The 54,039-nt window shown below is 35.2% G+C and overlaps 4 protein-coding genes and 1 pseudogene across 7 annotated transcripts; 1 reads left to right on the plus strand and 4 right to left on the minus strand.

The window, feature by feature from the left end:
• Positions 1 to 2,018, plus strand: part of LOC148917852 (uncharacterized) — a 2,637-nt pseudogene extending 619 nt beyond the window's left edge.
• An 11,763-nt stretch (positions 2,019 to 13,781) lies between these two features.
• LOC103328193 (Tudor/PWWP/MBT superfamily protein) lies at positions 13,782 to 24,127 on the minus strand. The gene is given in 14 exon segments (XM_008230591.2): positions 13,782 to 14,425; positions 14,608 to 14,679; positions 15,333 to 15,385; positions 15,490 to 15,570; positions 15,864 to 15,915; positions 16,546 to 16,619; positions 18,248 to 18,340; positions 18,455 to 19,296; positions 19,299 to 19,548; positions 21,228 to 21,425; positions 21,537 to 21,669; positions 22,038 to 22,219; positions 22,347 to 22,550; positions 23,633 to 24,127. Coding segments are annotated over 14 exon segments (2,685 nt in total). The 5' UTR covers positions 23,735 to 24,127; the 3' UTR covers positions 13,782 to 14,076.
• Positions 24,128 to 30,561: 6,434 nt separating this feature from the next.
• On the minus strand, positions 30,562 to 32,421 carry LOC103328169 (Ribosomal protein L7Ae/L30e/S12e/Gadd45 family protein). Its single transcript, XM_008230566.2, has 5 exons — positions 32,306 to 32,421; positions 32,180 to 32,207; positions 31,126 to 31,435; positions 30,928 to 30,993; positions 30,562 to 30,816 (listed from the first exon to the last, which is right to left on the minus strand). The coding sequence occupies exons 2-5, from the start codon at positions 32,185 to 32,187 to the stop codon at positions 30,757 to 30,759; spliced, it is 444 nt and encodes a 147-aa protein (XP_008228788.2). The 5' UTR covers positions 32,188 to 32,207; positions 32,306 to 32,421; the 3' UTR covers positions 30,562 to 30,756.
• A 3,734-nt stretch (positions 32,422 to 36,155) lies between these two features.
• On the minus strand, positions 36,156 to 37,708 carry LOC103328168 (Polynucleotidyl transferase, ribonuclease H-like superfamily protein). The gene is given in 4 exon segments (XM_008230563.3): positions 36,156 to 36,639; positions 36,642 to 36,772; positions 36,775 to 37,210; positions 37,420 to 37,708. Coding segments are annotated over 3 exon segments (822 nt in total). The 5' UTR covers positions 37,082 to 37,210; positions 37,420 to 37,708; the 3' UTR covers positions 36,156 to 36,255.
• A 5,403-nt stretch (positions 37,709 to 43,111) lies between these two features.
• Positions 43,112 to 49,965, minus strand: FDM1 (XH/XS domain-containing protein). 4 transcript variants are annotated; one of them, XM_008230561.3, is made up of 8 exons: positions 49,805 to 49,965; positions 48,475 to 49,378; positions 48,096 to 48,277; positions 47,172 to 47,261; positions 46,786 to 47,073; positions 45,853 to 46,065; positions 44,482 to 44,719; positions 43,112 to 43,527 (listed from the first exon to the last, which is right to left on the minus strand). In XM_008230561.3, the coding sequence occupies exons 2-7, from the start codon at positions 49,376 to 49,378 to the stop codon at positions 44,489 to 44,491; spliced, it is 1,908 nt and encodes a 635-aa protein (XP_008228783.2). In that variant the 5' UTR covers positions 49,805 to 49,965; the 3' UTR covers positions 43,112 to 43,527; positions 44,482 to 44,488. The 4 variants fall into 4 exon arrangements, with proteins under 4 accessions (XP_008228783.2, XP_088906183.1, XP_008228782.2 ...); XM_089050057.1 differs by having other exon boundaries at positions 44,488 to 44,719; positions 48,475 to 49,387; positions 49,805 to 49,945; XM_008230560.2 differs by having other exon boundaries at positions 48,475 to 49,387; positions 49,805 to 49,945.
• Positions 49,966 to 54,039: the final 4,074 nt, after the last annotated feature.

Below are 54,039 nucleotides of genomic sequence, written 5' to 3' on the forward strand. Positions count from 1 at the left end.
TTAATTGTATGACACTAATTAATAATTCTGTACATCATTTCAATTCTGATCACATATTCATTATATGCAGGCTTTGGGCACTACAAATCAAAATTAAAAAGTTGGGTTAAAGCTGTAAAGTACGACAGTCCGGTAAAAAAACTAGAAACACAGACGTCTAAAATAAAAACAACGTCGGGTTTTAAAAGGCAAAAGACCGTAAAGCAAAAAAACTGACATCTGAAAAAGAAATCAAGTCGGTTTGGTTAAAATAAACCGTCTTCTAAATGTCAAAATAAAGGCCGTTCAGTTTCATTAACTGTCGTGAAAGGTGTTCTGCACATCGGATAGTCTAAAATAACTGACGTCTCCTAGCATACATACGTCAAGGCAGGTTAAACAAGCGACTTTTAAAAGGACAACCACGTCATTATGTAATCAAAACCGACGTGATAAACAATTACAACGTCAACTAGATGGATCTCTAGACGTAGTGATATAATTAACTACGTCCATTAATTTAACTCCACGGACGTTGAATACATAATCCACGTCGGTTATTTTTCTATCCACGCCTTTAATACTATTTATAACGTCATCCTTTGACAAAAACCAACGTGGGGTATAGTTTGGTACGTCAATATTGAGTAATATTATGTCATTTTAAATCTTTTAGACGTCGGTTATTTAGAAAAAGTGACATTTAACTGTGTCAAAGGGCCTTCTTTGTTAAATTTAAACGACGATTCTCGCAAGTAACAGACGTGGAATATACTTACCACGTCGGTTTTTATTAAAGTTCTCGACATGGATAATTACATAAGCGTCGGTGATGCCAGGTGCAGGACGTGGTCATATCATGTTACGGCGGTTATTAGGAGCCAAATGACATGCAATACTCTTTAAATGTATGTTGGTTTGTGTAAACGCTGTACTTTATGTTTTAGACGTCGGTTTTTTTGTTTGTTTAACGTAGTACAAATTAACAACGGTTTCTAGCTTATCCATGTCGTTTTTCCTTCTTTTAGGGACGTGGATAATTATCTGTACGTCGGTTCTTCTTTTGATCTTGACATGTAGAACTCTTTAGACGTCTCAGTTTTCATAAAACCGTCATCTAACGTTGTCGAAGATTTCATTTTACCCTAATTATGTAGTAATTACAAGTCAGTTCGGAATAAATCTAGACGTTGAATTATTTAACGACGTCGGTTATTAACCGTCGTTATTGGTTGTACAAAAGAAGGCGGTCGATTTCACGACAGTTGGAAAATCTTCTAGACGACGGTGGTTTCCCGTCATCTATTTCTATTTTTGTAGTTGTGAATGTAAACAAATAGGGCACAATACTTGTTAATAGGTTCTAAACTATGCTAGAATAGATGAGAAAAGTTAATGACACAAACCATAGTAGAATGATGGTGTCAATAGTATACGATTTTAATAAAACATAAGGGGTGAATAGCTCACTAATAATTGAGTAGACTTATGCTCTTGTAAATAAAGAACTTTCCAACTCAAGAAAGTATAAGTTCTGGAACTCCCTAGGTAACAATAGTTGAACCTTAAACTCTTCCGGCTTACATTCAGATTTTGGCTGGATAATTTACTCTAGTACCACTGCTCATATGACCTTTGATTCTCGAAACTTTACGTATCATACCTCACCTCACTTGAGCAGTGTGGCCAATGCTAATGGTGACTCAAGTCCTGTTACAGGAACATGAATAGTGGAATTAACTCATTCTCTCTCCCTACATCATTGCTTACTTGTGCCTTCTCTCTCCAATAACCTCCTGTATATTGGACAAGTCACTAAGCAACTTAATTGTTTTGTATTAATGTATCAATTTTTTTGTCTTCTTCAGGATAGTCTCACGAAGGAGATCATTGGGCATGCTACTAAGAGAGGGGGATTGTATTATGTTGATGATATTTGTCAAGACCAGGTTCATCTTACCAAAGGTTCTGTCGAAGATCGTCAACAACGCACTCTACTGTGGCATTCTCGTTTAGAGCATCCATCTTTTGGCTACTGAAGACGTCTTATGCCATCTTTATTTTATGGTTTTAGTCTTGAGGATTTTCAATGTAATAAGTTTGTGTTGCCCAAGAGTCATCATGTTCACTTTCCTTTGAAAATTAGGTACAAATTCATGGGCAATTCACTAGTGTAGCCTCACCACAATGAACCATAAGTCCAGAAAAAGCCCACAAGCCAACAAACCCAACAGACGAAACTCTAAAGCGACCCATGAGCGTAAATGAACCCTATCACCACCACTTGAAGAAGCGTCGTTGCGGCCACACCTAACACCGCATCCATAATAGGTATTGGAAAAATATGATTTACAGTGATCAACCTACGGATAAGAGCAAACAAATAAACAAAAATAAAAAAACCATGTCAAATAACAGTTGGGTGATTTATAGCAACCCTCATCAAATACGATGTAGAGCCAAATTTAGAGAACATGAGTAGTGTTAGAGAGCGGGTTTTGGGAGAATGATTTTGATTGAGAACATAGACTTATTCTCTTTTAAATAAAGAACTTTTCCAACTCAGGGAAGTACGAGTTCTGGAAGTAACTCCCAAGGTAACAATAGTCGAACCTTCAACTCTTCTGACTTACATTTATATTTTAGCTGGATAATTGACTTTGGTGCCACTAATCGTATGACCTTTGATTCCCGAAACTTTACGTATCATACCTCACCTTACTTGAGCAGTGTGGCCAATGCTAATGGTGACTCAAGTCCTGTTACAGGCACAGGAACAGTGGAATTAACTCATCTCTCCCTACATCATTTCTTGTGCCTTCTCTCCCCAATAACATCTTGTCTGTTGGACAAGTCAATAAGCAACTTAATTGTTTTGTACTAATGTACCCATTTTTTTGTCTTCTTCAGGATAGTCTCACGAAGGAAATCATTGGTCGTGCTACTAAGAGAGGGGCATTGTATTATATTAATGATATTTGTCAAGGCCGCGTTCATCTTACGAAAGGTTCTGTCGAAGATCGTCGACAATGCATTCTACTGTGACATTCTTGTTTAGAACATCCATCTTTTGGCTTCCAAAGACATCTTATGCCATCTTTATTTTCTGGTTTTAGTCTTGAGAATTTTCAGTGTAATACTTGTGTGTTGGTCAAGAGTCATCGTGTTCACTTTTCTTTTGAGTTTCAATAAAAGTGTGTTCCCATTTGAATTAATTCACTCTTATGTTTGGGGCTCTTCCCTTGTTTCTACTTTTACTGGAATTTGTTGGTTTGTCACTTTAACCAATGATTGTACCCGGATGACTTGGCTTTAGTTAATGAAATCGAAAGGTGAGGTGCTGGATATGTTCTAGAAATTTCACGGGATAGTGTCTACTTAGTTCTCTACGAAGATTAAGATTCTACGATTTGATAATGATGGTGAGTTTGTTAATCATGAAATATCTAGGATTTAGATAGTAAGGGGAACATTGGTGGAAAAAAAAAAGTTCATATCCTTAATTTTCTATAATTTTTTTTAAAAAAAATTCAATATAGGGTAAATTGAAAATTGGCTACAAGTTCAGGGGCAATTTACCAGTTTAGCCTCACCACAATGAACCATAAGCCCATACAAAGCCCACAAACCCAACATAACCAAAACTCTAAAGCAACTCATGAGCCTAAATGAACCCTATCACCACCACCTAAAGAAGTGTCGTTGCAGCCACACCCAACACCGCATCCATAAAAAATCTAGGAAAAATATGATTTATAGCGATCAAAATGCATATAAGAGCGAACAAATATACAAAAACAAAACCCATGTCAAAAAACAATTTGGTGATTTGTAGCAACCCCCATCAAATATGATGTATAACCAAATTTAGAGAACATGAGTAGTGTTAGAAAGCGTATTTTGGAAGAATGATTTGATTGAGAACATAGCCCAAAAGGGATTATGGGGAACTTCAATTCCGCATGGCTTAGAAGAAATCACCACGAGGGGCTTCTTATCTAAAATGTCTAATGCACTTATTCACTACCCCAAAAGGAAAAGACGAGAAGAGAGGAAGGGGAGGAGGGGCAATGATGCTTCTTCCTCCTCCCTCTCTATGGTATGGATTTTGTCTTTAGGACTTACACACGGAGAGAGCGGCTAGGTCAAAACTTCACTCTCTACATAGTCAATGAAATTACATAATTAGGGTACTATTTGCCTCCTTACCGGTAAGGAAACACTCATCCTTCCTGCGAATCACAGTTTGACACATATGCTAAAATAATTCATCAAAACAGAAAAAGAAAAACTAACGCACACATGTCACACTGTTATTGGCAGGAATGTAGAAACTCATACTTACCACATAGGTCACTACATGTGGGCCACACATAATATTTATAAAATATTCTTATAACTTCCTTCTCTCTAAGAGCATCTCCAACTTATATGTCAATGACACGCCCCGAATTTCCAACAACAAATAACATGCTAAGTTATTACAGACAAAACGATTCGGGACGTGAAGTTCGAAACCTTCAACAAATGTACAAGGAATTGTTTTTCTTTTTTCATAATACAATACCACATGTTCCGAACCATAATGTCAATACTGACTCCATCTTCCAAGTCAAATATTACATTACAACATATATAATAAATTGAACAGTCAACATATTACATATTCTACTCCTCAAAGCTTAATACACACAAGAGAAGTCTAAACACAGCAACACTCTCAAACCAAACTTTGTACATTGCAAGTACACATTCTGCTTTCTGCTCCTTACAAAGTCATGGGTTCCTATTCCCTGCAGGATTAGTCCTTACACCGTCTAATAGTGTATCAGGTTCACTAAAGAACAAACCCGGTAAGCTTTTTAAAGCTCGTATGAGTAAACCACAACCAACATTATAAATATGTCATTTACACATAATATATATAACACATGCACTTTCATTAGCATACCAAAATCCTTGTATAACCATGGTAATCATACTTAATCATCTCATCACAATGACAATTCTTTTAATTTATAAGAACTGTTCGGTCCTTAGCTGACCCAAAACGTGTTTCAAATCCGTTAGAAACACAACCCATAAATGTCACTTTTGGACAACAAATGTGAGAATACACTCGACTCTCCCAACTCACAAACACCTACACCATCCATAATGGTAAGATGCATATTCACGAATGTGCGCCGAAGCCATCAAGTAATATGTGTTACCCTCATGAACATTGTAATGGTGCCAACTAGAGCTCAAAAGGGTTTGGGGCCTTGCACCCCAGGGCTACAATCCCTAATTACTTGCCACGGTCAACCACCTAAAGGATCTCTCAATTGAAGAAATCAGTGCATTCTCACATATATCCTTCCAATTGCAACATCAACACACGCTGAAAACAATAAATATGCCTTTCCACATCAAATATTATTTTCTATCTCAAATACATCTATCATATTAATATATATATATATAATTATATATATTTACATGGCCATTCATTTATGAACACCACCATACAATCATAAGATAATATGGTCATTCCCCATAATACCATCCATTTTGAAAAAACATGCAAACTCATTTAAAATCAACATGTTTAATTGATTTTAAGCTCACACAAAACAGTTTCTCAAAAACCACAACAACATGTTAATTATATCCATTAACATTATCATAACCACATTATATTAAATGTAATAATATGTGATTTTACTCACAATCCATATGGTTTTATTCACCTCACGTCCAAGCTACGTCTTCAACAACTCAACGAATCCTCTAACTCAAAACTCAACGAGGACTCTGTCCCCACAATCCTCAATGAGCAACTCAAACTCCAACAATACCTAAGCAAAGTACATAACTCAACTTAGCACAAAACTCTAAAATCCAATAATGATCCCAGCTCATCTCAACTAATAGTGCACTTGCATGCAAAATGAGGCACATGTCACTCGGGACACACCTCTCATGTGACTCACCAAAGTCACCGACCACTTCCAAAATGTCACAACCAATCTCGTCGTCAACCTTATTCTCAATATCGTGCAAATCCAAGATTTCGCATCCAATTGAGAAAATGCAGGGGTCCAAAGCGATCAAATCTCGTCCAACCAACTCCAAAATGGTGACATATATGATGTCAACATCAAAACATGACCAATGACACCCATTGTTCAAAAAGTCACTTTTTGGGTCCTGTGGGTCCCACATGTCCAACCGACACTCCAAAAATCATCCACTGGCCCGCAACCTCAAACTTCAAATCCGATGCACCAATGGACTCTAAATAGTGCCGACATCACCCTGCATCAATTTAGGCCCGATCCAACAGTCGGATCATTCTAGATCGCACGATCGAATGGCGATCGCTCACCACAAACTTTGAAACATAACAACTGAAAAAGGAACGTCTGATCATCAATCTATCTGTACCAACAGACTCCTAGCAACATCAGCTACAACATACCAAAAAATGGACACGATACAATGATCCGATCCTTTTCAATCAATAGTCTTGATTTACGAGGCTCCGATCGTCGATCAAACAACGGAATCTCAACCCTTCGAGCACACCACCGTTCTCAACACCTTAAGTACTACAACATGCCTTAAAAACTCTAACTCAGAACCCCCACCACACGCCGCCACCGCTACTAGTGGTTCGGGTACTATTTCGGTGACGGACCAACCTTAGAATCATCGGTCAAGACTTATACCACAACGTTCGCAACAATGAGTAGAGCAACTAATTATTACCTCAAGGTCCGAGTCGAAGCGGAAGTGGCTTAGACCGCCAGTTGAAGTCATTGACTTCATTATTCATGAGCCAACTTCACAGTGTCGTCGCGACTTCACTGCTACTCATATTGCTTCGATTCTTCCAAGGTTATGCTCAAGGGATACTCAAATTGTGATCTACATGGATGGTGTCAATCACCTCCACCGGACACTGCCACAACAGCTGTCGAAAATCGCCCTCTAGTGAGCACTCAAACCTCTCCGAGCCAAAATAAAATTTCTAAAATTCCTGTTACAAATGAGACAAGAATACGTGTACAAAATAAAATTCGTATTGATTTATCAAGTGTGTAGGTTACAATCTCTGTGGGTATTCTTTTACAAAAATAAAAGAATTTCCTCTGATTTAATCTCCAAGCGTGTGAGGTTCAAAGGTGCCAAGGACTTTATCTTGAATTGGGATTAGAAACTTCATCAAGGGCCGTCAAGGCTTTATCTCGAACACGTCATGATCACGAGTAGTGTCACGTGGTGGATAGTTTTCGACTTTGGTCGTGAAGGAATCGGCACGTGTTTGTTATGCTTGGTGATTCTCCACGGGCTTGATGTAGAACTTAAGAGTCTAGGTGTTGCTTTGGACAGAGAGCTTTCTGGTTTTCCAAAGTGTGTGCCTCTCTTTCTCCAGGTCCTTTCTTCTGAATGGAAGCCTAGTATTTATAGGCAAGGAATTGGGTCTTAGTTCGAAATTCCCAATCTAAATCCCTTAATTTGTGGGATTGATTTCTGATTTGATTTAATTTAAGCTAATTTATTTAATTTAGCTCGTAATTAAGTTAAAATCCTTCATGTAAGAAAATTAACTCACAATGTAGGAATGACCAATTAAGGATAATTTATTCCTTTTTGGCATATGATTTTATTTGATTGATGAAGCTCTTAGATGCTTACATGTGTCATCTCCGGTGCTTACCTTTGTCTTGGTGAGTCGTGCCCCACGTGTATTTGTGTGGGACTCACAGCTTTTCCAAATATCTTTGACTAGTCATATTTTGAATTTTGACTATTGAATGTAAATTAGTGAATTTTTATTTCACTAAAATTTGCATGTCTACAATATTTAATTTCAAATCTCACATCTTAGAGGGGAAATTGTGTACATGCCGCTGGTTTTATTCAAATCTTTGGAGAAAAACATGTAATATCTCAGGAGCACTTACAAAACTTTCATTGTTGACTTAATACAATTTTGCTGATGTGGTTTAATCTTAGCCATAAGATTAATCAAATGGTTAAGATTCCTTTAAATGCATATAAATGCACCGATGCTAAATGTAGGGGCTCGGGATCTGTGAAAGTGTTATAGCTCCAACAACAACAAAAGTGAAAGTGTTATTTTCACTAATTTAGAAAGGAAAAAAATTTGTTAACATTATATCATTTTTAGTTATTACACACAATCACTGCACTTTTACACAAAATTTTGCCAAACACTCATTAATTGATTTTTGTACCAGCAGCAATTTTACTATTTAGTTTACCAATGCTAAACTGTTTTCCTTTACAACTGATTTCTCTCACAACAAATCTCAAAATAAATATTTTCACAGCACAGCAATGTCAAACTAGTATACGGAATAGGCGACACGCAGACACGGGGGCATGACAATTAAAAAAAATTATAAAAATACTTATATATATTCACAAAAACAAAATATTGATGCTCCAATTTCACAATACCATATATAGTGAAATTTAAGGTTTTCAATCCTTTCAAATATAGTTTATTAATTTTTAGGTTTTTTAGGTTTTAGACATAAAAAAATTTCATTTTGGAAAAAGCCAAAGCTTTTTCAAAAAAGACAAAAAAATCACACAACTTTCAAATCAAAGACATGCAAATGTATTGGATTCCTTAGGAAATCTAAAAATAAATAAGGGCAGTTTTGTCCATTTTTGCTTCTTTTAAAAATTTTCTCTCTCCTTTTGCTTTTTCCAAAATGTATATTAATTATAATTGAATTAACACATTATTTGATCCTGAGTATGAGTTGACCTGTGCTTGAAGAGTGTTTTGACCGTGTATGGGGAGTGTTTTGAAGATGGACACCGCGTTAACCGTTGGACACAAGTGTCCGAGTGTCCAGACACTGTCCGTGCAACATAGCATATAATCACTTTAAGTTGTTTTAAGTGATTTTATAGAGAAGCATATGAGAGGTTCTTCTTCTCATAATCGATTAAAATAACTTCAAGTCATTATATGGAGAAACACATGGGAGGTTCTTCTCCCCATAAATGATTCTGGCCATCACATAATCACTCTCAAATGAGCCTTTACCCTCCATATAGACTGAGGAAAATAACTCGGGATTTGGCTAAAAATCAGGCATTGAAGAGGAGAGATTGATATTTCCATTGTTTGGCAACTTATGCATTAAAATTAGGGCTTCTTAGATATGGGTTCATTTTCATTTAGATAATATGAATGCAAAACACTAATTAGGCTTTCTTCAATTGCAGTCCTCCCAATCAATTGTATGGCCAGGTATGAAAACCTTGTAGCCACCATATTGGAGAGATTTACAAGATATAACATTGGTTGAAAATGGCAAGTAAATACAAATACCACTTTTAAATATGGAAAAAACCTATTTATTCATTCTTCACATATTAAAAACTTATTTAATTCAAATTTCATCTATATATATGGAAACTATATTTTTTAGAATTCTATATTCGCAGCTTTATTAAATTGGTAGCATATACCTACCTTTTAGCTATAAATTAATTTATATACTGAGTTTTTCAAAATTCTTTGATGGAATTTTTTTGTCATAATGTTAATTTTTTAAGGTTTTTTAGGTTTTAGACATAAAAAAAATTTCACTTTTGGAAAAAGTCAAAGCTTTTTCCAAAAAGACAACAAAACCACTTAACTTTCAAATCAAAGACATGCAAATGTATTGGATTCATCAGGAAATCTAAAAATAAATAAGGGCATTTTTGTCTATTTTTGCTTCTTTTAAAATTTTTCTCTCTCCTTTTGCTTTTTCCAAAATGTCCTAATTTTTTAATATACCTAGTATGGAGGTATAACTTTTTTTTTAATTTTAAACATATATGTTTTACCTATCATTGAGGTGCATCCAATATGTGTTTTACCTAGTACTGAGGTGCATCAAATATGTACTATACCTATTAGATAGGTATATCAATTTCAATGGTCAGTAGGGTATTGCACCTGGAGCATACGTTATCAAATTTAAGAATAATATTAATAGTTCATGAAGAAATAAATGAGTACAATGAGATAGGGAAAAAAACAAAATGTGAATTATTAATCCCCTTCGCAAAGTCATAAAACTAAAAAATAGTACAACTTGACAATTGGTGAGAAACAATTCAAAATTTTAATCATTATTATCTTTAGGTACATAGAGTGGAAAAAAAACATTATACTACAAAAAGCTACACAACAATGAAATTAAAACCTAAAACAAACATAAAAGATGGGAAAGAAAACAATAATAGTATATGAGTGGGCAATTGTATTATAAACGAATAATAAAGGAGTACACAATAAAATAAAGGGCAATGGATTAACATATTTATGCACAATATATGCATTAATAAAATCCACGTTAAATAGGAATCTGTACAAATCAAGCATGTTTCGACATTTACATTCAAAATGTAATTTTTCCTTTAATTACATGATCAAATATGATCATTAATGGCCTATAAATCCTCATCTTACCCGTTTTATACAATAGGGATATAATAGGAACAAAAAATTTAAATACAAATCAGTTAAATACAAAATATTGAGTCAGCATGTCAAAAATGGAATGTAATCTACATAGCAAACTAGTCAAAGGACTTGTATCAACAAACAATTACTCAAGGACTAGACCTAACTATTAGTTGAATTTTTGGACCTCTATCAACTTTTCTATTAAAATTATTAAATGATGCGCGGAAAAAAAATTATGGAAATTGAGGATCAAGATTCCTAAGTTTAATTTCCACCAAAAGAAGCATCATTTCGCAATTTCTGTCATTTACAAAATTCGACATACATAAATCCAAACACTGAAATTATTAATTGCCAAAAATTTAAACGATAAGAATCTAAATTCCGTCATTTAAGAATTCTATGCAATTTTCAATTCCTTCATTCGAATTCTATGGCATGTTTACTAATCCGTAATTGAATTAGGAGGAATTGAATTGAGAATGAATTGAATTGATGAGGAGTTGGATTGAAGAGAATTAGATTCCGGATTCCTAATGAAGTTGTTTACTAAACCATATGGATTGAGGAGAGTTAGATTCCGAATTCCTATTGAAGTTGTTTACTAAACCATATGGAATTGAGGTAGGAGTTGTATTAATTACTAAAATGTCTTCATTTTTTGGTTGAAGTAGATGGCATATGTGGAATTTTGAAAATTGTGTGAGGATATAATGGGTAAAAAAGATGAATTCCTAATGAGTGAATTCTCCATGAATTAGAATACCTCCTCCCATTCCGGAATTGAATTCCTCCAAAATCAGGAATTCAATTCCTAATTTTGTGTGGGCCTCTTACTTTTCAATTCTTTGATGTGAAATAAACAAATGAATTCTCCATAAGCGGAATTCAATTCCTGATGAGAATTCCAATTCCTGATTAGTAAACACACCATAAATGTTTTAAACTAACTTTGTTATATCCAAACAAAATAATAATAAAATTAAATCTTACCAAACGTTTCTACTGATGTGTCCCTTCATCTTCACCAATATTACGACTTGGAATTACAGATCTGTATATTCCTATACTTTTTGCTCCATGCCCATGACGCTGTGCGGAAAAGCTATAACTCTCCAGATAGCCATCATTCTTCCTTTTTATGCGGAAAAGCTCTTGTTAATATGAGTTAATAATGGCCTTCTTTTGGGTAGGGTTCTCTGGCTTCTTAATTTCTGGTTTAAAGTATTTTGATTTCCATTCACAAGGGGTTTTTAGTAATGATATTAACATCATCAAGATGTTAAAAAGTGACAATATATACATAAATAAAACAGAGATTCTTGTGTTTTCCTGAAAAAATGTAAACTAAAATCATAGAAATTTTCCAGCAGAGTCAAAAACCCTTGCAAGGAAGTGTACAAAAACCCAAAGTAAATCAGAAAAATCAAAATTAGAAATTAAGGGGAGAGAGAGAGAGAGAGAAGTTCAACATTGGCTTCATATTATAATGAACTCTTCAACGAACGTGATAAAAGGAAGGGAGAAGAAGGTTAAAGAGTTTTGAAGGGGGGTGGGGGGGAGGGGTTGCTTCAATGGACAGAAGGGTAAGTTCTTCCCGAAAAGTGAAGGTTAACTAGCTTTTCAAAAATGTCAAATCACCATACATAAGCTATAACTCTCTCACTCAATATCCATGTATAACTTTGTCAATTGCGTTATATGATGGCATGATGTAAAGGATTATCGCTTAGTTTTCACTCTTCTAATTAAGCTCTCCTCTCTTTTATGAAAATAACTCTTCTAAATTGAGTTTCATTATTAGTTTTAGTCCACTCTTTTTTTTCACAGAAATTGACCCAATAAAAGAAAGCCCAAAAGCTAAACACCAAAAGGCACTCTCAAGTCTCAAGTCTCAAGTCCAACCACCTCTGCAATAAACACCACATGCCCTACACGAAGAATAATTAGATGTCAAGATTTTATGGACAGCTAAAGAAGAACTCGGCCAACACAAAGAACAAGAGTCACAAAAGAACTACTTATGGTATGCGATATTTGCAGGAGGGGATTCCAACACAAGACCTCAGGTGCAGAGATAACTGCTTTTAACCATTTGAGATACAAGCCCCTTACAATGGACTTCCTTATATAATTTCAAGGCCTAGGATGGTTATATTAATTACATATGATCTTATAAAATATAAATCAGGTACCAATTGAGTCTCATTTCCCATCAACTAAAACAAAACTTCCAGTGCCATCTTTAATAAAATAAGATGGAAAAAAGAGAGAGGACCTGGCAAAATAATACAGCAAATGATAGAAACTTACAAGCCAAGCACAAGAGCGCTCTAATTGAGTTCAGATGTGACGTTTCTTCTCTACATTCACAGTAAGAGTTCAATTCTTGTTCTCCCTCTCCCCTGAATACAATTAATAAATAAATAAATAAACATTTTGAAGAACCTTAGCAATTCAAACTCCAGATTCCAAATAATGATGACCAGAAAGCAAAGTAAATTAAAACAAAACGAATTGTGCAGACTTTCCATTATTGAACAAGTTGTACACAAAATCAATCTAATGAGACTTTGAATTTGAGGACTCAACTTGAGGACGTAATTGCTTTTTCTATTTTTTTGGTACAAGCCATATTGGGGGAGGGGGGATTCGAACACAGGACCTCGAGTGTAGGGATAACTGCTCTTAACCACTTGACCTACAAGCCCCTTGCAGTTAAATCCTCAACTTAGTTTACACTGGATCCGAAGAATCCCTCCAAACAATCCCTTCATTTGTGTGCATATATTTAGAAAAAGAAAAACAGTTATTTATTAAGATGCTGCAAGTAATTTCATTTCTTCTGGTCTGCTTTATTGAGCACTGAAGTAAAATCTAGGAAATGAGACACTGAACCTAGAGAAGAAGAGCATCAACCTCTGATGGATGAAACCAAAAAATGAATGAACTATTTACATAAAATTGAAAGAGCATGAGAGAGCCAAAGAGGACAGGGGAATACCTGGTAGTACGGACCTCACTTCACAATGCCTATTCTTTGTTGTCCAAGTATGGTTCAAACCCAGCCATTTAAAAAAATAACACCAACTTGTCCTGTATTTTGCTTTAAGTTGGACCAACTATCCAGTCCAAGGTAAATCCAAACACAGGTTTAAAATTTAAAACATAAGATTGAATCATATGAGCAAAAAGCTCTCAACATTTTCTGCTTTTAAAATAACTTCAGTTTAATGTAGCATTCATCCCTAAGATTACATCTATATTACTTTGTGTGTGTGTTCGAGAAAGCGAGAGCACTGAGACATATATATACTCAAAAAGACTTCATATATGATATCATATGGTACTCATGTTTGAAGGCAACCATACTAGGTAATGGGGAAAGCACAAACTATGGGAGAGCAAATAACCCTTTCATAACAGTTTAAAAAGACACTTGATTTAAAACCTACATCAGAGGGCCAAAAACCACCGGGTGCATGTTTCTGTGTCTACAAAAGGAACAAAACAGAGACTAACCGACACTTTCAGTACTAGAGGAAAAATCATGTGCTTTTGAGCCTCCCCATCACTACTTGTCATCTCTATACACGGCCTTGTCTAACTCAGGTTAAGGGATGGATCGCATTCCCTGCACACTCGCTCAATTCTTTCAGTTCTTTGGCACATTCCCCACCAGAAGGTTCAGTATCAAGTTTGGGACTCTCTCCCTTAGATGAGGTCATAGTCTCAGGTGCTATCTGTGCGGAGTCAATACCAGTCTTCGTTTCTGCCTCCAATTTGCCAGCAGACACTTGGCCATCATCCATCAATCTGTCATTTTCCTTGGATTGATCATCCTCCTCACCATTAATAACTTTAAGCTCACCTAGTGTAGAACAATCTGCAGATTTACTACCGGACTTCATACACTCAACGATGGATAAGCCAGCTGACACTCCACGTCTAGATATCCTTCAAAAGATCAAAAGAAGTTTCAGTTAAGGAGCAATAGCAGATAATAGTACATGAAAATATGAAAACCACCAACACCAAACATCTCTGCAGACTTGTTGGTTGAATGTTAATGTGGCATCCTCAGGGCAAAGGTCTAATTAACCTTTTTGAGGAAGAAAATATACAAAGTACAAACCAACCTTTTCGAGGACAACCCAGCGTTTTCTTGTTTAGATGTCTCTGATTTTGTTTTCCGTTTTCTCTTTTGTGGTCTGATCAAAATGCACAACCGAATGGTACATAAGATAAAACATACAAGTACATGGAAGCAGCAACAGAGTGCTAGACAAGGCAATTATGATATCAACCATTTAGGATGAAACAGTGATTTGTGAGCAATGTACACTCTTCACAGAACTTTGGGTGTATTGAATTTAAAGGTGTTCTTTTTTGCATTTCTGGAGTCAACTAAATTTAGCCCTTTGCATTGATTCTTTGGTTAGAACATTAAAGTCTGTAATCAGTATGCAATGCGCATCTGCATCATTATATTAAACACAGGAAGGAAAAAAATGACAAAAAAATTAGAGTGACACAAAACTTTCAAAAATCTCCAAGTAAGGGAGCCAACTAGTGAAATATAGTTGTGCTAAATATTGAAGAAAAACCTTGCCCGTATGGTTGTGCAAACCCAAAAGAATCAAGTCCAAGGATTTGTCCAGAACATAACAAGGGAACTTGAGGAATAAATACAACTAGAAGGATTGCCTTTGGTTCACATAGGTGTCAAAAAGCAGCCCAAAAAAATTAATTTTGCAACGACCAGCTTTACTATAAAAGACAAACTTTTCAGAAGCACAAGCACAACTACTAAACTGAATTTTCTATGAACTGCAATGATACTGTTTGAAAAAATAATGCTTACGTATCAGAAGAAGCTTCAGGTTTTGGCAGATTCTCCATTTGGACCTGTTCAAACTACAACAAAAATTACACAGGATAATTAAATTTAGAATAAATTAAAAACAAATAAGTGAAAACTATAAACAAAAGAAAAGTAAAATTTAAGCCACAATACATACATCTGGTAAAACATCATCGATCAGTTGCCAACGTTGCTTTTTGAGATTTAGATTTTCTTCATCCCCATCAACATACAACACCTGTGCAAGAAGTCATTAAAGAACAGAACATTTTAAAACAACAATATGCATAATGGTCGAGAAAAAATATGAAAGGAACCATAATTGGGGTTAAATGGGAGATGCCAGGTAGGGTGATCAGATCATGTGAAAAGTTGATGTTACTACAAAGAGTATAAGAAGGCCAAGGAGATCACAGTCTAGAACTCAAAGACACTGGTATTGGGAGATAATCAATCCAACAGTTTCAACTCACTTTATGATACACAACAGAAGACAAGCAATATAACATGAAGACCATAAAATCAACTCACCAAGTGCTTCTTTTTAGCAGGGTCATAAGAAGAAACAACACCTTCATAAAACCTGCACAGAAAGAAATTTCATGCAAGAAAACAATCAATTCTGATTATTACTCCGGTGATACAGACATTAGCGGGGACATACAAAGAAAAACACTGAATAAATGGCATGAAGAATAGAACACTAGCTGAAGAGGATTCAGGATCTTCTGGCAACTTGGGAAGCCAGAAATTTCAACAATGGGGTGTCTAGTGATGATCAGAACCAATAATGAAATAACGCCTGGAAACCTCCTACAATTCATGTTAAACTAATGACTCCTTGTATCGGGTCAACAACAGATTTTGATATGGTTTCTCAGCAAACAATACCAATCCAAAATAAAGTGAACCAAAGAATCACAATCACCATTTTTACTCCCCAAACATGTTGTGAGTGATGGCAAACAAGCTAAAGATAATAAACCCCTAAATCAAGCGAACTTTTACTCCCCACTCGAATCAACTAAATTTCAAGGAGCCTTTTAATTATAGCAAAAGTTTCTTTGGTATCTTATGTTTGCAAGTCCTAAAGGAACTAACTAGCAAAGGTAGGCAACATGGACACTATTGACGGTATATGAAAGTAAATAATGACTAATGAACAAAAAATATCATAGTATGACATTTTCATTATCAGTTCTGCAATACTCACGCTTTGTCCATTGGCCACCAAACCCTTACTCTACTGCCAACCAATCGCTCATCAAGATCAGGCATTTGAGACGCCTGAGGGGGAAAAGTTAATTTACAAAATATGTATATATATAAGAGATATCAATAAATTAATAGATAAAATAGGATGTGTGAGGTTAGAACTTAGAACAAACAGAAATATCATACCTGTAAGCAAGTTCTTAAAACAAAACACAAAAAGTAGTAAGGACAATGTAATCAATTGCTCACTAACAGAAAATACATGTCTAGCATGCTGCACAGTTCCTAGATATATCAGGAGGAAAAGTGGACCTTTGGTATTCAATAAAGCATCCACCACCAGCTTAATTTAAGAGTAAATGAAGCAAGCAACATATCAATTGAAGCATTTTCATGATAAAGGAAGGTGTTTATTTCCATATGTAGTAAAACACAATACTTTAGCAACTTAGTAACAGAACACAATAGTTAAGATGAAAGACTTGATGTTGTATTTCCACTTTTAGTGATAATTGATTAGTAAGGTTAAACAACTTTATTGAAATGAATGTGTAACAATATCATCCCAACAATGTAACTTCCAAGTTCAGAAAATGTACACCACGGTCCCAAACCCAATGCAAGCTCCTTATTTTACTTCTCCAGTTACAACAAACATAAATACGAAGTGGGATACATGTTAAGCTTGGAGGATTCCCAAGTTCAGAAAGTACACCATGGTCCCAAATCCAATGCAAGCTCCTTATTTTACTTCTCCAGTTACAACAAACATAAATACAAAGTGGGATACGTGTTAAGCTTGGAGGATTCCCAAGTTCAGAAAGTACACCACGGTCCCAAATCCAATGTGAGCTTCTTAAGATATTACATCTACAGTTTGCAACCTTAAGACACTACCCCTGCCCCACTGTTTCTATTTTTTTTTAAATATAATTAAGGTGCATAAGAAGAAAAAGAAAGGGGAAAAAGCATTTTTATAAGAAGCAAAATTCTTACTAAAATGCATTGGGTTAGTTCAATACTTTCATAGTCATCAATCAAAACAAAGCATACAATTATTTACATAATGCCACCACTAAGCTCAAATTACCAAGGTTTTAGAACATATTTAAAATTCTGCCCTCATATAATAAAAATTCTGACTTCCATGTTAGTTCATACTATTATTAGTCCATTATTGTTGGACTGATCATCATGACATATAAAGATTAAAAGGAGTGCATAAATAGCATTTTATTTTCCATATCTTCCAGCAAAAGAAGAGAAAGGGGAAGAGATGGAGAACACCTTTTAGTATGAGTCACTGAGATTTATACTTATGTGTATCATGTCTGATTATTATATTAAGAACATAGTTCATTTGCACTGCTTCATCTACAGGACGATGCTAATAGGGTCTACTAAATTCAAATGTAAAGTTGGGCCAACACAGAATATGGGCCACCCAAAGTTGTTTGTGTACACATTACAACATGTAATGTAAGCAATATTTTCAACATTTATTCATTTTAATTATCCACTACAAATTATCCAGTGACAAAGCTTCCTAAGGATAACAGTTGAGCTGAATGACCACAGAAAAAAGACCAGTACCCACAGTATACTTCTAGTTAAAAGAAAGAAAAATGTTCAAAATATAATTGAGCACCAAACTATAACTGGCCAAATTGTAAACTGCCATTGAAATTAAAAATTCTTACCTCTTCCTTTTCAATGGTACACTTCCTCTTCAGAACCACTTTATGTGTTCCTTCATTATCTTCACTCAACTTTGTCGCAGACTTAGAAATCTTCTGAAAAATGGATAGTTGGCACAACAGAAGAAAGAAAAAAGCCATTACAGGTGACAGCTTAAAATTCCAACATCTATTTATTTTTGCATCAACGTTAAAGAAGTAATGAAGTACCTTGCTACCAGATGCTTTGGTACTCTCCTTACTAGAAGTAGCATTCCCCCTACGTGTCTTAGTACCCGTTCGGACATATGATTGATCATTGGTACGCCCAGATGCAACATCCAAAGCTGACTGTTGCTGTGGTTTTTCATCAGGATCAAAGGGAATGGCAGCTTCCATATCTGTGACAACAGGTATGGAAGCAAGCAAGCACTCCTCACTTGTCTTTTCAGCACGTTCTAGAGCTCTAGGATGCCCCCGTGCTTTTGCTTCAAAGGTACTGGTCTCCTTAAATCCCTGAGTCAGATGGGTATCTGTTTTTTGCGCAATTCTCTCCTCAGCCTGAGTACTTGAGAACTCTCGCCTCGCAGCAAATAGGGGACCACGGTTAGCTGAATGATCGGCCACAACCTGCTTTTTTGGTCGACCCCTTCTGCGTTGGGTTCCACCAGGAGGGTTATTTTGAGGAAGCAGAGAAGAAGCTCCAATGTCCGCTTCAGGTTTAGGTTCTAAACCTGGTGGCTCAGTCACCTTTTCAAGTGTTAAATGCAAAGCAGCCTTTCCATGAAGCCGACCTTCAGCGGGTGAAGCATCAGATCCCTTGTCATTAGACTTTCTGCGTTTTTGAGTTTTTCTCCCAGTATGTATCCAAGAATGGTCATAGCCTTCTGCTGGATTCATCAAAGAATTTGGCTTCCTGCCTCTCTTTTTGGGAGCTGAGTATGGCTCAATTTCTGATTTGACAGCCTTCGGAGAGAATGAATTGTTAGGTTGAGAGTGGTCATGGCCTTCCTCTGAATTCTTTGAAGAATTTGGCTTCCGCCCTCTCTTTTTGGGACCTGAGTATGGCTCAACTTTGATTTGGTAGCCTTCAGCGAGCCCGAATTGTCCAGTTGAGCACCATCTCTTGAATCAATACACTTGGAATGTTTAGTAAGATGGCAATGCTGTAATTGTTTAGAAACTTTTTGTCTGACATTGTGTTCATCCTTAGTAGGAGCAGCCACAGTTTTGCCAGCTTCTCTAGGATTAACAGCACCAGGGGCTGCAATTCCCCTCTTTTGGTAAGCATCCAGTATCTCAGCAAATGAAAGTCCCTCTGTCACCTGTTTAACAGAGAAGTTTCTTTGTGGGTGAGTGTAAGTTCAAATGGGGAGAGAGAGAGAGAGAGAGAGAGAGAGAGAGAGAGATATAGAATGAGCATAACAGTCACGTACATGGGAATCGTTCAGAACTTCCAATCTATTTTTCTAATCACATGCATAGATAATGGACCCTCTTCAAAACACAAATACCTATGCACAAAGAAGTATATTATAAGCTATATCATACAACATTCCTCCTAAGATTTGTTTCTAACATGTCATGTAATTAAAGCTAAGCAGTGCTATGCCAATTTCTCAAACAATCTCTACATAAAAAGTAGAATAACTAGGTCTCTATCTAGAAAGTAGAATAACTAGGTCTCTACTCTACGTACAAAGTAGAATAACTAGATAGACAGCACAGGATGGTTTTATTTCATTCAACAAGAATGTCAACAATTGTTTTGTGTATTGTGTGCAATCAGAATCAATACAACCGGCTGACTATCATGTTGTCTTTATTCAAATCTATGGTTTTACTCACTAGTATGGGCGGACTCGGGATTTCAAAATGAGGTGAGCTAAATTTATGTTACGTACAAACCTACTAAAAGGATAGACTACTTGACGGTACGAGTGAATTTCATTGATAACAAAAAATACACAGGGAGACATAATGAGCCCCTCAAAATGCATCTAGTACAACCTTAAATAAAAACAACATTTAAAGGGGGAGGAAGTTTTTCACACATATACTAATAAATAATATATTCATAACGATGTTTGAGAGATTAATTAAAAAAAAATACAAGCAATTAATAAATAATTTGGTGAGTAAAAGACTAAGCAAAATTAAGAGTGGTAAATGATTTTGGTGGTGTGAAAATTTGGAAGAAATAGATGGGTTTTATAGGGAAAATTGAACGGTACAAAATTTTTAGAAAAAGAAAGAAAATTGAAGTTGGTACTAATTTTCAAAAAAATTGCCGTGGTTTTAATTGCATTAATAGTATCGAATCATGCTTGAGTAGTTGGAGCAGCTTCAATGAGTGAGTAATACTTTTTAAAAACCAACCGTTGGATGAGCAGAGGTTGGTTGAGATGCATGGGCACTGATGAGCGAGTTGATATAGCAGCTGCGCTGAGGAGAGTGAAGCAGCTCTTGAGTGAGGGTGTGTGGGGTGCGCTTGGGTGGGCTGGGATATTAACGTTGGGCTATAAAAAATAAAATCACCTGGGCTATAGCCCAGGTTAGCATGTGCATAGGTCCGTCCCTCACTAGCATCATCAATTCAGTGTAATCATCTGTTTCTGGTAACCCATGTTAGTCTCTACTTTCACTATGGTCTGACGATATATTTTTAATACTACTCAAACAGCAGACACCAGAGTGCACAAAATGGATCATGGGATACTGAACACTGGGAGACAACAAGCTTTCTAGTTCAAAAGGATTTGATGCTATGATCACCTCAGAGAGAGAGAGAGAGAAAACATGAATACATAAGAACAGTCATTTCATTTTTATTTTTTTTAATTAATAAGAAAATTCAGGCTTTGAATTCAGTTTTAAAAAAAAACATACAAAGAACAAGTTAAGGAAATAGAATCAGCAAAACACACCCAAAAAAAATCCATACACTGTACTCTAAACTTATTAAACATGCAAGTGAGCTGACAATATCACAAGTTTGGCATACCAGATTTTTCCCAGAATCATTGTCATTATCATTTTTGAGGGCATCAGATCCATTTTGGTATACAGAAGCCACTATTTCAGCATAATCTTCCAAAGCAATGTCCATGGACTTCACTGCTTCCACGAGATAAGATTTAAGCTTAGCAGAACAATTCTCTATAACTTTCTCCCCCAGTTTCCAAGAAATTGGTGAAACGGTCTGAAACAATGAGTAAAGGGCATACACTCTTAAATAAACAAAATGGAATGGTAGGAAAATAAAAAAGGAACATAGCAAAACAAAACAAGATGTAAAGGCAAAGAGTATTACCTGATCCTGATTTTCCTTTCTAACACTAGATAAAAGAGCTTTTAGAATATCCAAGGGAATTTCTTCACTTTCATCTAAAACCATTGTCATAATTCTTTCCATGGCTGAAAATACAGCATCTGGAAGGTTGGACCTAAACTTAAGCAAGAAGAAGCCATAAGTTGTAAATTATTTGTAAAATAAATGAACTCATGTAAAATGAAATAGAAAACCAAAGCTCCAAGTTATTATGAAAATCAAAACACACTGCGGACACAAAGATTATTTATTTTCATAGAGTATTGTTTAAATGAATAAGTTATAAACAAAAAACAAAATGGATGTTCAAATACTTGATCTCTCATTAGGAACACAAATTAAACTTGTTCTCTTCAAACTTCAGTCCATAATGAAAGTTTACAATATGTTTTGCTGTCGATACAACCACAAAGCACTTTCCAGCAAAGAACCGCAAGAGAAGTCAATAGGTAATATTTTAAACAGCATTGATAAAGCTCTTACTTGGTTATTTTAAGGAAATGTTGAAACATCTCGAGAATTAAGGCATCGCAGTCAAGGTCCATCATCAACAAGCTTGACCTGACCTTCGCAACAATACAAAGAATGGAACCTGCCTTTGTATAATAACGACTGGACTCATGTGACAAATTTTCAAAAGATGCTACAGTCAGCTGAAAGATTTCCTGTGCAACCAATAAACAGGAAATGAAGTCCTAAGTGCCCATAAAATTAAAAAAGGACCATTTGATGATACAAGCTGTAGAACTTCGAAGTGATTAATGATTAGTTAGAATCTTGGAGCTGTTATACCTTCATCCGTTCATCATCGTATGGGGCATCCGGTGCTGTTATTCTTGTAATCTGAGTAAGGCAAGATGCAACAGAAAGCTTCACATCCACATCTGAGTGCCTCAACAGTTCATTAGAAATTAATGCTTTCATTAAGGGTAGAAGTGCATCTTGCATGGATCTGGGTGGTCCTTGCTCAACATTGTCCAACAAATCGTTAGCGTCCTAAAAGACAGAATGAAACAGAGGGGTATTGTCAATCGTAAAACCGATAAAGGTACAAACAAACAAAAAATCAGATATAGCTCTGTTTAACATAACTTCAAACATTTGCATTGCAACAGATTCGAACTTCAGATTAGTTACATTTAAGCATATATCATAATAATCATTACATTTAACCATCACATACAATCGCAAATCTGACTAAGAATGCTCAGTGGCTACTTATTAGAAATGTATAGAACTCATTAGTTTCAGAAGTAAGAATTCACATAAGGTCATAGAAGGTGCAAACACCTATACACCACACAACATCTTTCAATAAGCAACAGTATACATTCACCATCGTTTGACAAACAATAGTATAAATCAAACATTCAAAAATGAAAAATCATAGCCAACAAACAGCTCACAACTGGTTTAACATTTAACCATCAAGCCATTCAACACATATAGAGGCACACACCATCTTGTAATAAGCAGCAGTGCACGTCTAAACATTCAAAAACGAAAAATCATAGCTAGAAAACAGCTTGCAATAGGTTTAACATATAACCATCAAGCCAGTCAAATAATTAAGGATTACATATATGCAATTGAAAAATAAAACTCAGATGTTCATTTAAACCACAATTCTGAGTATAGGAAACAAACATCAACATGTACAAAGCCCTCATAATTACTGAAACCACATTTCCCTTCATAAAAGATTTGTTTTTTAACCCAAATAAACAAATAAATGAAAACTAAAACCGCAATAAAAAACCAAAAACTTTTCAATAAACAAATGGTAGCCCTGACTTTGAAGAATACACAAAATGATCATCAAACCATCTCAAGTCATTATTCGTTTGTATTCTAATGAACTCAATTAACCCAAAAGAAAACCGGATGCACACACTCAAAAGAAGAAGAAGAAAAAAACCTATAAAACACTCCCAGTCAGTAATTCATGATGATCAACCCATTCCCAGCCTTCATACACTCGACATTCCAGAGAATTTCATCAAAGCAAAAAATAACCCAGTAAACATGTATATTGTGTGTGAAAATGCAATACAAAGAGAGAGTAAAGGGGGCATTACATCAAGAAGTTTGAGAAGCTCATCAGTGCCAGAAGGAGTGTTCAGGAGACTATTTCCAGTCTCCTTAAGCTGCTCCTCAAGCTCTTGCTCAGAGGAAGACATTGTAAGAGCTAAAAGACCCTTCCTTTTTCTTTTGTTTTTGAGAAACTCAAAGACCCTCAAGAGAAAACCCAACGCAGAATTGCACTGCAAGCTCTTAGACCCTTTTTATAACTCCCCAAATATCAAAAAGTGACAAAGCTACCAACTCAGAACAGGCAAGTCTTAGGGATTTAAGGCAAAGTGTTGGGCATGCAAGCAGAGAGTTACAAATGGGCAGTTTCGTATTCTGACCAAAATTATGAATTTTGGTTCACCCTTGGGCTCTCAAATCCGGTACAGTATCTCTACTGTACTTGGGTGTTTTTGGGTTATGCCTCTACAAAACCAACACCCCATTTTTATACACAAAGCTAAAAGCTTGGGACACCATTGGCGCTTTAATGCTTGTTTTTGAGTGCTGGGCTTCCTAAGAGAATGCTCTACTTACCAAAATAAAAATAAGTCTGTGCTCAGTCAAAACTACGTTATTGCCCCTGTAATGTTTGAATTTGGAGGGGGTAATGGCATGATATTTTATTGGTATTGCAAGTACTAATAAAATTCTTGGAGCACCAATTTTAGTGAAATGAATTTTACATGCCATGAGTTCTTAGATTTGGCAGTAAAATTTGTATCTGAGTTGGAGACATAGAATTAAGACAGGTTTGGTGAATTTCCTAGAGTTCTTATCCTCATCCATGAGAAAATGCAAGACGGCCCTTTCTTATTTTGAATTTAAGGGGTTAATTTTTTGTAATTTGTTGCTTTTCCAATGTCAAAAACAATGCTTGGACTTGGAGGACCAAATTTAGTGAAATGCATTATACATATGACAGATAAATATATTGTGTAATTTGTTCCAGATGCAATGTGCCTAGAGTAGTCCATGTATATCCTTAATTATATAAGGTAGCTGCTCTGGCCTTTCTTGAAACATAGTATTTAGCAAATTTTCGTTTGACAGTCAAAGTTTATCTTTCAAATATTAAGATGTTTGATTTTTATGGTAATATCCAAAAAAATTCTTTTCGCGTAATTTACTCTCTTTTTTTAAATAATGAGGGAGATGTTCGAATTTGGGACATCTTTCAATTTTGGGAATTTTTATTTTATTTTATTTTTGGTTAAAATTTTGGGAAAAGATAATGCTACTAGACCAAAAGTTAGTTGGTACTCGGAACATTACTTAAATACCATTCCTAATTTCTTTGTTTATTTGTGTGAGACAACTCTAAAACCATCCATATATTTTCATTTTTCTGTTCTAATCAGCTTCCTTTTTTCTTTTTCTTTTTTGATATTATTCTAATTATAGTTAATATAGTATGAATTTAATTATATTTCTAATAATAAGTCTTACACTAAGATATGAAATGCTTAATCAGGAGCTAACCCACCAAACATCTTTTGAGAGGCCAAAGATAAATTTTACTAGGATGAACCGGAGATAAAATTAAATGATAAAAATTATAACTAAACATAATAACAATGTACAACATCACAAATTTCTATTACCTAACTCAAAGGTACAGTACAAGTATAACAATTCAAGAGTTTTGGTCTCTTAGCATGTTGTTGTGCATTTCTGTACATTGTCTTTCTCTTTTGCAAGGTTTGGTTTGGTCTCCCATGTTGTTCTTGTATATCTTTTTTGTTTCTTATTAATAAATTATGATCAAGAAGACGAGAGAGGGGCTTCTGGAGTGTTGGTCCTCTCTTTGAGGGTGGTGGATGTTTGTGCATTTGATGACCAATACTGAAGAGTTAATCTCACTTAATCCTTTGGTTTTATTTTAAAATTTTAAAAATCAAATATTTTATATGTAAGAACAAATATCTTATTTAATTAGAAAGTCAAACATTTTATTAGATGAACATAATTTATATAACTTTTCAAAACCATTGAAAAAAACCCACATATAATCTAAATATAATTTAAAAATGTTGGGGAAGGGCTGCCGAGAGATGTAGAAATCTCAGGTGAAAATCTCCGAAAATGCGTAATTATATTTGTGTAGTATTGTCCTAAAGCAAATAATAATAGTATGACATAATAATGCACAACATTGCTTGGTCATGGATTTGTATTAATTAAATAAATCACTAGCACAACATAATATGTGTAAAATCCACATACCTTATCATTAAGAACCCCCTTCATCATCATTTGTAGATGAAAATCATATTCGTGGGAAGGCTGCTTTGCGTTTAACGCTTCAAAATGTGATCGAGCCACCAAGTTTAGAACCTAAACCTGAAGGGGACACAGGAGCTTCTTCTCCATTTCTTCAAAGTAACCCTACTGGCGGAACCCAACGCAGAAGGGGCCAGCCAAAGAAACAGGTTGTAGCCGATCATGCAGGTAACCCTAGTTCCCTTTCAGCTGTGAGGAGAGATTTCTCGAGTGCGCATGTTGGGGAGAGAATTCCACAATAAAAAGATAGACATTTGAGAAAAGGATATAAGGAGACAAGTATCTTGGAAGGCAAAAGCAGAAGAGCATCTTAAAGCTATATAGAACTTGCTGAGACGACAAACGAGGGTGCTTGCTTGCTTCTGTACATGTGGTCCTTGTGATCCAGAGGAAAACAACAACAATACAGCTTCGGACGCAGAATCTGGGAGATCCAATGATCAACTTTAAAGATACAACCTTGTAGTACCTCAAGCTTGATGATTGATCCTTTGCAAAACAATTCCTAACTAAACACCGCACTGTCATATGCCGAAATTATTAGTACTATTTTCTTCAAACGTTAAACCAATCACAATCACCAGACGAAAATATATATATTTATTGAGACAATCCTTTTGTTTCAATATCTTAAGCTACGACCCAACAAATATGTGGATCAAGCCAACATTCTTGCTCACATATAGCTCCACCCTGCATCTGAAAGAAAAAAGTTGCATACGGTTTTTTTTTTTTTTTTTTTGAATCAAAATATCAAAAAAAAAGAAGAAGAAAGAAATGTTCTAACTTCAATTTCTCTCTCTTTGAGATGTCACTCATAATTGATATAGCTGCTAATTAATGCCATGATTTTAAGTACATTATGAAGGCTACTGACGCTTCATGATTGTTACCAAACTCACCTATTTGGCAATTAGTACATACTATTGTCTTGTATAATTCTTTATGCTTGAGGTTGTTACATACTAACCATCTTTTATATTTCTAAAAGGTTAGCAATGGAGCATAAGACACACTAGTGTCGTGATTTGGAACAATTGCTCCACCAAAAAAGGTCCTGGACTCGAATCCTAATATCCGTGTAGTGTATATGAGTTTAGTATATTACCCCTCTCATAGTGAAATATGCTTGAGATTGAGACCAAACATAAGCCATTAAGTGACTCAAAATGCAATAGACCGATGCTTACCGAAACCCTCTTGAAGGATCTAATCATACACGTTGCTCAAAATTAATTTACAAATTTAGCTAGTATGCCAAAAGTGCTAATATTTAAGAATATGAGAGGTCATAACCTTTTGTAGGTAATATAATTATTTTAAAAAACAACAAATTACTTTTTTCTATTTTAGTTTTCAATATAACAAAAACATTTCTAATCATTTCAATTTTGAAATATTGATTTCACAAAATAATATATTTTGTAAGTTTTTCAAAATCGTTTTTTCCCACCATTTTCAAAGTTTTCAACTATTACATATAATGAGAGAGTCAAAAGAAACAAAAAGAAGGGAGGAGAGAAGGGCGGAAGGGAGAATGAGAAAAATATACATGAAATCAAAATGGTCATGAACCATACTAATCATAAGCATTTTACATAAAATAAATTAAATGGATAAATATTTACCTTATAGTCATCGTTGCATGAAAACACCCTTATCGGATACTTTTTTGGCCGTAAATGTTTTTTTAGTGAAAAGTCTTAGATACGAAAAATATGTTCAGATAGTTTGCATTTTTTGATGGTGATTCTATGGTGATATCAAAGGTAAACTACGAGAATCTATTTGATTTTCATAAGAAATTTGAGATCTAATGGTGATTCTATGTAGATTAGGCCACTAGGATTTCGGGCGCCACGGCGATAGTAAGGGTTTAGGGTTTAGGGTTTAGAGAAAGTGAAAGGATAAAGAAGTATGAATAAAAACATATTATATTTATATATGTAAATTTGACATTTAATAGGGGTTTTGAGTATCGGAGTTGGTGAGGGTTTAAAAAGTAAGGAAAAAATATACGAAAGAAAATTCTAGAAAAAAAAAAAAATGAGAAAGCGAAATATTTCTATGTTATCTTTATTACTTGAAGTATAAATGGATAAATAATTACCTTATAGTCATCATTGCAAGAAACAAACCTTCGGCCGGATGCTTTTTTTGCCGTAAATGTTTCTAGTGGAAAATCCTAGATACAAAAAATCTATTAGAGTAGTTCACTCTTTTTTTTTAAGGAGTTTCACTAAAACACCCAAAATAGAGTTGAAATTATAAAAAAACCCAACACCCAAAACACTTTATAAACACACCCAAAACCCATCATTACACACACTCAAAACTTATTTATAAACACACCCAAAAAGTTGACTTTGGGGTTGATTTTGGGTGTGTTTCTATGTTTAGTGTTGGGTTTTTTTTATAACTAGGATTGGGTTTATTTATAAATTTGTATTTTTTTTAATGGTGGGTGATTTCAGAGGTGAAATACGAATTTTCCGTAAGAAAATTTGAGATCTAATAGTGATTTTATGTAGATTAGGTCGGTTTCAGGCGACTCGGGCAAAAGTAAAAAAATTAAGAAGTATGAATGAAAACATATTATATTTATATAAGAAATTCGACGAAAAAAAAAATTATATAAGAAAATATGAGATCTAATAGGGTTTCGAGCATCGGAGTTGGTGAGGGTTTAAAAAGTAAGGGAAAAATGTACAAAAGAAAATTCTAGAAAAAGTGCAAAAGAAATATATTTTTGAGTTATTTTTATTAATTTAAGTATAATATTTAGTTTTGAATATGTATTTTCGGTTTGTAAGGAAGAAATTGGCAAATATATGAAGAATTTTAAAAATGGAAAGTAGGTGTATTATTGTTTGGTATAACCAAAAAAAAAATGTTAGGATAGGGAAAGAGAAATTAATGACTACTAAGAAAAAATAAATAATTTTCAAATTAAGTTAGAAATTAATCTTAGATTTTTTTAAAAAAAATTAGATAAATGAGAAAATATGTTTTTTCTTTTGTTTTCAATATGACATTTTTAATAACATATAAAAAGTTCCAATTTAAGTGAAAGAAAGGAAATGAAATGGAGAGAGAAAAACACAAGGTAGAGAAAGAGAAAGCATAGCTGCACTTGACTTAGTGGAAAATCCTAGAAAAATACTAGGATAAATTTTTAAATTTAATGGTGATTCTATGTAGATTAGGAAATTCTAGAATAACTTTATTAATTTAAGAATACAAAATATTATTTTTAATCGTCAAATTTATCTTAAGATCTATTTTTTAAAGGCAGATTAGGATTTCTTCCCACTACACCATGAAGTTTTCTTTTTCTTTTTTTTTAGGGAAGGAGGGGTGTGTGTCCGTGTGGTGTGTTGGGTCTGAAGTTCCATGAAGGTTGGTAGAAGAACAAAATGCATGAAACTTTACTAAAACGGGGGCAAGAGAATATTCTGAGTTACTATTATTGATTTAAAAATTGATTAACAACAAACTTATGGATTGGAAGAAGTGTCACCCAACTCCATTGAAAGAAGTGTCAAACTTCGTCCACGGGTTTGTTTGTATTTCTCCTTAATGCCGATTACATTTTAAATTGAGAGGTTTGGCCATTTGAGAGAGTTTACGAACGAAAGGGTGATGGCCATTATAACGGGAATACAAGAGGAGCCTCCACTTTTGGAGCAGAAAAACAGGTGTGAAATGAGGATAACATTGTTTTGTTATTCACGACCAATCAATGTATGTTAAGTGAAAAAGTTATCATGCGTTGTATATGATTGCCAGAGAAAGCAAAATAATGTCATCCTCATTTCACATGAGTATTTCTCTGAAGCTAAGTGGGGGCCAAACTATATTACCATTTGGATGTACTTGAAAGAAATTATTTGGATTGACAACAAAACTAAATTTACTATTTTTAAAAAAAAACAATTAGATTGAATGTATTTAAAATAAGCCAAAACATAAAAGATATATATATATTTTTTAGAGAAAGACGATAATAAAACAAAGAATTAAATTAAATATATTTAAAATACCTAGATGTAATATAATTGAAATGGATTCAAAATTACCGCAAACAAGATCATTTGAAATCCATTTATTTTCTTCATCAATTTCGTAATTGAATCTTGGCATACATATAACATTACAGCGTCATCTAATAGATTTGGAATCACTCCTTTCAAATGGCCGTAATAGACTTGTTGACAAAGAGGCAATATGAATTTTGTTCAAGTTATGGTAATAGTTTGTAAGACCAATAAAAGATGATGTATTATCTTGAAATGTACCCTATAGTTTGCCGTATTTAGGCAATCAACCCAAACAGAAAAAGAAGGATAAAGAGAGATAAAAGGCAAACATGAAATCCGATGGTGAAAAATCCTAGAGCCCTATAGGTCATTTTAGAACCTTTTTTTTTTCAAATATGCAGTAAAGGCTTTCTAACTTCTAACACAATCGACAATGGCAGACAATTGTGCCATCAATGAGGCACATTTCAACCTCCGGTTTACATTAGCAATTCACATACAATTTACCATCCTCTAACATCCTAAGGGAGCTTTTAACATAATTTGCAGAAGATGAATAAATGGCCATGCTTCCCGTTTCTCCAGCGTATTCTAAAATAATTTATGAACCTGCGTTCTATTGGATGAAACTTTTTCATAGAAAACAATTATCAAAATGTAGCATATACTAGAAACAACAATTTGAAACAAAATTGAAAACCATTGTAAACAGTAACTAGTAAACAGTCAAATAAAGTAACAATTCATGAGACAAAGAAAGCTCCCTAAAGATGTTTCAACATTTCTCACAAAATTCAGACCCAGTCAACTTATTGGGCCTTCACATGCTGCTGAACAACATGAAGGCCTTCGTGATCCTCCCCAAAATCCTGCACAACCAGAAAAACCATGGTCTCATTTAGATCATCGAATGTTGCAGAATAAAATAACGTGTGTTACTTTAAATTTAACTTCCTTCTCTACTGCGTAAAGAGTTGTACCTTCACAACTACACAAGAACAACCAACGACCTTCCTAGCCTTTCCCTCAGAATCAATCTTGCACAGCTGTATGAGTAAAGGTAAATAATCAATGCACAAAACAGACAATCACTAGGCAACCAAAATACAGTAGAGCGAGAAATTAATCCAAGAAAATAATCAAATGCCAAAAATAGTTTAAAAGTAAACACCACTTACACCAGCCCACTCTCCTAAGGTCTTGGCACTGGGAACGGTCAGCATGTTTACGTTGTGGTCAGCACAAAGAGCTTTCACCAGTTTAACATAGTCTTGCTGATCACAGTCCTCTGCCAGCACGCAGAGCTGGGCAGCATGCTTCTCAATCACTTTTGCAGCTTCATGAAGACCTCGAACAAGACCGCCATGAGCCAGTGATTTTCTCAGCACAAGCTGCAGAGCAGTTGTAACATCCATAGGCTCACCAAGGGCTGGAGCTGGAGCAGGCGCTGCTGCTGGCGCTGCCTCAGTTGAAACTGCAGCTTCTTCACTGCAAATGAGACATTGAAACCATGAATCATAAATTGTAGGACCATTTTTGGTAGCATGAGACTACATTCCATAGAAACAAATGAACCATGATACCAGCGCAGATAAATATAACACATCAACACCATCTTTCCATTTATTATCAAACAACAATTTTCCAGAATGATTTTAAAAATCTGAAAACTCATTGTGAACAGAGATCTGTTCTTCCCACACAATACAAACTAGCTCTGAAAAATAACAATATGATCAAACAATTAAACAATATTCATGTCAAACAAAATTCAATCACAAAAAGCATTCCCCTCCCAACCGGGTACCTCAGAACTCAGGAAAATAAAAAAAACCCTGAAATTTTCTTCACTAAATTCAGATACTTACACAGTTCATAATCTCCTCATAGAAATCTAACCTAAAAGTCTTTGCAGCCAAAGCAGAAACATATTTTATCAATTCAACTAATATTCTGGCTTTTATCACTCACCCCCAACTACCCAACTACCCAACTAGATCAACAACAGATAGTCCATACCAGATAACCCATTTATAAATATGCCATGTAACAAGAAATAAATTCAACTTTGACATTTACTTAAGTAAGAAACCAGTTTTTAAACAACACAAAATTAGAACAAAAACTACAACTTCACAAACTTCAAGAGCAACCCAATGCTCATGAAAGGTCCAAAAAGAGATGTTAAAGAAACTAATATCAGTTACTCTTGAAGAACATGAGTTTACTTACCCTGCCATTTTTCCTCTTGACGTTCAAGCTGAAAAATCGAAAAACGAACAACATATATCAATAATCAGATTCCAGATATCTTTAATCTCAAGATACAGATACATATAAAGAGGAAGAGAGGGAGACCTTGAAGATGCGGTGAGATGAGGTAGCCGATGCACCGAAAGTTCTGCGTAAGCGAAGCAAAATGAGCAGTCAGAGCGAAGTGAGGAATTTATTAGGGCAAACCCTAAATCTTGTTAACCCCTTCTTGGGCCAATCCAGCTCCCGGCCACATGAAATTGGGCCCAAATCCAAATCTCCTAGTATGAATTAGGCCCAAATCCACAATTACCCATGATTTTTTTAATTTTTTTTTTCTGAGGGATTGAAACTAAATTAACTGTACTTTTAACATAGTTCAAATCCTTAGGGGAGAGTATAGAGGAAAATGAGAGTGAGGATGAGAGGGGAGAATGGAGAGAAAAGAGTAACAAAAATGAAAATAAAAATTTGAGAGTGAAAACAATTTCAAATGGTTTCCAGTTTTTAGTTTTTGTTTTCACTTTAATATTTTTTTTATTTATAGAAAAGATATTCTACTTTAATATAATCTAATTACTGGGAGGGAATTCCAATACTGGTGCAAAGTGGAGAGCACATATGCTCTAGCCAACTTGGCTAAGCCCATATCTGCTTTTTATTTGTTGTTTCATTTTTATACTAACTAGCCTCTTGACCACTTTTTTTTTGGGGGCGAACTATATCAAGATGGTTGGGGGGGTGGGGCGCTAAAACGAACTATTGATCAAGATTCGAGAAGTGGGGTAAAAATAGACTCTTAATTTAACCAGTTAGTTTACCATTTTATCTTTATTTATTGTTTTTTTTCTCTTAACATTTTTGTTAGTTAAGACATTTGTTTATGTTGTGTTCAAAAATTTAACCATAAAGATCTTTGTTAAGAAAACCGGACCTCTTGGTTTGTGTATTAATGGCTAGTTTTTATCTTTTGTTGGGTTGCCATCCCCAATTATTTTTTTTTTTATAAGAAAAAACGAACAAACAAAAAAGATAAATAATCCCATAACGGCTTCTCTTATTATCACAAAAAGGGCAACCTAAGCAGAAATGACAAAGCAGATCCAGAATTTGGCCTTCATTGGGACAATTAACTGATAACACTAAACAAATCCAACTAACAATTGCAAACTTTTTAATATATTGATTGATAACATTGAATACATATACCAAATCTGTTTAACACATGTTTCAAGTAACTTGGGTCTCTCAGAACCATGCTTCCCTTGCAAAACTAGACACTGGAAATGCAAATCTACGGAAAATTTGTAAAAACAAAACATAACTGATCAAAAACAAAAGCAATTGCTGGCTTCAGCCGCTGAAAATGGAGATGTGGAAGTCTTACTTATCATCAAGTCCTTTGCGGTCATTCGCTCAACCTGTTTTCGACGGTCTCAACCATATTTTTCATGCCATCACACCACTTCATATGACCATGCTTGGTTTGGTTGCTTCCAATCAGGGGCAAGCCACCTGATCTATTCTTTCCCCCTTGGCTAAAAGAAGAAAAAGAATCCATTACATCCTTAACAGACTTCAGACACATCTGATTACTTCCCCAGAAAGAAAAAAGACGATGAGCCGCTTGCTGATGATTCTAGAGGAAGCACTCTTCCCTTGCACATGTTGTAATAACAACATAACGTTTAATTATTTTTAGATATTTTTCATAAGTAGGCATAAACTTACTAGACTCAAGAGTCACAGACATCCTTTGAAACTCCTATTGAGACCATGGAGGCTTTAAGGCATTGGGTTTGCCAAGGACAATGAAAAGCAACTTAGATCTATATCATCACTACAGGGATAAAGATCAAGATTAGTAAGCCTAGGAGAAAATACACGAATTAATAAACATGTTGTGTATAAACAATCTTCTTATGTTCCCCTTCTTAAAATATCATTTTGTTCGCTCTCACACTTTAAAACAACACAAGCACCCACATATTTCATCATCACTTTCAGCAGTACAATCTTCTTGGCGTCATCAAAATTAAGCACCAGTCATTGCATTTTGGTTTGGTTTTTAAGTTTTGTATTGAAAACATAACATGCACATTTATATGCTATCGAACCAACATCTCAATGGATAAGATATGAAAATGATGCATACCTTCTTCCTCCAGTTCTAATAGCTCTACAAGTTATTCAACCCAAGGTAAAAGCATCATAAGATTCCAAGAGCTACTTCATGCCATAAAGACATTGAAAGCCAAGGTTTCATATACAAAATTTAATTTTGCTTCTGTTGTGAAATAATCCATGAAGCTAAGGAAGTATGAGATCACACCACTAAAAGAAAGTAAAGCAATGAACAGGATTGCATGAGGCAAAAACAAACGAAAGGACATATTTTGTTTGTATTTCACTAACCAAGTATCCACCACTAGAACCACAGCAGTAGTAGTGGAAACATAAACAAACTTGGAATATCTTTTGCCCGTCAACGAGCTAATGTAATTATGAATAAAGTCATACAATCTTCGCTTATGTGACAGAGAGAGATTGAGATCACATGTCTAACAGATAAGAACTGAGAAAAAAAAAACCAAGACAGAAAAGGGGAAAAGAATGACGCAACAACATTAACCACAAGGGTTGTTGAAGAGGGGGATCAGAGGCGTCATGCTCAACCCGGAAAAACAGCGGAAGAGCATACATGAATTTGGATTCCAAACTAGCAAATTATGGCATGCCAACAACTAGCATGTACCCGGAATCATACCGAACATAGAAAGTGGCACACTATCATAGTAAGTTGAAAAATGTCCCTTACATTAAAATTGAAAATAAGTGCAATACAAAGGCAACACCATTTTATGGCAATGAAAGCACAATTGTGTCCAAAGATCTTGGAATTATAGTCTATAATATATGCAAGGTAATGCCTTGGGAAAGTATACCTCACTGTTGATTTGCACTGGGGACTAGATAATTAATCTAAGGAGACAAAGCACACGTACATGCATATCAAAGCTTCTGCAATAGCGGGACAACTGTGCAAGAAGCAACCCATAACCAAGTGACATGAAGGATAATAGGAAACAAGTAACAAGTTTAGTAGAACAACATTAAACATGACCTAAATTATAATGAAGTATGCACCTGTATCTGCTTCTATACCACCTAAGCACAAACTAACATATTTTGGTATAGTATAGTGGTTCTTTTTATTCAGTCTCAGCTACATTGCAAAAAAAAAAAAAAAAATTGGTAGGGAAACCTCAGTTTTTCTCATCCCTTAATTGACCAACCACCCCATATCATTAAAATTAAAAACAAAATAAAAATCAATATCATATTTCAAAAATGCGGAAGCATGAACTGAATTACAACAACACTCAAATCATAGAAGAGCAACAATAAAAAGGCCTATCAATTCCCTTAAGCAAGACAACCTCTTTTCAGTGGACCAAACTGTAGAATGTGAAGTTTATCAGGAAGACTTACTTTTAAACATAAAGTGGACCACTATAATCCACAAAATGACACTTCCATTGAGCTTTCATGCAAAATGAGGAACATAAATTAACCAAAAAGAACAAAAGAAAACAGCCTAACCATTCCAAAGTGCATGAACCATTGAGACCATAACTGTGGTAGAAAGGATTGACCTCACCATGAAAGTTTTCCCGAACAACCACTAGCTTGAAAATGGTTAAGGATTACTCAAGTGAAAGAGATAGCCATAAAATATTGAAAAACTGAAGAAAACTAAAACATCAAATACCTTCACTTATACGTCCACCAAAAGCAGTTGTCTAACATGTCAAGATTTTAGTTGTTTGTCTTGAATGGATACGTCTATGTGTAAAAAAGAAACATATGTTCCCATGACCAGTGTTATACATGAATGTAACCCAATCCAATCCAATTATATTGACAAAAGTGCAAGTAATAAGAAGTTCCAAAGTTGTGCACAAGAGGATTATCATTAAAAATATGTCATATATTCATAAATTAACTTGTTGCAAAAGTGTACATGAAGATGCGAGTACCAGGCACAAACAACGTTAAAGAGTATTTAGTCCATTCTCAACACCTAAACCATACAAGACACCAGCATACTTCTCCAAAGAACCACTAAAGAAACTCTCTTTCAATTTTCTGAACGTACAAGATGTAAGCAAACTATCAGAACCCGCCTGATGACAAATACCAACTCTCTCCACTTCCAACAATTCTGCGAGCTTGTTCAATCCACCATGAAGGCTATTGCAAAACTTCATCAGATGCTTGATATCGTATATTGTCGGAAAGTAAATATTGATCAAATTAAAGAACTCCGCTTGCGTCTCGGGCAAGTTATGGCAAGTCAAAAGCTTAATCAAGTATCCAAAATCATACCCACTATGGAAAGTGACCCAATGCACACTATCATTCAACACAATCCCAGACGTGACATTAAGAGCTCGCCAAGCCGCTTTGCATCAATACCCTTTTCATTGTTTTTCTTAAAATCAATGCCACTTTGGCGCAAAAGCTCAATAGAATCATTGGCAAAAACATCCTCATTGAGATTGAATTCCCGAAATTAAACTGCCAAATGCAGTGTTTATCAGTTCCACAAGTGGGTAAATTCCCTTGCTCATCAGAAAATGTGAGACCCAGTTGAATCAGCTTGAGCATATCTACATTATCCTTCAAGGTTTGGTAATGGTAGTCATAGTTGTTCTTGAAATTGCCCACCGGACGAAGAACAATGCCAGGAAACTCGGTGTCCATAGCAACATACGGATAGTCATCGATAATTTTTCGTATCAAAGCAAATTCCTCCTCAAAATTATCGTTCCACACCTCACGAATTTGAATCGAATCGGGCTTCGGTAAGAGCTTCATTCCTCAGTGAAAACCCACAAAGAAATTTTGATAAAAACCGCGGGGTTTGAAGACCCAAGTCACCAATTCAACCAAATACGCATATAGCGGACCCAATTGAATCCTCGGGATTATAAACCCCGATCACTTCTGCTAAGGAAGAATTGGAAATGATACAAACCTATCAAAATTCATTCAACAAAGATCTAAGCTTTTGATTAATTGATTTTTTTTAAAAAAGCATTAAATTGTATGCAAAACCCACAAAATAAGAAACAAAAAAGTAAAAAAATAAATAAATTAGACGAAGAACATCAAACATCAAATCAATAGAGAAAAGTGAAAGAATTGAGACCAACCTCAAATCAGGGGAACATTCGCATCACAGATCCTACAAAGAAGACGGCTTGCAGATTCAACAAAGAATGAAGAAGCTAAAAGGCAAGGTTTCGCAGAAAGAGAGAAATAGAGGGATGCGGAAATATGTCAGCAAGATTTGCTTCAAAATATGAGTCGTAAATTCGATGAAGGAGGAATGAGATAAATTTTATGGGGTCATCAAAATGGCGATAATCTGAATTCTTTTTTATTAACTAGTTTTTGTATGTGTGCGTGTGTTTTTTTTTTTTTTGGTTTGTTCTTTCTGCAGTGAACGAGAGGCGAAAAAGAAGAACAAACAGAGAATACGAAATTTTAAAAACCAATAAATAATAAATTAATTTTTTAAAATTTTTTTTTAAAATAGAGTTCAGAGACTGAGGAATTTTTATTTTTTATTGGCATGTGGCAGTGGGACCCACTAGGTCGGTTTGCAATTGATCATTGTTGAGAGCATCTCCAATCGATGTGTCAAAAGTGCCACATAGATATTTAACAGCTAAAAATAGTATCTAACATTACTACAACCGATGTGTCAAAGCTGATGTGGAATGATGTTATTTTTGACATCCCAAAAGTAAGATGTCAAATGAATATTTTATTATTTTTAAAAGATACATGGATGTTACTTTTATTTATTTATTTTTATTTTTTTCTTCTTTATCTTAAATGGTTTGACTGTTACAATAATTATTTATTTGACATATCGGGTGGAGTGTGAAACTGTGTAAATGTCAAATTGCCACATCAGCAATCAAATTTAAATTTGATGTTTGGTTTGACATCTTCCTTGGAAATGCTCTAAGCTATGGACATGTGGAAGCAGATGGCAAGAAAATAAAAGCGAAACCTTTATCTAGGCCGTCCAATCCATCATATCAAAAAATCCACTTGGGGAGAGCAAGGGTCCAGATATAAGAGCAACTCCACCTATTTGCCCTTTCCCATGGCAAAAGGGAGCTAGGGCAGCCACTATTCACGTGAATAATAGTTGCCCTTGCAAAAAGCATTGTGTGTTTCCACCTGTTGCATGGCAAAGGGCAATTACTATTCATTTTTTTTGTTTTTTTCACAAATTTTTTTATCTCAATAATTAATTTGGATAATATTTTTGGATAAGATTTTCGGGTTCCTACTTGTCAAGACTATTCATATCTCATAATCGGATAAAATTTCCGGATAAGATTTTTGGGTTCAAATTTCGGATGAATTTCAAATTTCAATTTTCAAATTTAAGATTAATTTCAATTTTCAAATAAGATTTTCATCCTATCAAATCAAGCCACGTGACATCTTTATTTGGCCAAAATTTTCTATAAAACCAGATGCTCAGCTCATACCTTTATCACACAACAATCTTTCTATATTTTCATTTCTCAAAGTTTAGAATTCATACTCCATTCTCAATGGAAGATTTGAGGAGATGCTTGGAGAAGCAAGAGCGAGAAACAAATGAGAAAAGCCGTAAACGAGCTGAAAGGTAAAGGTTGCAGAGAAAAGAAGATGAACAAGTCGTCATAGTAGTGGCTTTGCTTGATGAAGAGAACCAAGGTCGCCACCGTGGTTCACAAGTCACCATGGCTCGAATATGGACAGACATAAGGCATTCTCGGGATAAGAATCTTTTGGAAGATTATTTTATCTCAACTTCTTTGTACTATGATGTTGATTTTCGAAGGCAATATAGAATGGAACCCCATTTGTTCAATAAAGTCATGCATGATATTTGCAATTATGATGCATACTTTGTTCAAAATTGTGATGCTGCTGGGGTTTTGGGACTTCTTCAAGTGGATGAGATCAGGTGCCTAATGGGGAAGTCCACTATGTTGGAGGCCTTTGTAAGATTTTGTGATGCAGTCGAAACTCTGTACACTAGGGACTACCAACGCAGACCTACTCCCTAGGACCTCCAACGGCTTCTACAAAAAGCCGAAGCTCGAGTATTTTCAGGAATAATTGGTAGCATCGACTGCATGCAATGACAATGGAAGAATTGCCCAATTGCCTGGCAAGGAGATTACGAAAATAGAAAAGGCCAAAAAAGTATCATCCTTGAAGCCGTTGCTTGCTTCGATACATGGGTTTGGCATGCCTTCTTTTGAGTTGCCGGATCCCAAAATGACCTTAACGTGCTGGGTCAATCCCCGGTCTTCAACAATATTTTGAGAGGTGAAGGCCCGAATATCACCTATCAAATCAACAATACAGTGTATCAGACGGGGTATTATCTAGCTGGTGGCATCCACCCGAGATAGACCACATTTGTCAAATCCATTCCGAATCCCCGATCCCAGAAGCAAAGATTATTTGCTTCCTATCAAGAAGGATACATGAAAAATGTCGAAAGGTGTTTTGGCATCCTCTAAGCTCGGTGGTTGATTATTCGAGGTGCGGCGCGTATGTTTGATGAGGAGGTCCTGAGAAGCATTATGATGACTTGCATCATCCTCCATAATATGATTGTGGAGGATGAATATGATTACAATGCTGCAGAGGTCTAAGAACCGGATCCCATGAACACGGTCTGACACGAATTTATGAAAGGCCCATGGGGCCAAGTGGAGAATCGTTTGAGCCGGATCCGTTGGTTAAGGATGGTCATTTCATGACCCATATGATAGATCGATATACAGAGATGCAATCTTCGTATATTCATGAAAGGCGCCAACTTGACTTGATGGAGCTTTATGGGCGGTGAAAGGCAATGAAGGTGAATGATGGAGCATAGATGCTTTAGTTAGGTTTTTTTTAGTAATGGTTTGGTTGTGTTGTTTTATTATTATTATTATTATGGTTTGGTTGTGGTTTGTTATTATTATTGTGCTTTGGTTGTAGTTTTTTTAAATTTTTTTTATTATACTTTGGTTGTGGTTTTTCCTTTTAATTATGTTTTGTTTGATGTATGGAATATGTTGAATAAAAAGGTATTTTATTGAATGCTTTGTTTATTAAATAAAGAAAGCCAATACAAGTCATTAAGAACTACTACTACTAAAATAAAATACATGAATTACAACAACTTTAATACAAAACATGAAAAATACAAATAAATAAAAGGTATGCCAACTAATTTAATGGTTTTGATCATTTAACCAATCCGTGTTGCTAGGTCCATCATCATGGAAAAGTCTTCTTCTCATAACATCCCTTCGTTCTAGCTTCCAAAATTGTTTTGTTTCAGGGGACATATGACTTGTATCCATGGCCATGGTTTCCCGATCCATCTTCTCAATGTGTTGTTTGCACAAATACTCCATTTCTTGTAAATATTCTGCTCGAATTGGCATCTCATTCTCTTGGTGTTTCTTCTCCATTTCAATTCTTATGGTAGCCTACCTCGCAATTTCCTCCAAAATTTTTGATGTATTATTAGTGCTAGAATTACTCCATTTCTTCGCCTTTGCAGCCTTTCGGCCAATGGTCCTCGACTTCTTTTCGATGGATGAGTCTTGACTCATAAGGGAATCGAGAGGTGAATTCGATGTCGTTGAATCATAGAGTGACGTCTCGTTTAACATAATGGCGGGACCCGTGGGAATAATTCTGAAGCGTTTGCAATTTTTCACCACCTCCCAACATTCATGATGGTTGAAAGTTTTTTTGCCTTGCCCAATTGCACCAAACCACATATGTGCTTAAATAATCTATTGACAAAAAAAAAATAGAAATGCAAGAAATATTTAAAATATATTGGATATGCAAGTAACATAAAAAAAAATGAAAATGCAATTAACCTTACAAATATATTGGAAATGCAACAAATATTAACAAAATATTATTTATGCAAGAAATATTAAGAAACAATTGGAAATGCAAGAAATATTAACAAATATAAAATTATTAACAAAATATTGAAAATGCAAGAAATATTAACAAAATATTGAAAATGCAAGAAACATTAAATATATATATATATATATATATTAGGACATTAAACTTAATAAAACGAAAATTACAAAATATTTACCTTGCTACTAAGATTTTCCCCGCTTCTATGGTTGTCCCTCGCTTTTGCCAAGGCATCTCTCAATTTTCCCAACTTTTTATTAAGAATTTTTCACCTACTAGACAATGTTATTTCCGTACGAGTCAACCCTGGAATTCTCTCACAAAATTCGGCATGAATTTTTTTCCACATATGATAAAATTTCATCTCATTGCCTGACACGGGACAATGACTAATTTGGAGCCAAGACTCAGACAAGAAAACATCTTCCATGGTGCTCCACGCCCCTCCGGTTTCGATAGAAAAAGCCATAAAGATAAGAAATATAAATACAATTTGAAAGAGAGGAAAATGTTGAGTAAATAGTGAATAATAGTAGAAGTAGAAGAAAATGTATGAGGATTGGTGTTGAAAGTGAAGGGTATTGACAAGTATTTATAGAAGAAAAAAAATTCAGAATTTTTTGGTATTTTTTAAAAAAATTTCAATTTTTTTTCATAATTTTATTGCCCAAAAATAGGCCAGCTGTTGGATTGGAGGAGAACAAGCGGATCAGGCGCCCAAGCTGCCACACGTGTCTTTTGCCGTTGGAAACGCGCAGGTTGACGCGTCATCCTCCCCTTGGGCTCGAGCTTGGCGAAACTTGCCTTCGGGCGGCTTGTCTTCGTGGGTCCCACAGCTCGGGCAAAAGTGGCCCAGGCTGGTTTTTCAGAGCACCCAAAAAAGCCTCGGGCTTGGGCTCCTCAGTAGAATCACTCTAAAGAGCCCGACTAGTATATAGTCTATATTGTTTTGACCCGTTTGATTCGCAAAATGAATTCTATAAAAAAATTTGTTTACATAAGTTTGGTGTACAAATAGCGGTGGCAGCTGAGAGGTTTGCACATAAATTAGGATTAATTAGGACCTCATACAATCTAAACTATTACAAGAGGGAGATAGGTTTCTCACACACTATCAATGTGCTATAGGGAATTCGAACTTGAGACTAATAGTATGCTATAAGGATTCGAAATTGAGACTACTAGTATGATCTACAAATCAATAACATTTTCCACTACACTAGACCTGTTGGCACCCTCACACCATCAAATGCCACTTGAACCGTATGCATGTTTGCATGAAAGATTGAACCAAACTACGAAAAATTGAAAACACAAAGCATAACCCAAAATATTGTAATTTAGGGTTGGGCCAGGGCTGAGAAAAGCATGGCTTAGGGCCTACCATTTAAAAAAAAAATGTGCGAGCCCAAGCCTATCCATACAATCGGGCTAACCTGTGGCTTAAAACAACATATCAAGCTTGGGAGGGGCCTCATGGATTGACCAAATCCTCATATTCCACCAGAAGACTGAAACTAGACAGGATTTCCTGAAAGCCTTCTATCGGCAATGGCAGATTTTGACCTTTGACTTGCTTGCCTGGTGGACTTGCGGAGAGCTTTGAGAGGAAGCAGATCCTCAAAGGGAATTGTAGTCATTGAGCCGGGGGGGACTCACTTCCCCCGGACCCCCCTATTAGTTACACCCTCGAAAAGAAAAGTTTGTATAGCCTAGCGCAAACAAAAGAAAAAAATGAAATAAAAGAGAAAGGGACAAAAAACACAATGAGCATGAAGCTAAACACTATAAGACCGTACTTACTATTAACACTTATTCATGCAGAAAAGACAGAACGAGAAAAAATAGATAGAAGAGTCATAAACGAAAGAATCATCAAGATGTTTCAATGCAGATCAGTCATAATAGCAAAGGAAAATCACAGGATAGGTGGAGGAAGATAAACGTCCTCACTACCTTACTCCCCAATTACACTGCCCATAAAGAAATCCTCAATTTTACAATGTTTGCTCAAATACATTCGGTTGGGAAGGGCATGGCCAATCACCAAACTGGATTCAATAATGTAAACTACAGATACACAAGCTGATGACACCGATAGCAAAGTGAGTGGTAAAATAGCAGTCACAAAGTTTCCCACATAAAAATTTAGGTTCATAAGTATTCAAGGTACAATTAATCCAACTAAAGCAGGTTCTTGTCATAGCATATATCCATAAGAGGAAGCCCCATGAAAACATGGTCTTGCCATCCAACCAGTTGATCCAAATTTGGTCTTCCACTTTTGCTACCATTGCCTAGCATAATAAACATCAGAGTAAGAAAAACCTTAACAAGATGTTCGTGTGCATAAATGACGGTTCAGGGAATGGTTTTGATTTAGCTTGTCTGACAGTTGATTCTATATGCAGATATTTTACTCAAATCTCGAGATTCTTAGTCTTGGTCATCTAAATGCAATTGAGTGTTTGCAACAACAATATGCTGAAGCTGCGCAAGATGCATAGAGATAAAATGAACTGAAGTAAATTGTAATATGGCAAACTAAACAACCAAAACCTGAGGAACTTTCTTTAGTAGTTCCCCACAAACTTTCTAATGCAAGAACACCAGAAGCTGCCATACACAACAGGACAGCTGTTATTCAATTCTACTTGACACAGATTGAAAAAGTTCTTTTTCTGTCAACTATTATCCTTCACCACAACCTATATTGTCCACAGCTATGAGTGAAATTGTAGTGTCTCCAATTTTGATCCTCATAATTTTCTACAATCGAAACAGGACCTTTATATACAGACTCTGAAGTGGATTAATAAAATCAAATGCCAATATCTGAAGTGGTGTGATATATATTGTTTGGAACTAATTACAGGCTGCCACTATGCTTCTTTCCTCAGAAACACCCATTCCTTTCCAGTGAATATTTTGTCATTGACAAAAATAATTTCAGCATTCTTCAACCTCTCTATTACTGTATAACTTATCAAATTACTGTGTAATGAAACTGCCAATAATCCTGTTGTTACTAGCAAAACACATGCACGTCTTCTACTAATCTTTTATAATAGACAAAACTGAAAGCTTATCATGGTAGAAGGAAGAGATGAAAAATAAAACACTAAAATCCTTCCTGTGGCAAGGCAATCATGAATATGTAGATTGTTGGGTTTAACAATCAGCCCAAACTATATCAAAACAAATAGAAGATCTGGAGAAACTGTAACTTTCAAATAATAAAGAAGGCTCACCTTCACCTCATGTTCTCTTTCGCTTGAGTGTCTTTATTTTGCTTAAGATATAACTGATAACCTCCTTCAGTGTGGCTTTCCTTCCTTCTTTGACATTCCAAAGTTCAGAGACAGCATACCTCCCACTTGGATTATACTCATTAAGTTCTTTTAAGGCTGTAACGACACACTCATATATCTCATGACCCCACTCCTCCTTCAGATTCCGTAGCTTCTCATCTTCCTCATTAATTATTTCCTGCATCACACGGCATGGAAGCGAATTAATCATCTTTTTAACCACTTTATAATTGTCCTTAAGAAAGGGTGATTTGACAGGATTAGTTGTGTCAACCCATATGACTCAATTCAATCTGATGAATTAAACGATTATGCATGTCAACTTGCTCTACAAGCATGATAATTGTTTTGTGTTTGTGTTGAGAAAATTAAACATGATTAATTAACAGAGAATGTTCTTGTCCGGCCAAATAGTGTAATACCGTGTCTCTCAACCCTAGACGAACATGACACATGAAGTCCAATTGCTACCCTTATTTTTGTCTTCATTCTCAAGAAATAGGACAGCAACCACCAACATGTATACACATAAAACTTCAGTTTTTAAATTCTTCTCCATTTCGTCCAGAGCAAGGAAAAGGATATCCAACTCAACTTTTACCCAACTCTCTGACATTGAGTGGATCTCACCATACTACGAGGTAAGATAAAAGTTGGAAAAAGAGTTGAGCTCTACAACATCTTTCAAGACAAAACGTACTCATAATATATACGTATCAATGCATCGCAAGGTAAATTAGCACACACAAATAGCATAAACTCTCCGATACAATAGTAAAATGGGAGAAACTGAGTTGGTCGGGCGCCAAACGCGGCCCATCTATAACAGAAGAATCCCCAAAATGTTCCCTGTTTGAAACTCCTGTAGACATATAAGAAGATAGAGGGACATGAGAGAAATTGCATTCAGTCCACAGGTACAACCTTACTATTTTGAAAGTGCACTCCTATCCTATTGAAAAACCCTTAAAATTTATACGATAAACCTAACCTATCTGTATCTCCATAAACCATGTTTCTTGCAACTTCCCAAAATATCAAAAGCAGGAAAGACCATAAAGTAAAACAAAGTTGCCTAGTTAATGCCAAAGACTAATTTATGTTTCAGAATTGGTATCATGAAATAACTAAAGCACCAAGAAACAGTTGGAAACAAAACAAAGTTACATATTTGCACTTGAAATTACGAGTGGCTAGATAAGCTTTTTAAAATGATATATAGTAGCAAGCTGCAGTGTACAGTTGAACTTGCATTATTGGTTATTGAATGACTTTGGAAACGAAAGATTTGACAGTATAGAAAAGATATACCTGAGCATTCCCATCAACAGTTATAATCTTAAAAGGATGCCAATCTGTTTTTGTTAGATTATCCTGCCACAAGGAGCATAAAGTGGAGGCCTGCACCTGTGCTTCCTCATCACTAAATCGTTCCTTGCATACGTTGTAGAAGGGCTTGTAATCAAGATCACCCATTCTCTTTATCTGAATATGAGATCGAACATCCAACATACCTCTCAAACCCTAAAGAAAAAGTAAAAGCTTTCATGACTTTGTTATCTCTTTACTATAGAGGAATACTAATTACAAATCAGTTTTTTTATACTTCTTTTCCTTAAAGGATAAGATAGTAGGACTTATTTCCATTTTTATAAGGAAGAATCTAATATGGTGGAAAACATGTACAAACGATTCATAACTAGCTACATATATCTGACTCTATATCATACTCTGGTCTGAGACACAAGATTATGCCAAACAGAAAAAATGTGAAGTTGGATGATTGCTACAAGAAAATTTATCATATACCCAATAGTCAATATTGCGTCAATATAGAGAAATGAGGGCGGGTGGAGAAATGACCTAGGATTAAAATAGGTCAAGGGTTTGATCCTTTGCTATGTAACCAAAAACAAATAAAACCTGTCATAGGCAAAAAAATAATAAAGAAAATCTAAAACAATTTGGCCATCTAATTTTCGTGAAAGAAATAGATGAGCATAGTGCTTATAATAAACATAGAAATGATTTTATGATAATCAAAGGGCTAAATCATTTCCAATTTGGCTGATTTGCTTGGATGATCTTAATTGGGTACTTAAAACATGGATGGTTTTCATTATGGGACCACATTGTAGGATCTAGGCCAACAATCTGGTCCTTACTTTGCATAAAAGGAGGAAATTTTTTTTAGATAATTATAAAATCAGTATAGTCCCAAATACAAAGAAAAGAAATGCATACTGCTATTAATTCTTTACGAGCTTTCTGTAACTCATCATTGCTTTGGCGCTCTTTGGTGATAAGAGTTTGATTTAGAGATTCTAAATCCTCAAGCTCGTCAACCTTTTCCTCCAATTCATCATTCATTTCTTTTATCTTCTTTTGAACTGCATCGTCATCTTGATCCCCGAGATGCTTCATTACCTCTAATTTCCCTTTTATCTCTTCAATCTCCATTTCCAACTTCTGTTTCGCATCCAACTGCTTTTCTAACTCAAGTATTTTGTTTAAGGCATCCTCTTTTTCCCTCTGAAAAGTTAAGGGTCCTAGTCAGGGAAAACCAAGGAAAATATAATATATTAAGGAAGTTTTACACTTTCTAGTCAGGTTAATAGTAATTCACATACCTTTTGCTCTTCAACCAGTCTCAAGACATTCTCATCCGCCTTTTTCTGCTCCACGGAAGCCAAGTGAAGTGAATTGTTTCTCTGATCATTCTGTGGAAAAAAAACCTTATTAGTAGCAAGCACACATAAACCAGGCAACAGCTTCACTTACTGCCATGCAAACATTTTTTTTAAACAAGATAATAAGCTATGTGCATGCCTGTGTTTCATTTACAAGAAGTGCAAGTGTACTTGAACATTATATCTTGTATGACATTGACTATGAGGATGCACTGTTGACCAGTTAAAAAAAAAAAACTGGATTGGGCAAGCCCATAGAATACAAGATAAAATGAACCAAACTGAAAATATTTTGATGCATCCCAGTTAAATGGAAATAATGGATCCTTTTGATAAACTATAAATGACTCTTTTACTACTTGACTCCCAATGCATACAACTAGCCCCTTTTATTGAGGTCTCACATTGTTTAGTCTCCCAATAATCACATAGGAAACTGAGTCTGACTTACACTGTATATACAAAAAGGAAATGATTCTAATGCTACTTGTTTGAAAATGCATCAGCCCATTTCATAGAGGTCTATAACTCTTCTAGACTCCTATGTTTATAGAAAACTGAGTGGACTCCAACTTCATTAATTAAGTTATACTTCAGACACTTAAATCATTGAGTAAAGAATAAAGCATTCACTGACTTATAGAAATAATCAACTCAAATTCTAGAAATATCTACAAGTCTAATCAACTAAGTTAGAAATTAAATTCTGTCTAGACTGATGTCAATCATATTTGTAGCTAAATGACCTAACACTAGTACAGCTAACAAACTGCAAAAAGTGGACTGCTAGAAAACAAGTAGATTGAATGGTTAAATTCTTAAAATGCACAAAATTGAATAGTACAAGAATATGACATATATTACCTTCTTCTTATCCTCGTCAAGCTTTTGCCTCTCACGCTCAGTTAGTGCTTCACGTTTGTTTAATTCTTTGCTCCAGGAATCAAGTTTCCTTTTCTTCGACTCCAACTCATAATTCAGTTTCTCTTGTTCATCTAAAATTCTTCGAACATTGTCTCGTGCAGTCCGCTGCATCTTCCTCGTTTCTGATAAGCACAAAAATGTTTCGTCAAGGAACAATAACAGAATTTTAAACAGGACCCAACAGTACCATATACTGTATAAGAACATCAAATGCAGATAATAAATTTCACGACAAATGCAGGCACATTTAAACAAGACAATGTCCTCTACGCATGCCCATAAACAAAGACAAAGCACAGAAAAAGGGACAGAAACAAACCTTCAACAAAGTCGTTGTGTAGCTTGTCTTTCTCTTCAAGCATCCTACTTAATGACATTGTGTTCTCATTGTATTTGTACCTTAGTTCATCCAGATTTTCATTTGTCATGTCAATTTTATTGGCTAGGCTGGCCACAACATCATTTCTGTTTTGAGCTGCTTCCTGGACAATGTCAGATACTGTTCTTAGCTTTCCTTCCTCACGAAGGAACGTCCCCATCAGCCCTTGGGAATGATAATCATCAGCACGTGCACACCACCCATAAATACTTGAGCCAGGCTGTTGTTTTCGTGCATTCCAATCCTTTTTGCCGTGACAGTCAGTTTCAAACATTTTCTCAAAATCAGTAGCATTCCCGAAACCACTCCAATCTTTACTAAAGCACACCACAGCGCATGCAGCTGGCTCTTCTTCATTCAAAAAGGTATGAACTTCTGAAGGTTTATATTTAGAAAACTTCCTCAACCAGTATCTAGAATCCAGCAAATCTTTTCCATCCTTTGGCTGAATCACAATGTTCACAACGATGCCAGTCCAAGGCCACACATAGAGATCTTCTTCTTGCTTCTCTTGTGGAGCGACAGGTGTGGGTAAAAGTGGGCGCTGTATTTGGTCTGCTTCACTGGCTAGGTCATTCTCCAAATAGATGGCCAAGGCTAGGTGGTTGGCCTTCTGTTTGGCACTTCTGTTAGCAGAACCTTTACCCACCCCAGAAGCATGTTGGAAGAGGTCCTTGAACTTGTAATCTTGTTTCTTCTTCCCGGCACAAAAGGGGCATCTAAGAGAGCCGTTAGGACCCTTTACTTTATACTTTCCCTCCCTCAACTGCTCATATGGTTTATCTTTGTAATCGTTGATCTCAGACTCACTAATATCTGACTCTTCTTCGGAGCTGTAGTCCATCTGGATTATCTACAAGCATTACAAATCACTAAACCCACTACACCGGAAAACTTGCAACAAGACAGTTTAAGGTAATTACAGCATGGATTTCACTCCAAAGGGTCAAAATCAAAAACATATTCAGAAGAAAACAAAATTGAACATACAATCAAATGCTTTCTGCGTGTTTAAAAATAACGAATACAAAAACAGTGTTTGTGTGCAAATTACTTCTGTGACTTAAAACTCATGCTTCAATCTTCATGCTGAGTTCATTTTCCCTACATTTCTCAGTCACAGAAACTACATTTCAAAATTCCAAACAAAAACCTCTTCGCTTGCAAATTTGAAGCCGCATTTCAACATGCAGATAACACAGGATCAACATAATCAAACACATTATCAGCCAATAAGTGCAGATTGTAGTGAGAGAAAGTGAGAACTTACAGTAGAGAGAGATAGAGAGTGACAGAGTTCCTCGAGCTCTTCGTCTTCTTCTTTGGGTTGGGTGAAGAGTAAAATGGTCAGCAGCGAGCCCTAGTAATGTTTCTGATACCAGAGGTGAGGATCACGTGACTGGAGCTCAGTTAGATTATTACAATTTGCCAGCAATGATTTGGCTACGAGTCGTTGTGGGCTTTTTCAACTTATTTTTCTTGGTCGATATTTCATTGTGGGCTGGGGCAGCCTTTGGCCCCAAATTCTTTTCCGGCTGAGATTTGCTGCTATTGTTTAAATATAACTGACTCCGTTACATTGGTCGATATTTGCTTCGTTGTGTTATGACTCCCTAAAAAAATTAATTATAAAAAAAAACAAAACAAAGTAGACATTTTACTTACTTGAATAAACTCTTCCCCCTAATTGATCCAATACTTGATTTTAAAAGTATTGGATTACTGATTTTAAAAGTGGAATCCATGTATTTTTTGATCCATTGTGTGAATAAATATGGGAAGATATTGGATTGCCACGGCTCTTTTTCTGACATCTAGCGTTTTTAAAAAAAAATTGACAACCCAAAATGAAATCCAACAGCAAAAATATTAATATTAGTACATCTAAACCCAAAAAATCATCCTAAAATATATAAATGTTCCCTTATTTGTTTATAATTTGTGTGTTTGCATTTTACCATTTATGAATTAAAATTTTGTTTGAGTCCAGGCAATACACATAGTTGTATTTTGGAGGGCATGGGGACCGAATTTAAGTTTAGCCTCATTTGGGTTGGAGATGACCTTAGAACCCAAGAGGCATCTAGTTATCTTTCCTACAAAGGGAAACTTTAAGATCATCCCCAATGGGGGTTGGAAGTGAGTCTCTATACTTTATGGGGCTATAAAAGTAACAAACCCAAAATGAAAAAGCATCCCTAGTGACACACATTTAATATTTCTCTTGTAAGGTTGATAAAGTCACTTATCTTAAATAATAATATAGATATTTTGGATACAATAATATCTTATTAAGACGAAATACTTAATCTAGTACATAATAGGTTTCAAACCGATGAATAAGTAGTTGGAAACACATTTAGAAAGTGTGTATTATGCTTGTCCCTCTAATTCAACGGGTAAAACAAACTTAATATCAATCATTTCGTAACATAACTTCATCACAATAGTATGCCCATGAATCAACTTGAATATGCAACAAATTTTTCACACAAAATGTATGAGCATTGGATCCTTTGTTATGATTGTTCTATTAGGCATGGTTTTGATTTCATGGCTTCATATTTGGTGACACATTTCTCATTTTATTCTTTTGACTCATGTTGTTTTATTGAAGGTGTTATTGGGCTCTCGCTACTCACTAACATTCAAGGCCAATATAAATCATGTTCAAATTGCATTGAAGGCGAGTTTTCATCATGAGTTAACCATCCCTAAATTTAACCAACCAATTACTACACAAAACATCACGAAAATATAATATAATCATTTCTCATGCCTTTTGGCATAAGATGAAAATTGAAAACCTTATAATTGATAGAGAAATAGAAATATCCATAAATGTATCAAATTCTTGTTTGTGCAACAAGATGTATAATGGAATAATAATCCACACGTTAGATCAAATTAATCCACACATTCAAATACTTAGAATAATAACAATTTAGTCTTAGTTTTTAGGAGTTTAGTGGAAATTAGCCTACCCTATCTTAGAAAAAAAATAATCCACACTACCCCAACAACTCCATAAAAGAAAACGAAAATTATAAAAATTCACGACTCCAACCTTGTGTGAGATAGTTTATAAAATATAAAAAGGAATGAGGTCTATTAAATAATAATTATCATGATGGAAACCCAACCTAAGTTATGAAATATAGCCCAAGTATAGTAATAACAAGTCAAATGAGTGTTATGATGGAATGCTAGAAACTTTAGAACTTCATTCACAAATGTTATATTTAGTCAAGCAAAATTAAGGACATTTGTCTAATGGATGTGGAGCATTGTACTCTTAATAACTCTATTGTGTATTTTAAGGATATAAATGACAAATGCATCCTAGATAGAATAAGACATTTCACTAAAGTATAATGAAACAACTTGAAATAGAATAAGACATTTCCCCCTTTTGAAATAGAATAAGATGTTTCTCTAGGTCCATTATTAGTTATGAAACATAATATATGCATAGCCATAACAAGCGCATATTAAATAATTTTTGGAGAGACAAAATAAAATTGTTAGAGGCATCCGACTAATCATACAAGGTCCTTGGTCCAAAGTCTAATGACATCTCACATGCTATTTATTTTAAAGTATGATAGAATGAAGTGTATATGTTGATGGTGATGATCATGTTGATTTGTCGATTAGGCTGCGGCAGGACAGTAGGCTAGTCACGTAAGTATTGCTCTGTTTGCCTTCCTAAACGAAACGCTCAATGATGGTGTGTAAGGATATGCAAGATTCAGTGTCATGACCATTGTCCTAGTGGAATTAGCAAAACAAACCAATGTTATGGATGTGATGCCTAGAACGCTCCCCCAATGGTGGAATGAGAATTATATGAGATTCAGAATAGGCACAACCTGATAAATTGAGTTCTTCTTCTGGTTTGTAACTTTAATTAACTTTCAATTGGATTTTTCTTTAGGTTGTGAATGCTTGAGAAGTTAAGATGTTGAGGTTGTGAATTTATATATGCTTGAGAAGTTAAGGTTGTGAATTTATTTCTTTAGGTTGTGAATTTATATTTTTTTGCCCAAATCTTCACACACATGCTGAAGGTCCTCACCTTCACCCGTCATCTATCATACCTTATCACTAAGTTGGGCCTAAAAGTGCTGAACCATTTTGTAATGAGATCTCGATTTGATATTAGAAATCAGTGAAAAAATATGCACAACACAAACCATATCCATTTACGGTGGATCCAAAACCAATTGGCATGCTCAAGCACTTTCACAAATATTTTTCGAAGCACTGTAGTATCTGCTTGTCTAACGACCGATCCTTGTAGGCTAACTACCCCTACAAGAAATCATAATAAAATCCAACTCATCTGGTATGGTAGTGAGAATATCCATTTACCTGCTACACTGCCTCGACTATACCTCACACCAAGGTATTGGTACAGTATGTTTGCATAACTCCCCACCAGAGGTATAGGGAATCAAAATCCAAGGAAGATGATATGTCCCCTTCAGCATTAGGTCATCGAGGATAATGCCTGTGAGGCCTTGAAAAATTCCAGAATATTATTACGCTCACAATATTAATTGCACGGTCCTATATGAGGTAAGTTGAATTTTTTCACAATTAAATATCATTATTATATTGGAGAATAAATTATTTTCCCACAAATTTTACGTTACAATTCTGGTGTTTTGACTTCGCAGAAAATTAGTAGATGTCGATACGAGCTTGTGATATTTTTCAAAGTATTTTTTTGAACACGGAAGTAGGAAAATAAGAAAATCAAAATAGTAACAGCCACTTGGCAGCTTGTGATTGGACCACTTGACGACTTGTGATTGGCTTGCCCATCAATGATTGAGTTCATATATATTTTGAGATATAACTAGGTTCTATAGTACTACTTGGTGAGCTCATTTAATCTAGACCTTTGAACTAGATCTAGATTGTAGGATCAAATCAAAGACTTCGGATTTGATCTAAGCCATTAGATTGGTAATTAAGAATGCATCTGGACCATTCATCTATGAACTATCATGCTGCTTCCCATATTTTACCAAACTCAACTTTCAATATAGACCTTCAAATTAAATATTCAAATTAATCCAAACTGTTTGAGTATTCTATAAATACGCATTCCCTCATTCATTTTCCTAACACCTAAACTCTCCAAAACCTTCCTCTCTCCCTTCCTCTCCTTCACCATAACCACCCACCTTATGAGAGTTACTATTCACCAAAAATACTATTCATCCTAAGTTACTATTCATTCCAGAAACGATCTACGTGGTCACTATTCTTAGTTTCGTGCAACTTTTATCATGGGGTACTATTCATCATAGTATTTTACCAAGGTAATTTCTTTCCCCTACCTCATCCTTTATTCATATTTAACTCCATATTTCATTTCTAAAGTGTTATTCTGCCAATGAAAAAAAAAAAGATCGAGAGGAGAGCTCTCTTCCTCCTCCTTCATTTTGAGAGTCATTGGCTTCTCTCCATCCGAAATGGGTGTTTTTTTCCCTA

This window comes from Prunus mume, linkage group LG4 (genome assembly GCF_029339155.1).
Source record: "Prunus mume cultivar Tortuosa linkage group LG4, ASM2933915v1, whole genome shotgun sequence".
Lineage (NCBI taxonomy): Eukaryota > Viridiplantae > Streptophyta > Magnoliopsida > Rosales > Rosaceae > Prunus > Prunus mume.

Bases quoted from the DNA above. Each gene is read 5' to 3' on its own strand.
- FDM1 (XM_008230561.3), bottom strand. From the start codon at position 49,378: ATGGACTACAGCTCCGAAGAAGAGTCAGATATTAGTGAGTCTGAGATC. The intron at 48,278-48,474 runs GTTTGTTTCTGT...TGTGCTTATCAG, and splicing joins ACACAACGACTTTGTTGAAG to AAACGAGGAAGATGCAGCGG. The intron at 47,262-48,095 runs GTAATATATGTC...TTTTTTCCACAG, and splicing joins TTGACGAGGATAAGAAGAAG to AATGATCAGAGAAACAATTC.
- LOC103328169 (XM_008230566.2), bottom strand. The intron at 30,994-31,125 runs GTAAGTGGTGTT...TTACTCATACAG, and splicing joins CCTTAGGAGAGTGGGCTGGT to CTGTGCAAGATTGATTCTGA. The intron at 30,817-30,927 runs GTACAACTCTTT...CTGGTTGTGCAG, and splicing joins GTTCTTGTGTAGTTGTGAAG to GATTTTGGGGAGGATCACGA.